This window comes from Bos indicus x Bos taurus, chromosome 1 (assembly GCF_003369695.1).
Source record: "Bos indicus x Bos taurus breed Angus x Brahman F1 hybrid chromosome 1, Bos_hybrid_MaternalHap_v2.0, whole genome shotgun sequence".
Taxonomy (NCBI): Eukaryota; Metazoa; Chordata; class Mammalia; order Artiodactyla; family Bovidae; genus Bos; species Bos indicus x Bos taurus.
The window spans coordinates 19,480,783-19,552,871 of record NC_040076.1 but is presented as its reverse complement, the minus strand read 5'-3'; the positions used below and the strand labels follow the sequence as shown (position 1 = coordinate 19,552,871).

Genomic DNA, 72,089 nt, shown 5'->3' with positions numbered 1-72,089 from the left:
AGATACCCTGGAGAAGGAAATGGCAACCCATTCCAGTATGCTTGCCTGGAAAATCCCGTGGATGGATAAGCCTGGTTGGCTACAGTCCCTGGGGTTGCAAAAGAATGGGACACAACTTACAGACTAAACAACAACAATTTAAAACTATATTAGATTGACTTGACATTTAAAAGCAGAGTCAGACACAACTGAGCGACTTCACTTTCAGTCTTCCAATGTATCCCTCCCCTGTCCATTCCCTGGTAACCACAAGTTTGCTTTCTACATCTGTGACTCTACTCCTGCTTTGTAAATAAGTTCATTTGTACCTTTTTTTAGATTCCAAATATAAGCAAAATCATATATTTATCTTTCTACATCCCTAGTGGCTCAATTGGTAAAGAATCTGCCTGCAATACAGGAGACCTGAGTTCAATCCCTGGGCTGGGAAGATCCCCTGGAGTAAGAAATGGCAACACCCTCCAGTATTCTTGTCTGGAGATTCCCCTTGGGCAGAGAAGCCTAGCAGGCTACAGTCCATGGGGTTTCAAAGAGTCAGACATGACTGAGTGACTTAGCACACAGCATAAACCATTTGCATGTGAAGATATAATACAAAAATGAACACAGATGAGTTTGTTTTTTCTATAAAATATCTAGCATTATTCTAAATAATATTGTTTATTTATTATATGGGTAGAAATGCCATAAATTTTTGTCTGACTTAATTTCAAATTATTGTAATTTTTAGGAAAAGTACTGATAAGAAATTTTATCATTCAAAATATGAGTTTGTTGAGACACATAACCCTTTCTTATCATCTTCATGTACCTTACAATACAGTGTCCTGAGTATGCTCAGTTCAGTTCAGTTCAGTCGCTCAGTTGTGTGCGACTCTTTGCAACCAAATGAATCTCAGAACACCAGGCCTCCCTGTCCATCACCAACTCCCAGAGTTCACTCAGACTCACGTCCATCGAGTCAGTGATGCCATCCAGCCATCTCATCCTCTGTCATCCCCTTCTCCTCCTGCCCCCAATCCCTCCCAGCATCAGAGGCTTTTCCATTGAGTCAAATCTTCGCATGAGGTGGCCAAAGTACTGGAGTTTCAGCTTTAGCATCATTTCCTCCAAAGAAATCCGAGGGCTGATCTCCTTCAGAATGGACTGGTTGGATCTCCTTGCAGTCCGAGGGACTCTCAAGAGTCTTCTCCAACACCACAGTTCAAAAGCATCAATTCTTAGGCACTCAGCCTTCTTCACAGTCCAACTCTCACATCCATACATGACCACAGGAAAAACCATAGCCTTGACTAGACAAACCTTTGTTGGCAAAGTAATGCCTCTACTTTTGAATACGCTATCTAGGTTGGTCATAACTTTCCTTCCAAGGAGCAAGCTTCTTTCAATTTCATGGCTGCAGTCACCATCTGCAGTGATTTTGGAGCCCCAAAAAAATAAAGTCTGACACTGTCACTGTTGCCCCATCTATTTCCCACGAAGTAATGGGACCAGATGCCATGATCTTCGTTTTCTGAATGTTGAGCTTTAAGCCAACCTTTTCACCCTCCTTTCACTTGCATCAAGAAGCTCTTTAGTTTTTCTTCACTTTCTGCCATAAGGGTGGTGTCATCTGCATATCTGAGGTTATTGCTATTTCTCCCGGCAATCTTGATTCCAGCTTGTGCTTCTTCCAGCCCAGCGTTTCACATGATGTACTCTGCATATAAGTTAAATAAGCAGGGTGACGATATACAGCCTTGACGTTCTCCTCTTCCTATTTGGAACCAGTCTGTTGTTCCATGTCCAGTTCTAATTGTTGCTTCCTGACCTATATACAGGTTTCTCAAGAGGCAGGTCAGGTGGTCTGGTATTCCCATCTCTTTCAGAATTTTCCACAGTTTATTGTGATCCACAGTCAAAGGCTTTGGCATAGTCAATAAAGCAGAAATAGATGTTTTTCTGGAACTCTCTTCCTTTTTCCATCATCCAGCAGATGTTGGCAATTTGATCTCTGGTTCCTCTGCCCTTTCTAAATTCAGCTTGAACATCTGGGAGTTCATGGTTCTAGTACTGTTGAAGCCTGGCTTGGAGAATTTTGAGCATTACTTTGCTAGTGTGTGAGATGAGTGCAATGGTGTGGTAGTTTGAGCATTCTTTGGCATTGCCTTTCTTTGGAATTGGAATGAAAACTGACATTTTCCAGTTTTGTGGCCACTGCTGAGTTTTCCAAATTTGCTGGCATATTGAGTGCAGCACTTTCACAGTATCATCTTCCAGGATTTGAAATAGCTCAACTGGAATCCATCACCTCCATTAGCTTTGTTCGTAGTGATGCTTTCTAAGGCCCACTTGACTTCACATTCCAGGATGGCTCTAGGTGAGTGATCACACCATCGTGATTATCTGGGTCGTGAAGATCTTTTTTGTACAGTTCTTCTGTGTATTCTTGCCACCTCTTCTTAATATCTTCTGCTTCTGTTAGGTCTATACCATTTCTGTCCTTTATTGAGCCCATCTTTGCATGAAATGTACTTTCGCTATCTCTAATTTCCTGAAGAGATCTCTAGTCTTTCCCTTTCTGTTGTTTTCCTCTATTTCTTTCCATTGATCGCTGAGGAAGGCTTTCTTATCTTTCTTTGGTATTCTTTGGAACTCTGCATCAGATGCTTATATCTTTCCTTTTCTCCTTTGCTTTTGGCTTCTCTTCTTTTCACAGCTATTTGTAAGGCCTCCTCAGACAGCCATTTTGCTTTTTTGCATTTCTTTTTCTTGGGGATGGTCTTGATCCCTGTCTCCTGTACAGTGTCACAAACCTCCATCCATAGTTCATCAGGCACTCTGTCTATCAGATATAGTCCTTTAAATCTATTTCTCACTTCCACTGTATAATCATAAGGGGTTTGATTTAGGTCATACCTGAACGGTCTAGTGGTTTTCCCTACTTTCTTCAATTAGAGTCTGAATTTGGCAATAAGGAGTTCATTATCTGAGCCACAGTCAGCTCCTGGTCTTGTTTTTGCTGACTGTATAGAGCTGCTCCATCTTTGGATGCAAAGAATATAATCAATCTAATTTAGGTGTTAACCATCTGGTGATGTCCACGTGTAGTCTTCTCTTGTGTTGTTGGAAGAGAGTGTTTGCTATGACCAGTGCATTCTCTTGGCAAAACTCTATTAGCCTTTGCCCTGCTTCATTCCATATTCCAAGGCCAAATTTGCCTGTTACTCCAGGTGTTTCTTGACTTGCTATTTTTGCATCCCAGTCCCCTATAATGAAAAGGACATCTTTTTTGGGTGTTAGTTCTAAAAGGTCTTGTAGGTCTTCATAGAACCATTCAACTTCAGCTTCTTCAGCATTGCTGATTGAGGCATAGGCTTGGATTACCGTGATATTGAATGGTTTGCCTTGGAAACGAACAGAGATCGTTCTGTCATTTTTGAGATTGCATCCAAGTACTGCACTTCAAATTCTTTTGTTGACCATGATGGCTACTCCATTTCTTCTGAGGGATTCCTGCCCACAGTAGTAGATATAAGGGTCATCTGAGTTAAATTCAACCATTCCAGTCCATTTCAGTTCGCTGATTCCTACAATGTCAACGTTCATTCTTGCCATCTCCTATTTGACCACTTCCAATTTGCCTTGATTCATGGACCTAACATTCCAGGTTCCTATGCAATATTGCTCTTTACAGCATGGGACCTTGCTTCTATCACCAGTCACATACACAACTGGGTATTGTTTTTGCTTTGGCTCCATCCCTTCATTCTTTCTGGAGTTATTTCTCCACTGATCTCCAGTAGCATATTGGGCACCTACTGACCTCGGGGAGTTCCTCTTTCAGTATCCTATCATTTTGCCTTTTCATACTATTCATGGGGTTCTCAAGGCAAGAATACTGAAGTGGTTTGCCATTCCCTTCTCCACTGGACCACATTCTGTCAGCCCTCTCCACCATGACCCGTCGTCGGTCTTGGGTGGCCCCACAGGGCATGGCTTAGTTTCTTTGAGTTAGATAAGGCTGTGGTCCTAGTGTAATTAGATTGACTAGTTTTCTGTGATTATGGTTTCAGTGTGTCTGCCCTCTGATGCCCTCTCACAACACCTACCATCTTACTTGAGTTTCTCTTACCTTGGTCATGGAGGTAGTCTTCACGGCTGCTCCAGCAAAGCACAGCCGCTGCTCCTTACCTTGGACGATGGGTATCTCCTCACTGACGCCTCTCCTGACCTTCAACATGGAGTAGCTCCTCTCAGCCCTCCTGTGCCCACGCAACCACTGCTCCTTGGACTTGGGGTTGCTCCTCTAGGCCACCACCCCTGACCTCGGGCATGGAGTAGCTCGTCTCGGCTGCTCCTGTGCCGTCGCAGCCTGGCGCTCTCGGTCGCCGCCCCTGACTTTGGGTGAGGCGTAGCTCCTCTCGGCCACACTTCTGCACGCTCCATCTCAGATACACTTCGTGGTCGTCTCGGCCGCGGCCCCTGAGTATGCTACTTTCTCAATAAAGAAAAAAAGCTGGAGGGAAAAGAAAGCAAAGTACGAGACAGTGAAGGAGAGACGATGGAAAACGGAGAAGCATAGAAATAAAGGTAAGTTTAAGAATAAATAAAAGAGAGATGAAAGGAGAGGAGGTGAAAGAGAAAAAATATAAAGAAAGGAAAGATCCTGATGGAGAAGAAAAAAAAACGAATTCTTTTTGTATCACACAACAGTAACACAGATTCTCAAGACTTAAGTTTTGGCAGATGTTATAGGAATTTCAAATTTGTGCTTAAAAAAGTTAATAAAGTGAAGCAAGTCACATAAATGGCATAAAGTAGCATTCTTTCATTTTTCCCATTTAAGGGGTATTGCTTAATGAGCTATTTTTCGTGAGCTCCCAAACCATAGATAAGACATGCTGGAGCCAGTTAACAGGCCACTGCAGGGTCCATAGCAGAGATACCCAATGCGCAGATGATTGAGACACCTCCCAAGTCCCTTGGCATACAGTAATAACCTCACAGCTCCAACAAAGGCACTTTTCTCTATGGATGAATGTTTTTGTCAGGGTTGTGGGGGGAACGTGACAAGGAACATCTTATTCGGCAGTCTTATGGGTGATGTTACCCTTGAGAACACACCACTTCTGATTTTTTAATTTTTTTATTGACATATAGTTGATTTACAATATTGTGTTAGTTTCAGGTGTTTAGCAAAGTGATTCAGATTTTTTTTTTCAGATTACTTTCCATTATAGGTTGTTATAAGATATTGAATACAGTTCGTGCTATGCAATAAATCCTTGTTGCTTATCTATTCTATGTATAGAAGTTCATGTCTATTAATCCCCAAATCCTAACTTATCCCTCCCTCTCCTTCATTCTCTGGTAGCCATAAATTTGTTTTCTATGTCTGTGAGTCTGTTTTTCTGTTTTGTAAATAGATTCTTTCGTATTATTTTTTAAGATTCCACATATAAGTGATAATATTTCTCTTTCTCTGTCTGACTTATTCACTAAGTATAATATTCTCCAGGTCCAACTATGTTACTGCAAATGGCAGAATTTCATTCTTTAGATATATATACCATATCTCAAGCCAATTGTCTATTGATGGGCACTTGAGTTGTTTTCATGTCTTTTCTATTGTAAATAGTGGCGCTATGAACCATGTATATTTTTCACGTATCTTTCTGAATTAAAGTTTTCATCTTTTCTGCATATATACCCAGGAGTGGGATTGCTGGATCATACGGCAACTCTATTTGTGTTTTTTAAGGAAACTCTGTACCATTTTCCCTAGTGGCTGTACCAATTTACATTCCCACCTCTAATATGATGATGTATCTATACCTATAAATGTTTGTTGAGTGAGAAAATTTAGGATATAATTAAGGCAAAGCATATTTTATATTTTTAAGTCTTCAAGACTTCAATAATATGGCTTTTTTTTTTCCTTTAAGCTGATTTGATTGGGTTTTTTCTATCCATCAAGTGCTTAGAGTGTCACCATCTATCACCAAAAGGATATGTTCTCCAGTGGAATCTCAGCTTTTTTATGTAAGCTTAACCAAATAATCTTTATTTTACATATAGAATATAGTTTTACTCCACTAAAGTGTACCTTTGTTACTAGAGGAACTATATTTTTTCCATTATTGGTTATGTGATTGAGAAATATGGGCATTGTCTTTTGTCTTGAAGTAGTAGATTGAGCCTAAACCTAGAATTAAAAAAAAAAAAAAAAAAAACACACATATAATCTATCTGGGAATAAAATAGAGAAGAAAACCAACAAACTCTCACATCTCCTTCCCTTTTTCTGTGAATGACATAGCTGTGCAAAAATCAAGACAGAACAAGCAGAGTGATCTAATGAATCAGAGTAATTCTCTTGTTCTGGTTTAGAATAATCATGTGTTAAATCTAACAACTCATTCATTTTCAATACAACTGTAAATTCTCAATGTGCAAAATTAATTATATACAGTAGAGGATTAAGAAATAAAAACCCTAATCTCTACAAAGTTTAATTTGGCTAAGACCATACTATATTTTAACTGCTAAAACCTCACAAAATTTCATCTAGTTTAATATATGACCGAAAAAATTTCCACTGCTTAAAATTTGCCTTGCAAAATTCTTGCAATTTAAAACTACAGAGGAATACCATTATCAGTGTATGTTGTTGTTGTTCAGTAACTAAGTTGTGTCTGAATCTTTGCATCCCCATGGACTGCAGCATGCCAGGCTTCCCTGTCCTTCGCTATCTCCCAGTTTGCTCAAACTCATGTCCATTGAGTCAGTGATGCTATCTAACCATCTCATCCTCTGCCATTCCTTGAGAGCTCCTTGGACTGCAAGGAGATCAAATCAGTAGATCCTAAAGGAAGTGAACCCTGAATATTCATTGCAAGGACTGTTGCTGAAGCTGAAGCTCCAATACTTGGGCCACCTAATGTGAAAAGCCAATTCATTGGAAAGGACCCTGATGCTGGGAAAGATTGAGGACAGGAGGAGAAGGGGGAAACAGAGGATGAGGTGGTTGAATGGCATCACTGACTCAATGGACATGAGTTTGAGCAAACTCCAGGAGATCGTGAAGGACAGGGAAGACTGGTATGCTACAGTCCTTGAGGTCACAAATAATCAGACACAGCTTAGTGACTCAACAACAACAAAAAACTGGGGTGCAGCTGGAAAAGGATCTCACTTCTCCTATGGGGAGACCTGGAATTGTGACTCTTTAGAGAATTGCTAATTGTCAAAGGGACTAGATCTTTTTAAAACATATATATTTATTTACTTGGCCTCACCAGGTCTTATTGTAGCATGCAGGATCTTTCAGTTCAGTTCAGTTCAGTCGCTCAGTCATGTCTGACTCTTTGCGACCCCATGAATCGCAGCACGCCAGGCCTCCCTGTCCATCATCAACTCCCAGAGTTCACTCAGACTCATGTCCATTGAGTCAGTGATGCCATCCAGCCATCTCATCCTCTGTCGTCCCCTTCTCCTCCTGCCCCCAATCCCTCCCAGCATCAGAGTCTTTTCCAATGAGTCAACTCGTCGCATGAGGTGGTCAAAGTACTGGAGTTTCAGCTTTAGCATCATTCCTTCCAAAGAAATCCCAGGGCTGATCTCCTTCACAATGGACTGGTTGGATCTCCTTGCAGTCCAAGGGACTCTCAAGAGTCTTCTCCAACATCACAGTTTAAAAGCATCAATTCTTCGGCACCCAGCCTTCTTTACAGTCCAACTCTCACATCCATACATGACCACAGGAAAAACCATAGCCTTGACTAGACGAACCTTTGTTGGCAAAGTAATGTCTCTACTTTTGAATATGCTATCTAGGTTGGTCATAATTTTCCTTCCAAGGAGCAAGCGTCTTTTAATTTCATGGCTGCAGTCACCATCTGCAGTGATTTTAGAGTCCCAAAAAATAAAGTCTGATACTGTTTCCACTGTTTCCCCATCTATTTGCCATGAAGTGATGGGACCAGATGCCATGATCTTCGTTTTCTGAATGTTGAGCTTTAAGCCAACTTTTTTACTCTCCACTTTCACTTTCATCAAGAGGCTTTTTATTTCCTCTTCACTTTCTGCCATAAGGGTGGTATCATCTCCAGAAAGAATGAAGGGATGGAGCCAAAGCAAAAACAATACCCAGCTGTGGATGTGACTGGTGATAGAAGCAAGGTCCAATGCTGTAAAGAGCAATATTGCTTAGGAACCTGGAATGTCAGGTGCATGAATCAAGGTAAATTGGAAGTGGTCAAACAGGAGATGGCAAGAGTGAATGTCGGCATTCTAGGAATCAGCGAACTACAATGGACAGAATGGGTGAATTTAACTCAGATGACCATTATATCTACTACTGTGGGCAGGAATCCCTCAGAAGAAATGGAGTAGCCATCATGGTAAACAAGAGAGTCTGAAATGCAGTACTTGGATGCAATCTCAAAAATGACAGAATGATCTCTGTTCGTTTCCAAGGCAAACCATTCAATATCACAGTAATCCAAATCTATGCCCCAACCAGTAACACTGAAGAAGCTGAAGTTGAATGGTTCTATGAAGACCTCCAGGACCTTTTAGAACTAACACCCAAAAAAGATGTCCTTTTCATTATAGGGGATTGGGATGCAAAAGTAGGAAGTCAAGAAACACCTGGAGTAACAGGCAAATTTGGCCTTGGAATACGGAATAAAGCAGGACAAAGACTAATAGAGTTTTGCCAAGAAAATGCACTGGTCATAACAAATACCCTCTTCCAGCAACACAAGAGAAGACTCTACACATGGACATCACCAGATGGTCAACACCCAAATCAGATTGATTATATTCTTCGCAGCCAAAGATGGAGAAGCTCTATACGGTCAACAAAAACAAGATCAGGAGCTGACTGTGGCTCAGATCATGAACTCCTTATTACCAAATTCAGACTCTAATTGAAGAAAGTAGGGAAAACCACTCGACCATTCAGGTATGACCTAAATCAAATCCCTTATGATTATACAGTGGAAGTAAGAAATAGATTTAAGGGCCTAGATCTGATAGAGTGCCTGATGAACTATGGACTGAGGTTCATGACATTGTGCAGGAGACAGGGATCAAGACCATCCCCATGGAAAAGAAATGCAGGATCTTTAGGGCATATGAACTCTTAGTTGTGGAATGTAGAATCTAGTTCCCTAGCCAGGGACTGAACCCAGACCCCTTGCATTGCGAGTACCAAGTCTTAACTACTGGACCACAAGGGAAGTCCTGGGACTGGGTCTTTATATGACCTGAGAGTGTTGATGGCTACAGGTTTACAAGTGACTTCCTCTCTGGGAATTGCCCTTGGCCAAAGGCAGCTGCTAGAACTACATCATGCCCTTACCATTCCCGCCCCCACCTCGGGGAAAGACTGCAACCAGTGATTGATGCAGTGATATAAAGACCCAGTCCTGGGCCTCCCCTGGTCAGATCGGGGCCACACAGAACCTTAACTGCTAGAATTGGAGATTCTCTTTACTTAAGTGAGCCTTGGCCTTTTTAAAGAATCTCTAATGTAAACATACCATTATAGACAACTCAGTAACTTCCCTGGCCTTCCCTGCAGTGAGCGCCCTACCGAAATTGCTATTGGATCCATTGGTTGGACACTTGTTTAACATTCCTACTTTACCTTATATGATACTGGTTGGTCTTGCTTAACATGAAATAATAACTGGCCATGACTGTGGCTCACCTGACTTCCAATCATTGTCAATGTCTGTCTCTGTCTTCTGGATTCCCTGCTTCTGAATCCCGTACATAGAAGTGGATGCATTAGTAGTGTATGAAAGGTACAAGAAATGTGATACTCCCATTTGTTCAGTATCCTGATGGGCCTCTGAATGTTTGCTTTACTGTCAGCTGGCCATCTCCCAGCTCTGACCCTGCTGCAGTGAGCTTGTTTCTTTGGGGCCTTAACTCCCCCAGCCTGAAACATTATCCGGACTCATTCTGACTTAGCCTTAGATTTCTTCCTCAACATTAAAACAATGGGCATATCCTATACATTGAGCATCTCATCCTCTGTTGTCCCCTTCTCCTCCTGCCCTCAATCTTTCCCAGCAGCAGGGTGTTTTCCAGAGTTGGCTCTTCACATCAGGCAGCCAAAGTGTTAGAGCTTCAGATTCAGCATCAGTCCTTCCAATGAATATTCAGGATTGATTTCCTTTAGGATGGACATGCTTGATCTCCTTGCTGTCCAAGGGACTCTCAAGAGTCTTCTCCAGCACAATTCAAAAGCATCAATTCTTTAGCACTCAGCCTTCTTTATGGTCCAAATCTCACATCCGTATGTGACTACTGGAAAAACCATAACTTTGACTAGACCGACATTTACCAGCAAAGTTGTGTCTCTGCTTTTGATACACTGTCTAGGTTTGTCATAGCTTTTCTTCCAAGAAGAGAGCTTCTTCGAATTTCATGGCTGCAGTCACCATCCCCAGTGATTTTGGAGCCCCCAAAAATAAAATCTGTCACTAGTTCCACTTCTTAACTTCTCCTAATCCTGATTCTTTCCCACCTCCCATGGTGTTTTTTAAAGCACTTCTGCGGGCTATCAAGTCACTCTTTGAAGAAGTTTACTATAGCATATTCATGCATTTTTCCTTTCCTTCCTAGCTTCTCTCCTACCTCCCTTTGTTCCTTCAAATGAGACAAATCCACAGCAGCAATGAAGCACAAGCTGAAACCAAGATTGCTAAGAGAAATATTAAGAACCTCAGATATGCAGATGATACCACCCTTATGGCAGAAAGTGAGGAGGACCTAAAGAGCCTCTTGATGAAGTGGAAGAGGAGAGTGAAAAAGTTGACTTAAAACTCAACATTCAAAAAAACTAAGATCATGGCACCCAGTCCCATCACTTCATGGCAAATAGATAGGGAAACAAAGGAAACAGTGACAGACTTTATTTTCTTGGGCTCCAAAATCACTGCAGATGGTGACTGCAGCCATGAAATTGAAAGACACTTGTTCCTTGGAAGAAAAGCTATGATGGACTTTGACAGCATATTAAAAAACAGAGACATTACTTTGCCAACAAAGGTCCATATAGTCAAAGCTATGGCTTTATCAATAGTCATGTATGGATGTGAGAGTTGGACTATAAAGAAAGCTGAATGCCTAAAAATTGATGCTTTTGAACTGTAGTATTGGAGAAGACTCTTGAGAGTCCCTTGGACTGCAAGGAGATCCAACCAGTCCATCCTAAAGGAAATAAGTCCTGAATATTCATTGGAAGGACTGATGCTGAAGTTGAGACTCCAAACTTTGGGCACCTGATATGAAGAACTGACTCACTAATCATTCAAAAATATTTTATCTGTAATTGATATTGTCTCCACCTGTAATGTGGGAGACCTGGATTCTATCCCTGGGTTGGAAAGATACCCTGGAGAAGGGAAAGGTTACCCACTCCAGTATTCTGGCCTGGAGAATTCCATGGACCAGTCCATGGGGTAACAAAGAATTGGACACGACTGAGTGATTTTCACTTTAACATGAACAAGAACTTTCACATAGTAGTTGGACTCAGAATTTTAGCTTAAAAAGTTTCCATTAGCTCAAGAGTATCACCCTAATTTCTAAGAATAATTTGAATATTCTATTAGAATGTAAATTTTCCTCCATTTTAAATTGAAATAAACTGAAATCTCTTAAGATTTCAAATTCACAAAACTTCCTAAAGTGAATTTTAAAGAGTAAAAACTAGATTATTTCAATAAATCAATTATCATTTATAAATAGTATATTATATAGAAGAGATGAAAGGATAGATTCATGATGAAAATATAGCTAATTAAGATGGTAAAAGCAACTAAGCAAATTCATACTTCCAGTTGAAAGATGGATTCTGTATAAAAATAATATGATATAGCCATTTGTACTTTTTTTAAAAATGCTATTAATAATTGCACAAAAGAAGGTTTATAAATCAAGTACAGTTAAAATTATTCTGATACCTTTGACCATAACTCTTATTATTGTAAAACAAAATATAATTGAACACAACTTTGAACTAGAAATTTCATAGCTTGCCATTCATCTTCCAAAATAAATTAGTTAATGGCTGTTTATATGGGTATATGACAGAAGAAAGAAATCTATTATCACTGCAGTTATAATTCGTTTATTAAAAAGATTGTACAGATAATGAGTAAGATTGAGTGATAAGTTATATCAATGTAGGTAAAATATCAGGTTCTTCAGATTTCACATAAACCTCATGGTATTCACTAGAGGCAATTTTACCTAAATTATCTCAATAATGAATTTATCAGTGATTAAACTATGAATGGACAGGGAGGCCTGGCATGCTGCGATTCATGGGGTCGCAAAGAGTCGGACATGACTGAGCGACTGATCTGATCTGAAACTATGAAATTAAATATAGTACCAAATTAACAATTTTGTTTGATTAGTAGTAAAAACAATTTGTCAACTATGTGTATTTGGAGATATGATCAATCATTTTCACTGATTTTGCTAACATTTCTGATCCTTTTTGATCAATCCAAGAATTTTTTGTGAAAAGTCATCAAGAGTTGACCCAAACACATGGTAGAATTACTTTTTCACTCTGAAGATAATCAGCAAAATATGTAACAAATTACGGTGACAGAAGTAAGTCTCCGTGTGCAGGAATGCATCCTGAAAATACCAAGATAGTGCTTATATATGCCATTTTTAAACTTGTTTCTATTATAGAGAAAATTTAAGGTGGCTTAAGCACACAACTGGAGTTAAGAGGCATGAGTTCTATTTTTAAGCACAATAGACTAATAAGCAATTTAGGTTTGTGTTAAATCCCTCCGGGGTGACTTATGTGCTTCATGTTATTAAACAAGCTGTTAAACTGTTGGAAAACCTATTATCTCATCTGTACAATGGAAAAACTACCATCCAGATTGAAGAGTTATGAAAATAAGAGAGAACGTATAGAAAATAACTAGAACGACACCCGGTGCCCAGAATACACTCTCTACACTAACTTCCTTCCCTCCACTAGTCCCAGTCCTGTTACCGGTGCACCAGGAGATTTTAAGTTTCTCTTTAGGTCTCAGTTTTACTCTCTGTAAAAATACAGAGCTGAACTAGTGCAACAATACACAACTCCAGTGTCATGACACACTGTTGTGTCATGAAGAGTTACACGGTGCGTCACAAGTAGGTCAACCTATTAATAGTTAAACTATCAAGATTTACAGATATTTTCTTTTAAAAACATACATTTGTTCCAAGATTATCACGTTGTAACCTCAGAATCAGTCCCTGGCACTTCCACTTACTTTTAACATGGAGTAAATGATGACAAAGATGGAATTCGCTCACGATGCACAGGCTGCTTTATCGCCTGTAAAACTTTTATGGGGACTTCCCTGGTGGTCCAGTGCTTAAGAATCTACACTGCAACGCAAGGGATACAGGTTCAATCTCTAGTCCGGGAACTAAGATCCCACATGCTGTGAAGAAACCAGGCCCATGCACCGAAACTACTGAGCCCCCCATGCCACAACTAGGGACTCTGCACCAGAAGGAAGATCTCACGTGCTGCAACTAAGACCCAACCCAGCCAATCAATCAATAAATTTAAAAATAGTAAAGATGATCATGAATTATTACAATCATAAATGATACTCAGTTTAACTGAGATTTTCTTAGTGATTTTATCTATGCATATGCTTTTTAAAGGGAAAAAAGAAAGCTACCTGGGGTAAGTAAGAGACTCAAGTCTGTAGTTCTTTATGCTTTACTTCTTTCTTTATGCTTTACTTCCCTGCAAAACTCTGGCATTTCTCAAGTCAGTGGATGCTGAGGAGAGTGTTCTGTAGTACAAACATGATTGTCTTTGACATTTGTTCCAGTGGAGAAAATGTTGTGAATCCCAGGATTATGTCATCTGTGAAAATCTCTTCAGCTGCAAACCTCTGTGATTGTATACTGTCCCAAGTGTTTTTGCAAGTAAACACCTGTTGGCAAAAGAAACACTTTCAGAAGCTCTTGGGAAAACTTTGTCGTAATAGTAAACATTACAAAGTACTATATAATCTGTGTGTATTATAGGTGAGATTAGACCCAATGAAATTTTCAGTTCAAATGACAAGGCCAACTTTAAAAAAGGACACGTCTAAAACATGTCTGAGGCACAACTCGTGGTTCATAAACAAAGGGAAGAATTGTCAAGGACTCTGACTTGGTTTTTCAGTTCCTTTGATTAGCTACCCAACGACTACTTTTTAATACCTTATATTTCTTATAATATGGAAAGTATAGTACTCCTGGTAAACTAAGGCAATATTTAATTCCATGTTCAATCTATTTAAAATGTCAATTCAAAAATATAATAGTATATACTTTGGGAGCAAAATACAAGTATTTTATCTTTCTGGAATATATATTAATTTCCTAGGATTGTATAACAAATATCATAATATGGCTTAAAATGACAGAAATGGCTTAGTGCCCCATAGGGACCTAGAGAAGCGGGATGTAGGGAAGGGTCAAGAGAGGGGAGCTGATTCACATTGTTGTACAGCAGAAATGAATACAATATTGTAAAGCAATTATCCTCTAGGTTTTAAAAAAAAAAAAAAAAAACAGAAATGTATTGGAAGCCAGAAGTCAGAAACAGAGGTGTGAGGTGCCTGGTTCCTCCTCATGGCTCTGAGGGAGAATGTTTCACACCTCAGCCCCAGTTCCTTGTGGCTGTGGGAGTCCTTACTGCTCCTTGGCTTGTAAACACATTACTACAATCTTTGCTCCACCTTCACATGATCATCCCCTCTGTGTGTTCCCCTCAGTGTCTCTGTAGTCTCAAATCTTCCTCTCCTTTCTCTCCTTAGAGCACTGTCCTTTGATTCTGGGCCCATTCTATTCTAAATCTAGAATAATCTCATCTTAAGGTCTTTAATCGGAGAAGGCAATGGCACCCCACTCCAGTACTCTTGCCTGGAAAATCCCATGGACAGAGGAGCCTGGAAGGCTGCAGTCCATGAGGTCTCTGAGGGTTGGACATGACTAAGCGACTTCATTTTCACTTTTCACTTTCATGCATTGGAGAAGGAAATGGCAACCCACTCCAGTGTTCTTGCCTGGAGAATCCCAGGGACGGGGAAGCCTGGTGGGCTGCCGTCTATGGGGGTCACACAGAGTCGGACACGACTGAAGTGACTTAGCAATAGCAATAGCAAGGTCTTTAATTATTGGGTTGGCTAAAAAGTTTGTTCAGATTTTTCTGTAAGATGTTATGGAAAAACCTGTCGGGAGCTGCATTAGGCATTACTGACAAAATGGAGGCATGGCCCCAACCCCCTCTCCTCATCTTGCAGGCACGGCCCTGGGATGAAGGAGTTAGGCCTTGTGATTCTGACTTGTTCTTTCCTTTCTTTGGTTGAGTTAACTGGAAAGAATGTTAAGGTGCTTGATAGAAGCATGAGAAAGCACAAAGCCTTCTGCAGTTGTGCCTAGAAAATAATCTATAAAATAACCATTGAAATTTGTTCAAGGATCTTTACAAAGAATGTCCTAGCATGAGCACATAGGCCGCAGCTTGAGGCCATGGGAAGGATTGTTATCTGAGACCTGTTTGTGAGGGAAATATTTATGGCAAAAGAAGTTTGATGAGTTTAGGGTTTAGGACTAATTAAGAATAGCTAGAAGCCTTTTTAGGAGATAGTGATCTTAAGACGCTAGAGGCAAACAGGATTTAGAAAGATAAGAAATAAACTGAGGAATGTGGCATGAGTTACAATGTAATCACAAGTATAGGACACATAAGAGGAAGTAGATAATAGTAAAGCAGATTCTGAGAGAATTGCTGAAGCAGGAACTCTGTTTGTAGGACAATAATGATTTCTGGAGACAATAAATCTGGGTGGGGAAAACTAAAAATGTCAAACCTCTGACCTAATGCTTTTGTCAAAGTATAAAAGAGAACCTGAAGATTGAAATAAACATGTAGTTCCGGACTATGAGTCAGAGGCTACATCATTGTCCGCCGACACCGCTCACCCCTTCAGGCTGATTCCCTGGCTGCTGGAGCTGGACTCTGGCAAAAACCAGAATAAACTTTTTACCGGAATGAACCCAATACATCCACAAAGAACCTATTCCCAAATAAGGTCATACTCAGGTATACCACGGACATATCCTTCTGAAGGACACAATTCAACCACTAAAGTCTGTTCTATGCCCCCCTCCCCCACCAAATTCATGTCAGTTCCACATGCAAAATACATTCACTCAATCCCATCCCAGCATGCACCCAGTTCTCATCCATTACAGCATCAACAATATATCTAAAATTTTACCTAAATATCATTGGCTCAAAAGAGCCCCAAATCTCATCTTCTAAATCACTTAAATTTGGTATGGGTGAGACTCTCTGATGAAATAACAAATTTTCTGCTTCCAAAATACAATAGAGAGGCACACATAAGATAGAAATTCCTTTTCCAAAAGGGAGAAAATGAAAAATATAAAGGGATCATTGGGTCCCAAGCTAGTTTGAAATCAAACAGGAAATTTTTCATCAGGTTTCAAGGCCTGAGAAAATACTCTGTAGCTCAAAACTCTGCCCTCTGGATGCACAAACGCTCCTCTGGCCCATGCATCTGGGTCTATAGAGGTTCTGTCTATTTTCATCTCTGCATTTGCAGCACTGTCCTTGGAGTCATCCTTCCTTTCTCTTGAAGAGTGGCATATGTTTGCAGCTGATTAGCTCTATCAGCCTCTTCTTGTTTGTACAACTCTGAGAATCTTACATTCTTTCATTTTGTCCAATCTCAGTCCAAGCTAGAAGCATCTTTGCTGGGTATAAAATTCTAAAAACCATGTCAGTCTCTGATGTAACTCATGGGGATCCACACAATTAGACAAGAGGATTTCTAGCATAACCTTCCTGGATAATCCCATCTCCATGCCTAGCTTCTGCTAAAAAGGTTAAATCATAACAATAGGCATTGTGCTCTACACTTGCTTCATAATAATCCAGGAGGCAAGAATCGTTTCATTCTACATATGAGGAAATTCAAGGCTTAGCAATATTACATTAATTACTGCTTATAAAAGTCAAGATTCAAACATGTTCTACTTGGAATCTACTTGTCCATAGTTCATCCATTAACTATTGCTCTCAATGGCTTCTCCTAAAAATGCTCACAATGTTTATGGGAATGGACAGCCAGTGTACAGTGTACACAGAAGGAAACCTCTTTCTGATGCCCAGCTCAACATATAACCAAATAGACTTTGTCATAATCTAGTTGGCTTTTTTTTTTTTCAAAATAATAGCTTTGTAGAATGCAAGCACACACACATACAGACACACACATCACACCATAAGAAAGGCTAAAAAGTGAGCTTTATTTCCAAGCCAGATATATGTCTTAATCCCCTGGATAACTATCATCATTTCTTAGGTGTATTTTCAGAAATTGCCAAGGCCCATATATTCTTCTACATCTTTTTAAAGACAAAAATGAGAACCATATTTGATACACTGTGCAGCCTTGTTTTCATTTTCTTTCTTTTTTCTCCCCTAACAAACAGAATGTTTTTTCTCAGTACATGAAGATCCACCCATTCATTTTATTTTATTTTATTTTATTTTATTTTATTTTATTTTATTTTATTTTTAAACTTTACAATATTGTATTAGTTTTGCCAAATATCGAAATGAATCCGCCACAGGTATACCCACGTTCCCCATCCTGAACCCTCCACCCTCCTCCCTCCCCTCCCCTCCCTCTGCGTCGTCCCAGTGCACCAACCCCAAGCATCCAGTACCGTGCATTGAACCTGGACTGGCGACTCGTTTCATACATCATATTATACATGTTTCAATGCTATTTTCCCAACTCTCCCCACCCTCTCCCTCTCCCACAGAGTCCATAAGACTGATCTATACATCAGTGTCTCTTTTGCTGTCTCGTACACAGGTTATTGTTTCCATCTTTCTAAATTCCATATATATGCATTAGTATACTGTATTGGTGTTTTTCTTTCTGGCTTACTTCACTCTGTATAATAGGTTCCAGTTTCATCCATCTCATTAGAACTGATTCAAATGTATTCTTTTTAATGGCTGAGTAATACTCCATTGTGTATATGTACCACTACTTTCTTATCCATTCATCTGCTGATGGGCATCTAGGTTGCTTCCATGTCCTGGCTATTGTAAACAGTGCTGCGATGAACATTGGGGTACACGTGTCTCTTTCCCTTCTGGTTTCCTCAGTGTGTATGCCCAGCAGTGGGATTGCTGGATCATAAGGCAGTTCTATTTCCAGTTTTTTAAGGAATCTCCACACTGTTCTCCATAGAGGCTGTACTAGTTTGCATTCCCACCAACAGTGTAAGAGAGTTCCCTTTTCTCCACACCCTCTCCAGCATTTATTGCTTATAGACTTAGGGATTGCAGCCATTCTGACTGGCGTGAAGTAGTACTTCATAGTGGTTTTGATTTGCATTTCTCTGATAATGAGTGATGTTGAGCATCTTTTCATGTGTTTGTTAGCCATCTGTATGTCTTCTTTGGAGAAATGTCTATTTAGTTCTTTGGCCCATTTTTTGATTGGGTCATTTATTTTTCTGGAGTTGAGCTGTAGGAGTTGCTTGTATATTTTTGAGATTAGTTGTTTGTCCGTTGCTTCATTTGCTATTATTTTCTCCCATTCTGAAGGCTGCCTTTTCACCTTGCTAATAGTTTCCTTTGTTGTGCAGAAGCTTTTAAGTTTAATTAGGTCCCATTTGTTTATTTTTGCTTTTATTTCCAATATTCTGGGAGGTGGGTCATAGCGGATCTTGCTGTGATGTATGTTGGAGAGTGTTTTGCCTATGTTCTCCTCTAGGAGTTTTATAGTTTCTGGTCTTACGTTGAGATCTTTAATCCATTTTGAGTTTATTTTTGTGTAAGGTGTTAGAAAGTGCTCCAGTTTCATTCTTTTACAAGTGGTTGACCAGTTTTCCCAGCACCACTTGTTAAAGAGGTTGTCTTTAATCCATTGTATATTCTTGCCTCCTTTGTCAAAGATAAGGTGTCCATATGTGCGTGGATTTATCTCTGGGCTTTCTATTTTGTTCCATTGATCAATATTTCTGTCTTTGTGCCAGTACCATACTGTCTTGATAACTGGCTTTGTAATAGAGCCTGAAGTCAGGTAGGTTGATTCCTCCAGTTCCATTCTTCTTTCTCAAGATAGCTTTGGCTATTCGAGGTTTTTTGTATTTCCATACAAATTGTGGAATTATTTGTTCTAGCTCTGTGAAGAATACTGTTGGTAGCTTGATAGGGATTGCATTGAATCTATAAATTGCTTTGGGTAGTATACTCATTTTCACTATATTGATTCTTCCAATCCATGAACATGGTATGTTTCTCCATCTATTCGTGTCCTCTTTGATTTCTTTCACCAGTGTTTTATAGTTTTCTATATATAGGTCTTTAGTTTCTTTAGGTAGATATATTCCTAAGTATTTTATTCTTTCCGTTGCAATGGTGAATGGAATTGTTTCCTTAATTTCTCTTTCAGTTTTCTCATTATTAGTGTATAGGAATGCAAGGGATTTCTGTGTGTTGATTTTATATCCTGCAACTTTACTATAATCATTGATTAGTTTTAGTAATTTTCTGGTAGAGTCTTTAGGGTTTTCTATGTAGAGGATCATGTCATCTGCAAACAGTGAGAGTTTTACTTCTTCTTTTCCAATTTGGATTCCTTTTATTTCTTTTTCTGCTCTGATTGCTGTGGCCAAAACTTCCAAAACTATGTTGAATAGTAATGGTGAAAGTGGGCACCCTTGTCTTGTTCCTGACTTTAGAGGAAATGCTTTCAATTTTTTACCATTGAGGATAATGTTTGCTGTGGGTTTGTCATATATAGCTTTTATTATGTTGAGGTATGTTCCTTCTATTCCTACTTTCTGGAGAGTTCTTATCATAAATGGATGTTGAATTTTGTCAAAGGCTTTCTCTGCATCTATTGAGATAATCATATGGTTTTTGTTTTTCAATTTGTTAATGTGGTGTATAACATTGGTTGATTTGCGGATATTGAAGAATCCTTGCATCCCTGGGATAAAGCCCACTTGGTCATGGCGTATGATCTTTTTAATGTGTTGTTGGATTCTTATTGCTAGAATTTTGTTAAGGATTTTTGCATCTATGTTCATCAGTGATATTGGCCTGTAGTTTTCTTTTTTTTGTGGGATCTTTGTCAGGTTTTGGTATTAGGGTGATGGTGGCCTCATAGAATGAGTTTGGAAGTTTACCTTCCTCTGCAATTTTCTGGAAGAGTTTGAGCAGGATAGGTGTTAGCTCTTCTCTAAGTTTTTGGTAGAATTCAGCTGTGAAGCCGTCTGGACCTGGGCTTTTGTTTGCTGGAAGATTTTTGATTACAGTTTCAATTTCCATGCTTGTGATGGGTCTGTTAAGATTTTCTATTTCTTCCTGGTCCAGTTTTGGAAAGTTGTACTTTTCTAAGAATTTGTCCATTTCTTCCACATTGTCCATTTTATTGGCATATAATTGTTGATAGTAGTCTCTTATGATCCTTTGTATTTCTGTGTTGTCTGTTGTGATCTCTCCATTTTCATTTCTAATTTTGTTGATTTGATTTTTCTCCCTTTGTTTCTTGATGAGTCTGGCTAATGGTTTGTCAATTTTATTTATCCTTTCAAAGAACCAGCTTTTGGCTTTGTTGATTTTTGCTATGGTCTCTTTTGTTTCTTTTGCATTTATTTCTGCCCTAATTTTTAAGATTTCTTTCCTTCTACTAACCCTGGGGTTCTTCATTTTTTCCTTTTCTAGTTGCTTTAGGTGTAGGGCTAGGTTATTTATTTGACTCTTTTCTTGTTTCTTTAGGTATGCCTATATTGCTATGAACTTTCCCCTTAGGACTGCTTTTAAAGTGTCCCACAGGTTTTGAGTTGTTGTGTTTTCATTTTCATTAGTTTCTATGTAAATTTTGATTTCTTTTTTGATTTCTTCTGTGATTTGTTGGTTATTCAGCAGTGTGTTGTTCAGCCTCCATATGATGGAATTTTTAATAGTTTTTCTCCTGTAATTGAGATCTAATCTTACTGCATTGTGGTCAGAAAAGATGCTTGGAATGATTTCTATTTTTTTGAATTTACCAAGGCTAGATTTATGGCCCAGGATGTGATCTATCCTTGAGAAGGTTCCATGTGCGCTTGAGAAAAAGGTGAAATTCACTGTTTTGGGATGAAATGTCCTATAGATATCAATTAGGTCTAACTGGTCTATTGTATCGTTTAATGTTTGTGTTTCCTTGTTAATTTTCTGTTTGGTTGATCTATCCATAGGTGTGAGTGGGGTATTAAAGTCTCCCACTATTATTGTGTTATTGTTAATTTCTCCTTTCATACTTGTTAGCATTTGTCTTACATATTGCGGTGCTCCCGTGTTGGGTGCGTATATATTTATAATTGTTATATCTCCTTCTTGGATTGATCCTTTGATCATTATGTAGTGACCATCTTTGTCTCTTCTCACAGCCTTTGTTTTAAAGTCTATTTTATCTGATATGAGTATTGCTACTCCTGCTTTCTTTTGGTCCCTATTTGCATGAAAAATCTTTTTCCAGCCCTTCACTTTCAGTCTGTATGTGTCCCCTGTTTTGAGGTGGGTCTCTTGTAGACAACATATGTAGGGGTCTTGTTTTTGTATCCATTCAGCCAGTCTTTGTCTTTTGGTTGGGGCATTCAACCCATTTACGTTTAAGGTAATTGCTGATAAGTATGATCCCGTTGCCATTTATTTTATTGTTTTGGGTTCAAGTTTATACACTGTATTTGTGTTTCCTGTCTAGAGAAAACCCTTTAGTATTTGTTGGAGAGCTGGTTTGGTGGTGCTGAATTCTCTCAGCTTTTGCTTGTCTGAGAAGCTTTTGATTTCTCCTTCATATTTGAATGAGATCCTTGCTGGGTACAATAATCTGGGCTGTAGGTTATTTTCTTTCATCATTTTAAGTATGTCTTGCCATTCCCTCCTGGCTTGAAGAGTTTCTATTGAAAGATCAGCTGTTATCCTAATGGGAATTCCCTTGTGTGTTATTTGTTGTTTTTCCCTTGCTGCTTTTAATATTTGTTCTTTGTGTTTGATCTTTGTTAATTTGATTAATATGTGTCTTGGGGTGTTTCACCTTGGGTTTATCCTGTTTGGGACTCTCTAGGTTTCTTGGACTTGGGTGATTATTTCCTTCCCCATTTTAGGGAAGTTTTCAACTATTATCTCCTCAAGTATTTTCTCATGGTCTTTCTTTTTGTCTTCTTCTTCTGGGACCCCTATGATTCGAATGTTGTAGCTTAATATTGTCCTGGAGGTCTCTGAGATTGTCCTCATTTCTTTTAATTCGATTTTCTTTTATCCTCTCTGATTCATTTATTTCTACCATTCTATCTTCTAATTCACTTATCCTATCTTCTGCCTCTGTTATTCTACTATTTGTTGCCTCCAGAGTGTTTTTAATTTCATTTATTGCATTATTCATTTTATATTGACTCTCTTTTATTTCTTCTAGGTCCTTGTTAAACCTTTCTTGCATCTTCTCAATCTTTGTCTCCAAGCTATTTATCTGTGATTCCATTTTGATTTCAAGATTTTGGATCAATTTCACTATCATTATTCGGAATTCTTTATCAGGTAGATTCCCTATCTCTTCCTCTTTTGTTTGGTTTGGTGGGCATTTATCCTGTTCCTTTATCTGCTGGGTATTCCTCTGTCTCTTCATCTTGTTTAAATTGCTGAGTTTGGGGTGTCCTTTCTGTATTCTGGCAGTTTGTGGAGTTCTATTTATTGTGGCGTTTCCTCGCTCTGTGTGGGTTTGTACAGGTGGTTTGTCAAGGTTTCTTGGTTAGGGAAGCTTGTGTCGGTGTTCTGGTGAGTGGAACTGTATTTCTTCTCTCTCCTTTCGAAGACTTGGGTTGCTTTTCTGGGGGCCTAATGTCCTCTGCCGGCATTCAGAAGTTGTTTTGTGGAATTTACTCAGCGTTTAAATGTTCTTTTGATGAATTTGTGGGGGAGAAAGTGTTCTCCCCGTCCTACTCCTCCGCCATCTTAACTCCTCCCACCCATTCATTTTAATAAATGGTTTTGCTTAGCTTATTTCATGACTGTGCATTAATATTACAGTTAACCAGTTCTCTGTCACTTAGCTTTTAGATTTTTCATTTTTTGATACTCAGGCAAAGTTAATTGCACCTTTTTCACACATGTGAGTTTTGGTTTCTTTTGCTGTATTTCTTCCCCAGCCTGGCTTCCCACACCTGAATGGTACCTAGACCATGGTATTTGCTGTCTACCACTCCTGTGCAAATCAGCAACTCTTTGACATAAGAAAACATCTCTGAAGAGAGTCTTGCTTTTTCTTGACAAAGCTTTAAGAACAAATGTGAGTAAGCAAGTGTCTTGTGGTTTAGATGTTTGAGTGGCGCTAGTGTTAAAGAACAGAGGAGCCTGGCGAGCTATATAGTTCATAGGGTCATGACTGAAGCTACTTAGAACACACATACATACTTATTGAAAATAGACTGTTTACAAGGCTAACTTCCAGCTCCAACCACCTATACAATGTTATAATAAATAACAGGGAAAGGAGACTGAGATGCTCACCAAAGTTAAAAGAAAGCAATCACCTTTCATTATACTTCTTAAAATTTCATTTAGCTCCATTTTGGAAACCCCTACCAGTCTAAAGAATTCATACATTATTTTCTTAGTGATCCCCTAACCCTTATGCTCTTTCTCAGTTATCAGGCAGAGACCTAATTTCATTTTATGCAATGGACATTCACCAATAGTCAATAATATCTCCTTTTTTTAATTTATATTTTTTGGAACACTAATCATTTATCACCTGAACTTGCCTTCTAGTAACACCTGGGCACAACTAATTGTTATTTATAACACTATGTGTCATCTTTACAACTACATTTCATGAGGTCATATGTATAACAGATGGAAGTCGAGTCATTTCAAAAGCAAAGATACAATTGAACTTCTTTAATAAAAAGTTAATTGAAAGTTTAAAAATAAAATAAAATTTAAAAAAAAAGTTAATTGGGTGGCAGAATGAACTGGCTCAATTAAGTGTCTGCTAACAGCAGAACCAGAGAAAGAATTGAAGTGGACTATGGCTTAGGCCAGGATAGCCCAAGTACCCTTGGATAACCATAACTTCATTTTTCAAGAACTATATTGTTATAGGACAGATCATGTGAGTGTGTGCAATACTCAGCCTTCTCCACCTCTCTGTAACTCCATGGATTGTAGCCCTCCAGGTTTCTCTGTCCATGAGATTCTCCAGGCAAGAATACTGGAGCGGGTTGCCATTTCCTTCTCCAGGGGATCTTCCTGACACAGGGATGGAGCCCTCATCTCTTGTGGCTCCTGTATTGCAGGTGGATTCTTTACCACTGAGCCACCAGGGAAGACCAAATGTGCATTATGGAACTCCAGAAAGGAATACAGGATAATCACTTCACTTTTTCTCCTTAGCCCATGAGCTAGCATTTCCTGGTATTCCAAGGAGGGGGGAAAAAACAAACAAACAGTATTTAACCTTAACTATGAATCCCTATGGGCTTCCCAATTGGCACTAGTGGAAAAGAACGTGTCTGCCACTGCAGGAGACATAGGTTAGATCCCTGGGTCTGAAAGATCTCCTGGAGAAGGGCATGGCAAGCCACTACAGTAGTCTTGCCTGGATAATCAGAGGGACAGAGGAGCCTGGTGGGCTACAGTCCACTGAGTCACAGAGTCAGACACAGCTGAAGCAACTTAGCATGCACACTCACACAAATCACTATGGAACAATTCTTTTTTAAAATTTTTCTCTTAGGTTTTATTTTGCTTCAATTTTTGTTTTATATTGGAGTATATTTGATTAACACTACTGTGATAGTTTCAGGTGTACAGCAATATGCTTCAGTTATACATACACATGTACCAATTTTTTTTCTAATTCTTTTCCCATTTAGAATAACGATTCTCATTTTAAGAAATCCTTAGAATAATGTAACCTAGAGTGAAGGCAATGGCACCCCACTCCAGTACTCTTGCCTGGAAAATCGCATGGATGGAGGGGCCTGGTGGGCTGCAGTCCAGGGGGGTCGCTAAGAGTTGGACACGACTGAGCGACTTCACTTTCACTTTTCACTTTCCTGCATTGGAGAAGGAAATGGCAACCCAATCCGGTGTTCTTGCCTGGAGAATCCCAGGGACGGGGGAGCCTGGTGGGCTACTGTCTATGGGATCGCACAGAGTCGGACATGACTGAAGTGACTTAGCAGTAGCAGTAGCAGTAGCAGAGTGAACTAAATTTTTAAAAAATTTACCAACCTTAATGAATATAGCAATGATTTCTAAACATATAAATCCTCGACCAGCTGACTTTCAAAATCTGTTTCCTGCCAATTAAACTATCCCTTTCCACATTCTCAAGTCCAATCATTTATTTTTCAAGGTTTACGGTAGAGATTAGCTATCCTATTAAGCACTGAGTCCTCAACTGGCACCTACCCCTTCTTCTAAGTTCCCAAGTCCTCTGAAAACCCATCATTTCAATGCATTAATCATAAAGTTCCACAATTAGTCTTTTTTGTGTGCTTGTTTTACTGGATTCAAAGAACCTAAGAGTTAGGGATAAATTCTCAGTGTTAGTATGAGTATTAGTATTTAGACACCCAGAATTCTCCAGCATCCAGCAAATGTTTGTTAAATGAATAAATGAGCAAAAGTGTCAATACGGCCTCCATTTTATTAATGTTTTTGTCAGTGATTTAAAACAAGGACTAAATCAGGCATGTAGATAATTTTAAAATTGATTTTTGCCAAAAATATATTTAAGTTAATTTTTAATACCTCTGGACAGAGCATGCACTCCTCTTTCTAAAGTGCCAGCATCACTCTATTTTCTCATTTCTGGTAGCTTTACACATGATTGTTCCCTGACTGACCCTTAGAGTAATTGAGTTTGGTGCTCCTTGACTACATGTCACATGAGAAATGATATTCATTGTGTTTAAAATGTAAAATAAGTTGTACGTACAGATTGAAATAAGATGTATTTTAATAGAAGATTTGGGGAGCACATGTATACCTGTGATGGATTCATTTTGATATTTGGCAAAACTAATACAATTATGTAAAGTTTAAAAATAAAAAAAAAAAAAAAAAAGATTTGGCCACTCACATGGGGAAAGAAATGAGAAAAGTAGATTAGAAATAATATGACGTGATAGGTTTTTAAGTTCTATAATACAATAGGTACATAGTAGCCATTGGAGTGTATAATCACCCCACACCCTTAATATCCATCTAAACCAAAAGCAGAGGCGGACGGAAAATGTGGAGAGGGTTCCCCGGCTAGTCACCAGGATGATGATGGTTAGAGGAAAAAGCCTTTCAGTGGAGCTTATCCCCATGGAAGACTAGAGAATCACATCACAGGACTGTCTAAAAATGGAATAGGATGAGCAGAAGCAGAGTTACTATTCATTACAGTAAGCTGGCCAGAACTCTGAAAAGACGGGAGGAGGAAAACTTAAAAAAAAAAAAAAATCATTAAGAAAAGAAAAAGAGTTGGGGGCTTCCCCAGAAGTCCACTGGTTAAGACTCCATGCTTCCAGTGCAGGGGACATAGGCTCAATCCCTGGTTGGGTAACTAAGATCCCACAGGCCATGTTCAGTTCAGTTCAGTTCAGTCGCTCAGTCATATCCGACTCTGCAACCCCATGAACTGCAGCACGCTAGGCCTCTCTGTCCATCACCAATTCCCGGAGTTTACCCAAACTCATGTCCATTGAGTCGGTGATGCCATCTAACCATCTCATCCTCTGTCGTCCCCTTCTCCTCCCATCTTCGATCTTTCCCAGCATCAGGGTCTTTTCAAATGAATTAGCTCTTCGCATCAGGTGGCCAAAGTCCTGGAGTTTCAGCTTCAACATCAGTCCTTCCAATGAACACCCAGGACTGATTTCCTTTAGGATGGACTGGTTGGATGTCCTTGCAGTCCAAGGGACTCTCCAGAGTCTTCTCCAACACCACAGTTCAAAAGCATCAATTCTTCTGCACTCAGCTTTCTTTATAGTCCAAATCTCACATCCATACATGACCACTGGGAAAACCATAGCCTTGACTAGACGGACCTTTGTTAGCAAAGTAATGTCTCTGCTTTTGAATATGCTATCTAGGTTGGTCATAACTTTTCTTCCAAGGGTAAGCATCTTTTAATTTCATGGCTGCAATCACCATCTGCAGTGATTTTGGAGCCCCCCAAAATAGAGTCATGCCATGTAGTTCAGCCAATAATTTAAAAAAGAATTGTAAATAGACAAATTCCACTAAAGAAAGAAGAAAAAAGGAAAGTTTCTGACAATCATTCTGAGAACTGCTGCTTCTCTGATTAAATAAGCAATCAGTTTCTCTGAACAAGAATACCCACTGCCAAGAGAGGAATTTAAATAGTCATAAATTCAATTGAGAGAACATGCTCAGCTAAGGTGTGTGTATTAGAATTCTCCAATAGGATGTATAGAGATATACATAAGATGAGACATTATAGGAAGTGACTCACATGGTTATAGAGGCCTGAAGTCCTACAATTTGCCATCTGCAAGCAGAAAAGCAAGAACATCAGCGGTAAAATTCAGTCCAAGGCCAAAAGACTTGGGAGCAGGAGAGATGCTGGTTTAAGTCCCGTCGTCAGAAGGCTTGAGAACCAGAAGCTCCTTTGTCAGAGGGCAGAAGAAGGCAAACAGACATCCCAGCTTAAGAAGGAGAGAATTCATTCTTCTTCCACCTTTCTACACAGGCTGGTTGTGCCCTCATATTGGTAAAGACAGATCTTTACTCAGTCTGATTCAAATGCTAATTTCTTCCAGAAACACCATCACACAGATGCAGAAATAATATTTACCAGTTATATGGGGATTGCTTAGCCAGTCAAGTTGACACATAAAATTAACCATCACACTGTGTAAACACATTCTTACTTCAGACTTGTTTCCTGAGTACAAAAATAGATCCAAAGATGAATAAATACTTATTGAATATTTCCTCTGTGGTAGGTTCTACAATTGGTGCCGAGAAAAAGAGCCATATGATTTCTTGTTTTCTTTCATCTCTTGGCCTTTTCTTCCTTAAAATGTATAAGTTATGTGCAAGATAACTGTTCCATCAGCAACATGTTTTTTTATACTCAATGATTTCTGTGAGCATTCTCCTATTCTTCAAGGGTATATATCAGAATCTTTGAGAAATCACAGTATTTGAAGTATTTTAAAAAGTCTCCAGTTTGAGGTCTTGACACATGCTGCCCACCAATGACATGCTATTCCTCAGTTGAAGACAGTAGTTTAGTGGGGCTTGGGAACTGGAAAATAAAGAAGAGGAAGCTAACATCAACTTTAGACTACATTTATTAATTCCAAAGTCAGAGCACAAATCAAAATTGTGTACTACAAAGTGACTCATAAAGATCCTTAAATTTGCTGTAAAATACAGTCTACATTTGACCCTTGAACACCCCAGGGGTAGCAGTGTCAACCCTCCACACAGTTGAAAATCCATGTATAACTCAGAGCTCAACCTCTGTCCTCACAGTCTCCTGATATCTATAATTTATCTGAGATCAACCAACCGTGGACCATATATTACAGTACTATAGTACATACTATTGAAAAAATCCACATATAAGTGTATCTATGCAGTTCAAATCTGTGTTGTTCAGGGGTCAACTGTATATGGTTTTATATATACAACTTTATTCTGTAACATATATATATATATAAACGTGCCATGTATTTTATCAGAAATTTCATAATTTGATGACTGACATGCTTAGTCACTAAAAGAAACTGTGATTAAGTTTTATTAATGACTAAAGTCCATAACAGAAGATTGCATCTAAATATACTGGAAAATGAGTTAGCAATATTTTTAACCAATTTTCAATTACTTTTTGAATTTTTAAATTTTATTGAAATATAGTTGATTTACAATGTTACATTAATTTCTGATGTAAAGCAAAGTGACTCAGTTATAGGTATATATGTATATATATATATTCTTTTTCCTCTTATTTTCCATTATGGTTTATCACAGAATATTAAATATAGTTCCCTGTGCTATACAGTAGGACCTTGCTATTTTCAGTTAATCACACAATAAGTGGAAATAATTGGTTTCATATTTGATATACTGGCTCATGATCTAATTTTTCATTGAAATTAAAGAGTCAAAATTATTTTTCCAGAGAGATATTATGTTTGTAGGGATAATCTAATGGGGAGGAAATGTATTATCTCTGTAAGTACACTATACTGTGTTCTTAAGTCATTTATGTACAACTATTATACTGAATGGGCTTCCCAGATGGCACCAGAGGTAAAGAACCTGCCTGCCAATGCAAGAGATATAAGAGACATGGGATCAATTCCTGGGTCGCGAAGATGCCTTGCAGGAAGAAATGGCAACATGGACAGAGAGGCCTGGCTGGCCACACTACATGGGGTCACGAGAGTTGGACCCATCCGAGCAACTAAACCACTGCCACCATTAGAATGAATGGGATGCCTGCTGTGGAAGACTTCTCTTTTCTGAGTGATGCTCCCACCATAAATTTTGAACCTAAGCTGAATTCTTAGTTTCCCCTGAGATATTTTCACCAGCTATTGACAGAAATATATCAATGATTGCCCACCGGCTCAGCAAGAACTAGGCCAGCCTTTAAGAATTGTAATGAGAGAAGCCCATCAGGTCATGAAAATGCAAATTTGCAGAAACATAACTTCCCTTGTGATTTGAAGAGAATATTATTCATTGTTAGGGAATTTCACCCTTAACATCTAGCTGGGGGAAGGAGATGCAAGACAAAATCTGAGACTTAAATTTTCAGATGTTACTTCCAGGAGTTTCTTTCCCTTTCCTTGAGAAAAATACCTGAAAATGATGCTGTTAAAGTGCTACACTCAATATACCAATAAATTTGGAAAACTCAGCAGTAGCCACATGACTGGAAAAGGTCAGTTTTCAATCAAATACTAAAGAAGAGCAATGCCAAAGAATGTTCAAATTACCACACAACTGCACTTATTTGACATGCTAGCAAAGTAATGCTCAAAATTCTCCAAACTAGGCTTCAACAGTATGTGAACCAAGAAATTCCAGATATTCAAGCTGGATTTAGAAAAGGCAGAGGAACCAGAGATCAAATTGCCAACATCCATTGGATCATAGAAAAAGCAAGAAAATTCCAGAAAAACATCTACTTCTACTTCATTGACTATGCTGAAGCCTGTGGCTGTGTGTATCACAACAAACTATGGAAAATTCTTCAAAAGATGGGAATACCAGACCCCCTTACATGCCTCCTGAGACATCTGTATGAAAGTCAAGAAGCAACAGTTACAACCAGACATGGAACAATGGACTGTTTCAAAATTGGAAAAGGAGTACATCAAGGCTGTATACTGTCACCCTGCTTGTTTAACTTCTATGCAGAGTACATCATGCAAAATGCTAGGCTGGATGAAGCACAAGCTGGAATCAAGACTGCCGGGAAAAATATCAATAACCTCAGATATGCAGATGACACCATCCTTATGGCAGAAAGTGAAGAGGAACTGAAGAGCTTGTTAATGAAAGTGAAAAGAAGAGTGAAAAAGTTGGCTTAAAACTCAACATTCAAAAAACTAAGATCATGACATCTGGTCTCATCACTTCATGGCAAAAGATGGGGAAGCAATGGAAATAGTGACAGACTTTATTTTCTTGCTCTCCAAAATCACTGCAGGTGGTGACTGCAGCCATGAAATTAAAGAACGCTTGCTCCTTGGAAGAAAAGCTATGACAAACCTAGACAGCATACTAAAAAGCAGGGACATTACTTTGCCAACAAGGTCCATCTAGTCAAAGCTATGATTTTTCCAGTAGTCATGTATGGATGTGAGAGCTGGACCAGAAAAAAAGGGTGAGCACTGAAGAATTGATGCTTTTTAACTGTTGTGCTGGAGGAGACTCTTGAGAGTCCCTTGGTATGCAAGATCAAACCAGTCAGTCCTAAAGGAAATCAACCCTGAAAATTCACTGGAGGGACTGATGCTGAGGCTGAAGCTCCAATACTTTTGCCACCTGATGTGAAGAGTTGACTCACTGGAAAAGACCCTGATGCTGGGAAAGACTGAAGGCAGGAGGAGAAGGTGATGACAGAGGATGAGATGGTTGGATAGCATCACCAACTCAATAGACATGAGTTGAGCAAGGCTTGGGAGATAGTGAAGGACAGGGAAGCCTGGTGTGCTGCAGTCCACGGGGTCGCAAAGAGTTGAACACAACTGAGTGACTGAACAACAAAGAGCTCATAGTTGAGTCCCTCTTCTGGAATCTGAGAGTCACCTATCCCATGGTTAGCCTCTCCCAAGGGCTGTCCACATCAATGATTGGTTGCCTAAAAGGGGAAGGGAAGAAGAGAAGGACCAGCCCCCATGCCTTAATTAAGGACAATTCTAAAGAGCCATATATAGCCAGAGCTACGTTATTGCAACTGTAAGACAGTTTCAATCTCTCCCTGTGCCTAATCCTATTTCTTTCAATGCCTTGTCATACTAAATGAAGTAATGAGACAAAGAAAAATATAATATGATATCTTTTATATGCAGAATCTGAAAAAATGATATAAATAAACTTTTATTTACAAAGCAGAAATAGACTCACAGATTTAGAGAACAATCTTACTGTTACCAGGGGGTAGAGTGGGAGGGCAGGGGAAACAGATACATGGGGAGTTTGGGATTGACATGTACACACTGCTATATATAAAATAGATAACCAACAAGTACCTACTGTATAGCACAAGGAACTCTGCTCAAAATTCTGTAATAACCTAAATTGGGAAATAATTTGGAAAATAATAGATATATATGAAAAGAATGGGGTTCCCTGATGGCTTAGACTGTAATAGAATCCACCTGCAATGTAGGAGATCCAGGTTGGATCCCTAGGTTGGTAAGATCCCCTGGAGAAGGGAATGGCAATCTACTCCAGTGTTCTTGCCTGAAGAATTCTATAGACAGAGGAGCCTGGTGGGCTATAGTCCATGGGTTCACGAAAGAGTCTGACATGACTAAGCAACTAACATTTTCACTTTTTTTCATGGAAGGAATGACTGTCACTGAGGGCTATCAATTCACTGGAAAAAAAGCAATTAAAAGTAGAGATAATTAATTACCAATTTAAGGTAAAGTGTGAAAGTCACAGGGATTCTTTGGCAGCACATGAAGAATCTCTGCTTTACAATAATTAAAAGGCAAAGAAAGCTAGAACTGAATTATAAAATTAACCTTTCAGAGAAGACTGAACTTGTGAAGTGCCAAGACCAGTAGCTGGATTACTAAACCTGGAATGGGAATGTCTAGGTCTTCACACTCAAAAATCTTAAATACCCATATTCTCTTGGCCTTTCTGGGCCCATCAGAAGTGGTCTATTCCTCTTTGTTAAAAACCAGCATTCCTCTCTTACTTTAAGACAATGGGGGGGGGGGAGCCAAGATGGCGGAGGAGTAGGACGGGGAGAACACTTTCTCCCCCACAAATTCATCAAAAGAGCATTTAAACATCGAGTAAATTCCACAAAACAACTTCTGAATGCCAGCAGAGGACATCAGGCACCCAGAAAAGCAACCCAACTCTTCCAAAGGAGGTAGGAAAAAATATTAAAAACAAAAAAAGAGACAAAAGAGGGAGGGACGGAGTTCCATCCCGGGAAGGGAGTCTTAAAAAGAGAGAAGTTTCCAAACACCAGGAAACCTTCTCACTGCCGAATCTGTGCCGAGCTTTGAAAGCACAGAGGGCAACATAACAGGGACGAAAAATAAATAAACAATTAAAACTCACAGATTGCGAGCCCTACAGTAATTCCCCCAGTGGAGAAGCAGCGCAGACGCCTGCATCCGCCATTAGCAAGCGGGGGCTGGGCAGGGAGGCGCGGCGCGGGCTGCATCGCTGAGAGTAAGGATCTGGCCTGAATACCCTGAGAGCTATCTGAGCGAAATAATTTGGGCTAGCAAACCAGACTGTGGGATATCTACCACGCAAAAAGCCAGCCCCAACCTAAGACACCGCCAGGCCCGCGCATGGAACAAAGGACTGAACAGAGATAGCCGGCTGCAGACCTTCCCCCTCCGGTGACAGGCAGCCAGAGCCGGAAGGGGGCAATCGCAGCCCCAGAGAGACATTATCTATAAAACTGTAAGCAGGCTTCTTTGCTAACTAAAACTTATTGGGGGTCTGGACAGTCAACATCTGCCTGAGAAGGTGCGCCGGTTTTACATCCAGATAACCGAGTGGCAGTGAGGCGATAAGTCGCAGCATTGGCGCTCGCCAAACACCTCATCACCTGAGCTGCTCGGACCTGGGAAGACCACAAAACGCAGGCCCATCTTAGTCTGCGCCTCTGAGGACTACCCGAGTGCCTGAACCTGAGCGGCTTGGACCTGGAAGGTGCAAGCAACCCAGGGCCGGCCTCGGATTGTTCCCGGCGGAACAACCTAGAGCCCGAGCAGTGTGGGCAGGGAGGCTACACGCGCCGTGAGCGGGGACAGACCCAGTGTGGCTGAGGCACTGTGAGCTCACGCCAGTGTTATTTGTTTGCAGCATCCCTCCCTACCTCCCCACAGCGCGACTGAACAAGTAAGCCTAAAAAAAAAAAAAAGTTTCCTCCACCGTCCCCTTTGTGTCAGGGCGGAAACCACATACTGAAGAGACTAGCAAACAGAAGAAGATATAACAGAGGGAAATGCCTTGGAAGCTACAGGCAATAGATCAAAACCCTGTGGTTACTATGGACTACATAGGAAGGGGCCTATAGATCTTGAGAAATATAAGTCAGACCAAGGAACTAGCCAAAAATGAACTGAACCCACAATACCCACAACAAAACCAAGAAAGTCCTAGATATATTTTTATTATTTTTACGATCATTCTTTCTTTTTTTTTTTAATTAAAAAAAAAATTTAAGTCCTCTATTGTTCCTTTAATTTTCACTTTTATAACCTATTACTTTGCAAAAAAAAAGACCCTATTTTTTTCTTCTTCAGCAAACTTCATATATATATATTTTATAATTTTTTGACCTTTTTTTTTTTTCTTCTTTTCTTTAACACTGTATTTTTGAAATTCCAAACTCTACTCTAGATTTTTAATTTTAGCTTTTTGGTATATGTTATCAATTTTGTACCTATAGTTTTTTTTTTATAATTTCTGTGACTTTTTTTTTTCTTCTTCTCTGTTTCTTTCTCTTCTTCTTTTATATAACATTGTATATCTGAAATTCCAAACTCTATTCTATATTTTTAATATATGCTTTTTTGGTATTTGATATCAATTTTGTACCTGTATTTTCTTTATAATTTTTGCGACATTGTTTTTGTTTGTTCGTTTTTTTCTCTCTTTCTTTTCCTTCTTCTTTTCTTTAACATCATATTTTTGAAATTCCAAACTCTACTCTAGATTTTTAATTTTTGCTTTTTGGTATTAGTTATCAATTTTGTACCTGTACTTTCTTTATAATTTTCACGACCTTGTTTGTTTCTGTTTGTTCGTTTTTTTCTCTCTTTCTTTTCCTTCTTCTTTTCTTTAACATCATAATTTTGAAATTCCAAACTCTACTCTAGATTTTTAATTTTTGCTTTTATGTATTTGTTACCAATTTTGTACCTTTAAGAACCCAATCTTCAGGACCCATTTTTCACTAGGGAGCGAGATTACTGGCTTGACTGCTCTCTCTCCCTTTGGACTCTCCTTTTTCTCCACCAGGTCGCCTGTGTCTCCTCCCTAACCCCTCTCTACTCTACCCAACTCTGTGAATTTCTGTGTGTTCCAGACGGTGAAGAACACTTAGGGAACTGAGTACTGGCTGGATCTGTCTCCCTCCTTTGCATTCCCCCCTTTTATCCTTCTGGCCACCTCTGTCACCTTCCTCCTTCTTCTCTTCTCTGTATAACTCCGTGAACATCTCTGAGTGGTCCAGTTGTGGAGTGCACATAAGGAAGTGACTACTGGCTAGCCCACTGTCTCCACTATTGATTCCACCTCATCTCATTTGGGTCACCTCTAACTCCCTCCTCCCTCTTCTCTTCTCCATGTAAACCTGTGAACCTCTCTGAGTGACCCTCACAGTAGAGAAACTTTTCATCTTTAATGTAGATGTTCTATCAATGGTGCTGTATAGAAGGAGAAGTTTTGAAACTACTGTAAACATAAGACCGATAACCGGAAGCAGGAGACTTAAGTCCAAACCCTGACTCTAGGGAACTCCTGACTCCAAGGAACATTAATTGACAGGAGCTTATCAAATGCCTCCATACCTACATGGAAACCAAGCACCACACAAGGGCCAACGAGTTCCAGGGCAAGACATACCAAGCAAATTCTCCAGCAACAAAAGAACACAGCCCTGAGCTTCAAGTTACAGGCTGCCCAAGTCACCCCAAAACTACAGACATCTCATAACTCATTACTGGACATTTCACTGCACTCCAGAGAGAAGAAATACAGCTCCACCCACCAGAACACCGACACAAGCTTCCCTAACCAGGAAACCTTGACAAGCCACCTGTACAAACCCACACACAGTGAGGAAACAATAAAGAGAACTCCACAAACTGCCAGAATACAGAAAGGACACCCCAAACTCAGCAATTTAAACAAGATGAAGAGACAGAGGAATACCCAGCAGATAAAGGAACAGGATAAATGCCCACCAAACCAAACAAAAGAGGAAGAGATAGGGAATCTACCTGATAAAGAATTCCGAATAATGATAGTGAAATTGATCCAAAATCTTGAAATCAAAATGGAATCACAGATAAATAGCTTGGAGACAAAGATTGAGAAGATGCAAGAAAGGTTTAACAAGGACCTAGAAGAAATAAAAGAGAGTCAATATAAAATGAATAATGCAATAAATGAAATTAAAAACACTCTGGAGGCAACAAATAGTAGAATAACAGAGGCAGAAGATAGGATAAGTGAATTAGAAGATAGAATGGTAGAAATAAATGAATCAGAGAGGAAAAAAGAAAATCGAATTAAAAGAAATGAGGACAATCTCAGAGACCTCCAGGACAATATTAAACGCTACAACATTCGAATCATAGGGGTCCCAGAAGAAGAAGACAAAAAGAAAGACCATGAGAAAATACTTGAGGAGATAATAGTTGAAAACTTCCCTAAAATGGGGAAGGAAATAATCACCCAAGTCCAAGAAACCCAGAGAGTCCCAAACAGGATAAACCCAAGGCGAAACACCCCAAGACACATATTAATCAAATTAACAAAGATCAAACACAAAGAACAAATATTAAAAGCAGCAAGGGAAAAACAACAAATAACACACAAGGGAATTCCCATTAGGATAACAGCTGATCTTTCAATAGAAACTCTTCAAGCCAGGAGGGAATGGCAAGACATACTTAAAGTGATGAAAGAAAATAACCTACAGCCCAGATTATTGTACCCAGCAAGGATCTCATTCAAGTATGAAGGAGAAATCAAAAGCTTTTCAGACAAGCAAAAGCTGAGAGAATTCTGCACCACCAAACCAGCTCTCCAACAAATACTAAAGGATATACTCTAGACAGGAAACACAAAAACGATAAACTTGAACCCAAAACAATAAAGTAAATGGCAACGGGATCATACTTATCAGTAATTACCTTAAACGTAAATGGGTTGAATGCCCCAACCAAAAGACAAAGACTGGCTGAATGGATACAAAAACAAGACCCCTACATATGTTGTCTACAAGAGACCCACCTCAAAACAGGGGACACATACAGACTGAAAGTGAAGGGCTGGAAAAAGATTTTCCATGCAAATAGGGACCAAAAGAAAGCAGGAGTAGCAATACTCATATGAGATAAGATAGACTTTAAAACAAAGGCTGTGAAAAGAGACAAAGAAGGTCACTACATAATGATCAAAGGATCAATCCAAGAAGAAGATATAACAATCAAAAATATATATGCACCCAACACGGGAGCACCACAGTATGTAAGACAAATGCTAACAAGTATGAAAGGAGAAATTAACAATAACACAATAATAGTGGGAGACTTTAATACCCCACTCACACCTATGGATAGATCAACTAAACAGAAAATTAACAAGGAAACACAAACTTTAAATGATACAATAGACCAGTTAGACCTAATTGATATCTATAGGACATTTCATCCCAAAACAATGAATTTCACCTTTTTCTCAAGCGCACATGGAACCTTCTCCAGGATAGATCACATCCTGGGCCATAAAGCTAGCCTTGGTAAATTCAAAAAAAATAGAAATCATTCCAAGCATCTTTTCTGACCACAATGCAGTAAGATTAGATCTCAGTTACAGGAGAAAAACTATTAAAAATTCCAACATATGGAGGCTGAACAACATGCTGCTGAATAACCAACAAATCACAGAAGAAATCAAAAAAGAAATCAAAATTTGCACAGAAACAAATGAAAATGAAAACACAACAACTCAAAACCTGTGGGACACTTTAAAAGCAGTCCTAAGGGGAAAGTTCATAGCAATACAGGCACACCTCAAGAAACAAGAAAAAAGTCAAATAAATAACCTAACTCTACACCTAAAGCAACTAGAAAAGGAAGAAATGAAGAACCCCAGGGTTAGTAGAAGGAAAGAAATCTTAAAAATTAGGGCAGAAATAAATGCAAAAGAAACAAAAGAGACCATAGCAAAAATCAACAAAGCCAGAAGCTGGTTCTTTGAAAGGATAAATAAAATTGACAAACCATTAGCCAGACTCATCAAGAAACAAAGGGAGAAAAATCAAATCAATAAAATTAGAAATGAAAATGGAGAGATCACAACAGACAACACAGAAATACAAAGGATCATAAGAGACTACTATCAACAATTATACGCCAATAAAATGGACAACGTGGAAGAAATGGACAAATTCTTAGACAAGTACAACTTTCCAAAAGTGGACCAGGAAGAAATAGAAAATCTTAACAGACCCATCACAAGCACGGAAATTGAAACTAATCAAAAATCTTCCAGCAAACAAAAGCCCAGGTCCAGACGGCTTCACAGCTGAATTCTACCAAAAACTTAGAGAAGAGCTAACACCTATCCTGCTCAAACTCTTCCAGAAAATTGCAGAGGAAGGTAAACTTCCAAACTCATTCTATGAGGCCACCATCACCCTAATACCAAAACCTGACAAAGATCCCACAAAAAAAGAAAACTACAGGCCAATATCACTGATGAACATAGATGCAAAAATCTTTAACAAAATTCTAGCAATCAGAATCCAACAACACATTAAAAAGATCATACACCATGACCAAGTGGGCTTTATCCCAGGGATGCAAGGATTCTTCAATATCCACAAATCAATCAATGTATACACCACATTAACAAATTGAAAAACAAAAACCATAAGATTATCTCAATAGATGCAGAGAAAGCCTTTGACAAAATTCAACATCCATTTATGATAAAAACTCTCCAGAAAGCAGGAATAGAAGGAACATACCTCAACATAATAAAAGCTATATATGACAAACCCACAGCAAACATTACCCTCAATGGTGAAAAACTGAAAGCATTTCCTCTAAAGTCAGGAACAAGACAAGGGTGCCCACTTTCACCATTACTATTCAACATAGTTTTGGAAGTTTTGGCCACAGCAATCAGAGCAGAAAAAGAAATAAAAGGAATCCAAATTGGAAAAGAAGAAGTAAAACTCTCACTATTTGCAGATGACATGATCCTCTACATAGAAAACCCTAAAGACTCCACCAGAAAATTACTAGAAATAATCAATGACTATAGTAAAGTTGCAGGATATAAAATCAACACACAGAAATCCCTTGCATTCCTATACACTAATAATGAGAAAACAGAAAGAGAAATTAAGGAAACAATTCCATTCACCATTGCAACGGAAAGAATAAAATACTTAGGAATATATCTACCTAAAGAAACTAAAGACCTATATATAGAAAACTATAAAACACTGGTGAAAGAAATCAAAGAGGACACTAATAGATGGAGAAATATACCATGTTCATGGATTGGAAGAATCAATATAGTGAAAATGAGTATACTAGCCAAAGCAATTTATAGATTCAATGCAATCCCTATCAAGCTACCAACAGTATTCTTCACAGAGCTAGAACAAATAATTTCACAATTTGTATGGAAATACAAAAAACCTCGAATAGCCAAAGCTATCTTGAGAAAGAAGAATGGAACTGGAAGAATCAACCTACCTGACTTCAGGCTCTACTACAAAGCCACAGTTATCAAGACAGTATGGTACTGGCACAAAGACAGAAATATAGATCAATGGAACAAAATAGAAAGCCCAGAGATAAATCCACGCACATATGGACACCTTATCTTTGACAAAGGAGGCAAGAATATACAATGGATTAAAGACAATCTCTTTAACAAGTGGTGCTGGGAAAGCTGGTCAACCACTTGTAAAAGAATGAAACTAGACCACTTTCTAACACCATACACAAAAATAAACTCAAAATGGATTAAAGATCTAAACATAAGACCAGAAACTATAAAACTCCTAGAGGAGAACATAGGCAAAACACTCTCTAACATACATCACAGCAGGATCCTCTATGACCCACCTCCCAGAATATTGGAAATAAAAGTAAAAATAAACAAATGGGACCTAATTAACCTTAAAAGCTTCTGCACAACAAAGGAAACTATTAGCAAGGTGAAAAGACAGCCTTCAGAATGGGAGAAAATAATAGCAAATGAAGCAACGGACAAACAACTAATCTCAAAAATATACAAGCAACTCCTACAGCTCAACTCCAGAAAAATAAATGACCCAATCAAAAAATGGGCCAAAGAACTAAATAGACATTTCTCCAAAGAAGACATACAGATGGCTAACAAACACATGAAAAGATGCTCAACATCACTCATTATCAGAGAAATGCAAATCAAAACCACTATGAGGTACCATTTCACACCAGTCAGAATGGCTGCGATCCAAAAGTATACAAATAATAAATGCTGGAGAAGGTGTGGAGAAAAGGGAACCCTCTTACACTGTTGGTGGGAATGCAAACTAGTACAGCCACTATGGAGAACAGTGTGGAGATTCCTTAAAAAACTGGAAATAGAACTGCCTTATGATCCAGCAATCCCACTGCTGGGCATACACACTGAGGAAACCAGAAGGGAAAGAGACACGTGTACCCCAATGTTCATCGCAGCACTGTTTATAATAGCCAGAACATGGAAGCAACCTAGATGTCCATCAGCAGATGAATGGATAAGAAAGCTGTGGTACATATACACAATGGAATATTACTCAGCCATTAAAAAGAATACATTTGAATCAGTTCTAATGAGGTGGATGAAACTGGAGCCTATTATACAGAGTGAAGTAAGCCAGAAGGAAAAACATCAATATAGTATACTAACGCATGTATATGGAATTTAGAAAGATGGTAACAATAACCCTGTGTACGAGACAGCAAAAGAGACACTGATGTATAGAAGAGTCTTATGGACTCTGTGGGAGAGGGAGAGGGTAGGAAGATTTGGGAGAATGACATTGAAACATGTAAAATATCATTTAAGACACAAGTTGCCAGTCCAGGTTCGATGCACGATACTGGATGCTTGGGGCTAGTGCACTGGAATGACCCAGAGGGATGGTATGGGGAGGGAGGAGGGAGGAGGGTTCAGGATGGGGAACGCATGTATACCTGTGGCGGATTCAGTTTGATGTTTGGCAGAACTAATGCAGTTATGTGAAGTTTAAAAATAAAATAAAATTTAAAAGAAAAAAAAAAAAGAAAGACAATGGGAAGACTCCTGTCTTTCAATACAGCACATGTTCCTCTCAAGATCTATCCCAATCTCCCATAGGGGCCTCCAGGAATTGAAGAAGAGGTCAAGAATCCATGAGGAATCACCATGAAATATGAAATCAACATTATACAGTAATGATTCAACCCGTCCTTCACATAAACCTATGGTTATTCACTCAGATATCATACTCTAGGGAAAAAGAATACCTGGAAATTTCAAGGTCACCTTTATTATTCAGGAACTCAAAGTATTCTCATTATTCATGTCAAAGTAGGAACACATGGTAGTAAATAGTTTCACTGACTCATTTGAAAAGACCCTGATGCTAGGAAAGATTGAAGGCAAGAGGAGAAGGGGATAACAGAGGATGAGATGGTTGAATGGAATCACTGACTTGATGGACATGAGTCTGAGTAAGCTCTGGGAGTTGGTGATGGACACGGAAGACTGGTGTGATGCAGTCCATGGGGTCTCCAAGAGTCGGACACAACTGAGCAACTGAACTGAACTAAACCGAACTGAGGTCCAGTTTGCAAAATGGGGCATGGGGCCTGGAAAAATCCAGTAATCATGTTCTCTCTCCTTTTGCTTTATTGGAATAAACATACTTGATAGCTAACAGACGCCATCCCCTACCCCAGGTTACTGGCTTGACCTTTGAAGACAAGAGCCATCAGTAGGGAAGACCAAGCAGATGTCTCTGTTCAGATTTGACAGTAAGTAGCTAGGCTACTGGGTGGCCTTAGAAGAATATGGTCAGGACCAGCCACTAAATAAGCCACTCAGACTAGCAAAGATGTTAAAGGTGAAGAGAATCTACAATAGGTAGAAGAGGACTAGGACAATATGTATCAGTTGTAGCCTCAAGACCTGTTGCATCACCTGAGCTGTTTTTTAATACATATGGAACAACAGACTGGTTCCAAATAGGAAAAGGAGTATGTCAAGGCTGTATATTGTCACTCTGCTTATTTAACTTATATGCAGAGTACATCATGAGAAATGCTGGGCTGGAAGAAGCACAAGCTGGAATCAAGATTGCCAGGAGAAATATCAATAACCTCAGATATGCAGATGACACCACCCTTATGGCAGAAAGTGAAAAGGAACTAAAAACCTCTTGATGAAGGTTAAAGAGGAGAGTGAAAAAGTTGGCTTAAAACTCAACATTCAGAAAACAAAGATCATGCCATCTGGTTCCATCACTTCATGGGAAATAGATGGGGAAACAGTGGAAACAGTGTCAGACTTTATTTTGGGGGGCTCCAAAATCACTGAAGATGGTGACTGTAGCCATGAAATTAAAAGACACTTACTCCTTGGAAGGAAAGTTATGACCAACCTAGATAGCATATTGAAAAGCCAGAGACATTACTTTGCCAACAAAGGTCCGTCTAGTCAAGGCTATGGTTTTTCCTGTGGTCATGTATGGATGTGAGAGTTGGACTGTGAAGAAGGCTGAGTGCCTAAGAATTGATGCTTTTGAACTGTGGTGTTGGTGAAGACTCTTGAGAGTCCCTTGGACTGCAAGGAGATCCAACCAGTGCATTCTGAAGGAGATCAGCCCTGGGATTTCTTTGGAAGGAATAATGCTAAAGCTGAAACTCCAGTACTTTGGCCACCTCATGCGAAGAGCTGACTCATTGGAAAAGACTCTGATGCTGGGAGGGATTGGGGGCAGGAGGAGAAGGGGATGACAGAGGATGAGATGGCTGAATGGCATCACTGACTCGATGGACATGAGTCTGAGTGAACTCCGGGAGAAAGTGATGGACAGGGAGGCCTGGCGTTCTACGATTCATGGGGTCGCAGAGTCGGACACAACCGAGCAACTGAACTGAACTGAACTGAATGATAATACTTTGGATGTATCACATTAAAGAAAATATACCATTAAATTGATATTAACTCTTTAAAAACATGGCTGCTTGAAAATTTTAAATTAAATATGTAGCTTATATTTGTGGCTTGTGGTATATTTCTATTTCACAGGTTTGATTTATAGTATATGCAACAAAAATTTCACCTCTAACCAATAGGGTACTATCATTTGCCAAATGCATGTAATTTAGCCAATAGAATAAGAGCTATTTTAGGTAGTTATGGTCTGCAGAGGGGATGTTCATAATACACTCTAATGAGAAACTGAAAAAGGAAAGCATCCTTCCATCTGACTCCTTTCTCCATCTTTACAGGCATATCATAACCACCACCCAGGAAGCAAGAGAGGATGTTGCAGAAATCTGATTATTCCATAATTTTAAAACATTATGGGAGTCTTCCCTAAATGTTTTGTGAACTCAAAATCTGTATCTATATCATTACATCAAACAAGTATCATTGCAGCAGTTTGATCTGTCTTGATTGTAGAAGGTCCTAAAATAGAAGGCCCTACTGATCTGCAGGCATGGAGGAAGTGGATCTTAAAACTGAAAGCTCTAAAAAAATACAGTCATCGCATTCTGGAAACAAAGTTTAAAATAAGGCAGTAACCACAATATTCAGTCATCCACCATAAAATTATCTGTTGTAATCTCCACTTCTGGACCTGGATAGTTAAATAGCAATATATAAACAAACAACATCAAAGTGTCTTTTTGGCTAACTGCCACCCTGCCACTTCTGAACTGAAGCCAATTATAATGACATCATCCTAGTTTCATGTCCTTTACTGACCTTCCTACTTATGTTGCCAAAATGTATTAAATTTCTCTTCTACAGTCTGTCTTTTCCTTTTGCCTTTGTTTCTTTAAATAATAACTTGACATCACTTGACCTCAACCTACAATTTTGGCTGATAATATCACTGAGCAATTCACTTACATAAATGGGCTCTCATAATCATCTGTTGTGTCATAGAAAAAATCATGCAAGAAAGAATGAATTTTTATGATATGGAACTAAAGAAACTTCTCATACCCCCATTAGGCAGTTAAGATGAGATGTTCTATCAAGTTGTAGCTATGTAGTTTCTATGCTACTATAGATATTAAAATATATACTTAGTGAATTCACCTGCACATGTTTATTTTAGAATTCTCTAAGTAAAAGTCACTCTGACCACTAAACTGAAAATGAAAGTGGTATCCCATTAGCTGAGATCTTCAAATATGATTGAGTCTTGACTATGTTTGAAAATCTGCAAATTCTAAGAAGGAAATCTAAAGTCACTATTTATATATTTGAAAGAAAATTAATATCTTTAGAATGTTAAAATGGAAAGTTACTTTTCTGGAAAAAAAATATGGCTCAGTTAATAAAGAATATTTACGGATGGTATGTAATAAAATGTGTGCTAGTCTGTATTATGATATTGACTTATGTGTAAATTCATATATGCTAATTAAGTCGAGAGCCATTACCATTGTTCAAGCATGAGGCTTCTACTTTGATTAAAGAAAAAAAAATTCTTCACCTTCACAGATGTTTAAAAGACTGTGAATTAAAAGACTGTGAATAATATTGTCCTTTCTTTATCATATCCTCAGTATTTAGCACAGTGTTTGGCATATATTTTGTATTAATACATATGCTCTAAATAATTTAATAGCCTCAAATTTAAAGAGTACTAACAGATCATAGTCATTCAAATTAGGGACTGTACTGTTCAATTATGGGTTCAAGTCCTATCATTTACTGAGCATGTGACTTTTGATGAATTATTTCATCTCTCTTTTATCTTCTTATCTGAAAAATAGGCATAGGTATAAGAATAGCTCTAGCCTCATCAGAAAACCATGAGGAATAAAGAGTACATATAAAACTTTTAGAACAGTATACACAGAGTTAAAAGCTAAATATTTTATTAAATAGAAGCACTTATCTGTATTTTAGAATTTGTGAGTTCTTTTTACATATAACTTACAATATCTTGTGACCTAGGGAAGACTGTATTATTAGACTGGTTTACAGTTGAAGAAACAAAGCCCCAAGGTCCCACTATCAGAAAGGAGCAAAACCGGGACTTGAATCCAAGTTCTCTGAATATGAATTCTAAATATTTTCTACTATATACAGTTAAAAGAGTTCCTTTGGATTTTTTCCCTAATAGTGTCTGAAATGTGTTGTTGTTTACTCAGTAAGTCATGTCTGACTCTTGCAACCCCAGGCTTCTCTGTCCATCAGACTTCCCAGGCAAGAGTACTAGAATGGGTTGCCATTTCCTTCTCCAGGTTATCTGCCCTATCCAGAGATCAAAATCACATCTCCTGCACTACAGGTAGATTCTTTACCACTGAGCCACCAGGGAAGCCCTGTCTGAAATATGAGTATAGACATTAATCTTCATAGAACTGTTGGGACTCATTACTCTCAGTAACCAAGTTGTAGTAGAAAATAAACATGATGAATGATCAGCACAGTGATCTGTGCACGCGGTCATGGGTGATTCTTAAGCAACAGCTGTATGGCACACTATTGAGAGCGTTAATGCTTAAATAGGTTGATAAAGAGTCCCAGGCACTTGAGGAGGAGAAAGGGACAAACTTTTTTTTTTCTACATTCCTTCCTCTTAGTCACATAAGACTTTTTTTCCTTAAGCTATGAGTTGTTATGGCAACAATCTGTTTCTTCTATGACTAACTTTCTTTAAGCCCAGAGCTAATGATTATAAAACAAAACTACACATCTTGCTCAAGGGTATGTTTTTCCTTAAGCTCTGTACTAATAACTATATAACAACAATGTATCTTACTCAACATGTTTCTTCTTCTTACAGAACTTTCTGAATAATCTTGTGATCTTAAGACATATGTCATGGGACTGGCTTTGGTAAGACCTTTATATTGTTGGTAACCAACTGAAAAAGTATCAATCACATGCTAGCAAAATAATGCTCAAAATTCTCCAAGCCAGGATTCAACAGTACATGAACCGTGAAATTCCAGATGTTCAAGTTGGATTTAGAAAAGGCAGAAGAATCAGGAATCAAAGAGCCAACATCTGTTGGATAATACAAAAAGCAATAAAATGCCAGAAAAACATCTACTTTTGCTTTATTGATTATGCCAAAGCCTTTGACTGTGTAGATCACAATAAACTGTGGGAAATTCTGAAAGAGATGGGAATACCAGACAACCTTACCTGCCTCCTGAGAAATCTGCATGCAGGTGAAGAAGCAACAGTTAGAACCAGATATGGAACATGGACGGGTTTCAAATTGGGAAAGGAAAGCTGTGTATTGTCACCCTGCTTATTTAACCTATATGCAGAGTACATCATCAGAAACGCTGGGCTGGAGGAAGCACAAGCTGGAATCAAGTTGGGAGAAATAGCAATAATCTCAGATACTCAGATGACACCACCCTTATGGCAGAAAGTGAAGAGGAACTAAAGAGCCTACTGATGAAAGTGAAAGAGGAAAGTGAAAAAGTTGGCTTAAAGCTCAACATTCAGAAAACTAAGATCACAGCATCCGGTCCTATCACTTCATGGCAAATAGATGGAAAAACAGTGGAAACAGTAACAGACTATTTTTTAGGGGGCTCCAAAATCACTACAGATGGTGACTGCAGCCATGAAATTAAAAGACAGTTGCCCCTTGGAAGAAAAGCTATGACAAACCTAGACAGCACATTAAAAAGCAGAGATGTTACTTTGCCAACAAAGGTCTGTCTAGTCAAAGCTATGGTTTATCCAGTAGTCATGTATGGATGTGAGAGTTGAACTATAAAGACAGCTGAGCACTGAAGAATTGATGCTTTTTAACTGTGGTGTTGGAGAATATTCTTGAGAGGCCCTTGGACTGCAAGGAGATCCAACCAGTCCTTCTTAAAAGAAATCAGTCCTGATATTCATTGGAAGTACTGATGCTGAAGCTGAAACTCCAAAACTTTGGCCACCTGATATGAAAAGTTGACTCATTGGAAAAGACCCTGATGCTGAGAAAGACTGAAGGCAGGAGGAGAAGGGGATGACAGAGGATGAGATGGTTGGATGGCATCACCGACTCAATGGACATGAGTCTGAGTAAACTCCGGGAGTTGGTGATGGACAGGGAGGCCTGGCACACTGCAGTCCATGTGGTCGCAAGGAGTCGGACATGACTGAGTGACTGAACTGAACTGAAAATGTATATAAAGCCCGACCCACCTAGTGGGTGGGCCACTCTCTGCCCCCTTGTGATGTCTATGTCAGAAGCTTTCTCTATCCCTTTTTTACTGTAATAAAACTTTTCCCCATAAATTCTGAGTGCCTGAAGCCATGCCTCTTGTCCCAAAGTGAAATTCTGTCCTTCTGAGATCATGAATCTGACACCATTCACTGTAAGCTATCACTATTGCATAGGTTGACAGTTTCCATCTGCCCTCAAAGTTCATAATCTAAAAGAAGAAATAGAGGAGAGGTGGATGAATGGCAGAGTAGGAAGACCATGAACTCACCTCCTCCCACTGACACACCAAAATTATAACCACTTACAGAATAACTATCTATGAGAAGAACCAGAAGGCTGGCGGAAAATTTTTTCCACAACTGAGCATATGAAGAAGGAATCACAACAAGACAGGTAGGAGGGGCAAAGACTCATTTAGAATCCACACACCTGGGCTGGTGACCCCTAAACAGGAAAACTATCACAAATATAGAGATACTCCCCAAATGGTGAGGGGTCCAAGCCCCACATCAGGTTCTGTACTCTAAGTTTTCTAAACTGGGAAGATGAGCTCCCAGAACTTGGCTTTGAAAATCACTGGGGGCTCATGTTCAGCAGGGCAGAGGGCTATAGGAAACCGACACTTCACTCATACAGGACATGCACAAAATCTCACATCCTCCAAGTCCCAGCACAGAGAAAGTACTTTGAATGAAGCCAGGGTCAGACCCACTTGCTTATCTTGGAGAGCCTCCAGGAGATGCAGGATGTCACTGGGACTTCCCCTGAGGATGCACATGCTGGCAGCAGCTATTTTTGAAACCTTGTTTTACCATGATAATACTGCACTAGCAAGAGCCTTTTGGGAATCCTCCCTCTAGCATATTAGTGCTGGGGACCCAGCCAGCCCACTGGTAGACCAGAAGCAACACTAAGCCTGCCAAGTCCAAGCACACATCATTCAAAGACCCTGCCACAAGTTCCCTCAGATATGCAGAAAGTCACACATGGACAAAACCCCACCTACCAGTGGGCCAGTACCAGCCCTGAGTTCCCTGGGCCATTTAGCCAACCACACAGGAAGCCTACTCCTCCCTCTAGAGGGCCATAGTCATAACACAAAGCAGGACTCACAGACAACAAGACACACACATACCAAAAGTGAGAAGGAAAAATACCTTCCAGGCAAATGATAATGTAAAGAAAACTGAAGTAGTAATACTTTTATCAGACAAAATACACTTTAAAATAGATACTGTAACAAGAGACAAAGCAGGACATTACATAATGATAGAGAGGTAAATCCAACAAGAAGGTATAGTAATTATAAACGTATATGCTCGAACACAGGAGCACCTATATACATAAAGCAAACACTAAAAAACATAAAATGAGAGATTGACAGTCATACAATAATAATAGAGGACTTTCAGTTCAGTTCAGTGGCTCAGTCGTGTCCAACTCTTTGTGACCCCATGAATCACAGCACGCCAGGCCTCCCTGTCCATCACCAACTCCCGGAGTTCACTCAGACTCATGTCCATCGAGTCAGTGATACCATCCAGCCATCTCATCCTCTGTCATCCCCTTCTCCTCCTGCCCCCAATCCCTCCCAGCATCAGAGTCTTTTCCAATGAGTCAACTCTTCGCATGAGGTGGCCAAAGTACTGGAGTTTCAGCTTTAGCATCATTCCTTCCAAAGAAATCCCAGGGCTGATCTCCTTCAGAATGGACTGGTTGGATCTCCTTGCAGTCCAAGGGACTCTCAAGAGTCTTCTCCAACACCACAGTTCAAAAGCATCAATTCTTCGGCGCTCAGCCTTCTTCACAGTTCAACTCTCACATCCATACATGACCACAGGAAAAACCATGGCCTTGACTAGATGGACCTTTGTTGACAAAGTAATGTCTCTGCTTTTCAATATGCTATCTAGGTTGGACATAACTTTCCTTCCAAGGAGTAAGTGTCTTTTAATTTCATGACCACAGTCACCATCTGCAGTGATTTTGGAGCCCAGAAAAATAAAGTCTGACACTGTTTCCACTGTTTCCCCATCTATTTCCCATGAAGTGATGGGACCAGATGCCATGATCTTCGTTTTCTGAATGTTGAGCTTTAAGCCAACTTTTTCACTCTCCTCTTTCACTTTCATCAAGAGGCTTTTTAATTCCTCTTCACTTTCTGCCATATGGGTAGTGTCATCTGCATATCTGAGGTTATTGATATGTCTCCCGGCAATCTTGATTACAGCTTGTGCTTCATCCAGCCCAGCGTTTCTCATGATGTACTCTGCATATAAGTTAAATAAGCAGGGTGACAATATGCAGCCTTGATGTACTCCTTTTCCTATTTGGAACAAGTCTGTTGTTCCATGTCCAGTTCTAACTGTTGCTTCCTGACCTGCATACAGATTTCTTAAGAGGCAGGTCAGGTAGTCTGGTATTCCTATCTCTTTCAGATAGAATTTCCCACAGTTTATTGTGATCCACACAGTCAAAGGGTTTGGTATAGTCAATAAAGCAGAAATAAATGTTTTTCTGGAACTCTCTTGCTTTTCCAATGATCCAGCAGATGTTGGCAATTTGATCTCTGGTTCCTCTGCCTTTTCTAAAACCAGCTTGAACATCAGGAAGTGGACTTTAACACCCCCTTTACATCAATGGACAGATCATACAGAAAGCAAATCAGTAAAAAAAAAAAAAAAAAAAAACCACTAACTTTAAATGACAAATTGGACCAATAGAGTTATTAAATATATAAAGAATATTTTATCCAAAAATAGCAGAATACACATTCTTTTCAAATGTACATGGAAAACTCTCCAGAATAGATCACAAGCTAGACCACAAAACAAGTCTCAATAAATTTAAGAAGACTGAAAACATATAAAAACATCATTGTTAACCACAACAGCATCAGCATAGCAATCAGCTTTAAGAAAAAAAAAAATACACAAACACATGAAATCTAAGCATCCCATGGGTCACTGATGAAATCAAAGAGGAAATGAAAAAAAAAAAGAAAATACCCGGAGACAAAAATTGAAACACAACAATCCAAAATCTATGAAATGCAGCAAAAGCAGTTCAAAGAGGAAAGTGTAGAGTGATACAAAACTACCTCAAGAAGCAAACAAAAATCTCTAACAATTTGAACTTAAACCTAAAGGAACTAGAAAAAGGAAACAATAAAAAAAGTTAGCAGGGTGAAAAATAATATCAATTAGAATGGAAATAAAATAAATACTAAAAATACAATAGAAAAATCAATAAAACTAACATTCAGTTCTTTGAAAAGATAAACAAAATTGACAGATCTTTCAGTTCAGTTCAGTCGCTCAGTCATGTCCTACTCTTTGCAACCCCATGAACCGCAGCATGCCAGGCTTCCCTGTCCATCACCAACTCCCGGAGTTCACCCAAACTCATGTCCGTTGAGTCAGTGATGCCATCCAGCCATCTCATCCTCTGTCATCCTCTTCTCCTCCTGCCCTAAATCTTTCCCAGCATCAGAGTCTTTTCCAGTGAGTCAGCTCTTCGCATCAGGTGGTCAAAGTATTGGAGTTTCAGCTTCAACATCAGTCCAATGAGCACCCAGGACTGGTCTCCTTTAGGATGGACTGGTTGGATCTCCTTGCAGTCCAAGGGCCTCTCAAGAGTCTTCAACACCACAGTTCAAAAGCATCAATTCTTCTGTGCTCAGTTTTCTTTATAGTCCAACTCTCACATCCATACATGACCACTGGAAAAACCATAGCCTTGACTAGACGGACCTTCTTTGACAAAGTAATGTCTCTGCTTTTTAATACGCTATCTAGGTGGGTCATAACTTTCCTTCCACGTAGCAAGCGTCTTTTAATTTCATGGCTGCAATGACCATCTGCAGTGATTTTGGAGCCCAAAAAAAATAAACTCAGCCACTGTTTCCCCATCTATTTGCCATGAAGTGATAGGACCGGATGCCATGATCTTAGTTTCCTGAATGTTGAACTTTAAGCCAACTTTTTCACTCTCCTTTTTCACTTTCATCAAGAGGCTCTTTAGTTCTTCTTCACTTTCTGCCATAAGGGTTGGTGTCATCTGCATATCTGAGGTTATTGATATTTCTCCCGGCAATCTTGATTCCAGGTTGTGCTTCCCGCAGCCCAGCATTTCTCATGATGTGCTCTGCATAGTCTCGCTAAAGACAGATCTTTAGCCAGACTCATCAAGGAGAAAAAAGATAAAGGGATCAAATCAATAAAATTAGAAATGAAAAAGAAGTTATAATTGATACCAAAAAAATACAATTATAAGAGTTTACTGTGAACAATTATACACCAATAAAATGAATAGCCTAGAAGACATGTATAAATTCCTTAAAATGCACAATCTCTCAAGACTGAACCAGGAAGAAATAGAAAATGTAAACAGACTGATTATCAGTAATAAAATCAATTCAGTAATCAAAAAAAACCCTCAAAAAACAAAAGCCCAGGACTAGATGTCTTCACAGGTAAATTCTACAAAATATTTAAAGAAGAATTAACATCTATTCTTCTCAAACTATTCCCAGTAACTGAAGAAGGAATGCTTCCAAACTCATTCTTATCAGAGACATTACCCTGATACTAAACCAGACAAAAATATCACATACAAAAAAGAAAATTACAAGGCAACATTAATGATGAACATAGATGCAAAAATTCTCAATAAAATATTAGCAAACTGAATTCAACACACTAAAAGAATCATAAACCATTATCAAGTGGGATTTATCCCAGGAATGTGCAGATGGCGTAATATCCACAAAACAGACAATGTGATACACTGTATCAGCGAACTGAAGAATAAAAATCAAATGACCATCTCAACAAATGCAGAATAACTTTTTGACAAAATTCAACACACATTTATGATATTTTTTTAAAAAGACAGTCAACAAAGTGGGTACAGAAGGAACATACCTCAACATAATAAAGGTCATATACGGCAAACTTGCAGCCAACGTCATAGTCAACAGTGAAAAGCTGAGAGCATTTCCTCTAAAATGAGAAACAAGGGGAGGATGCTGTCTCTCTCCACTTTTATTCAAGATAATGTTGGAAGTCCTAGACACACAGAGCAGTCAGAAAAGAAAAAATAAATAAAAGAAATCCAAATTGGAGAAGAAGTAAAACTGTTACTGTCTGCAGGTGACATGAGACAATATAGAGAAAATCCTAAAGACCTATAGAAAAAGACATGAGAACTAGTAAATGAATTCAGTGAAGTTTCAGGATAACAGATTAATATATAGACATGTGTTGCACTTCTATACACTAACTAGGAACTATTAGAAAAATTAAGAAAATAATCCCTTTTACAATTACATCAAAAAGAAAAAAATAACAAGGAATAAATCAAAGAGGTAAAAGGCTTGTACTCAGAAAACTACAAGATGATGGTTAAAGAAATTGAAGGTGACACAAATGGAAAGATATACCATGCTCATAAATTGAAAGAATTAATATTGTTAAAATGACAATGCTACCCAAGATAAGCTACAGATTCAGTGGAATTCTGATCAAAATATCATAGGTATTTTTCATAAAACTATAACAAGTAATTCTAAAATTTGTAGAGAAACACAAAATATCTCAAATAGCCAAAACAATCTTGAGAAAGAACAAAGCTGGAAGCATCTAGTTCCCTGATTTCAAATGATACTACAAAGTTATGGTAATAAAAACAGTAGGGTACTGACAAAAAGACAGACACATTGATCAATGGACTAGAATAGAGAGCCCAGAAATAAATCTATAATTAAATGGTCAATTAATCTTCAACAAAAAAGATAATAATATAAAATGGGGAATAGGAAACCTCTTCATAAGTGGTGTTGAAAAAAACTAAATAGCTACATGCAAAAAACTCAAACTGGGCTACTTCCTCATACCATGTACAAAAATAAACACAAAATAGATTAAAGACCTAAATATAAGACCCGAAACCATAAAACACCTAGAAGAAAACTCAGGCAGTATGCTCTTTGACATCAGTCTTAGCAATATATTTTGGGATCTGTCTCTAAGGCAATGGAAATAAAAGCAAAAGTGAGTAAATGGGACTACATCACACTATAAAACCTTCTGCACAGCAAAGGAAACTATCAACAAAATGAAAAGGCAGCCTACTGAATGGGAGAAGATATTGGCAAGCAATGTATCTGATGAGGGGTTAATACCCAAAATATACAAAGAACTCAAACAACTCAACATCAAACAACCCAGCTGAAAAACAGAGGATCTAATTATCAGAGAAATGTAAATCAAACCATGAGACATCACCTGACAGGTGTAAATCTGTCAAAATGGTTGTCATAAAAAAAAAGACAAGAAATAATAAATATTGAAGAGGATACAGAGTAAAGGGAAATTTTTGTGCCCTATTGGTGGGAATGCAAATTGGCATGGCCACTATGGAAAACAATATGAATGTTACTCAAAAAAAATTTTAAAAAGAACTACATTAGAATCCAGCAATTGTACTTCTAGCCATTCTTTGAAGAAAAATACTAATTCAAAATTTTATATGCATCCATATGTTCATTACAGCATTATTTACAAAATCCAAGATACAGAAGCAACATAAATGTCCACAGTGGATGAAGGGATAAAGAATACATGGCCTATATATACAATAGAATGTTACTCAGCCATAAAAAAATGAAATCTTGCCATTTGCTACAGCATGGATAAACCTAGAGGATATTATGCTACATGAAGTAGTCAGACAGAGAAAGGCAAATACCATATGATTTCACTTATATGTGAAATCTAAAAAACGAAACAAACAAAATGAAAACAGACTCATAGATACAGAGATCAAACAAGTATTTGCCAAAATGGAGGGAAGTTGAGTCAAGAGACAAAATAAGTGAAGGGGACTGAGAGGTTCAAACCTCTAGTTATAAAGTAAATAAGTTATGGAGATATAATTTACAGTATAAGGAATACTGCCTATAATATTGTGATAATTTTGTATGGGGACAGATGGTTACTAGACCTACAGTGTCATCATTTCATAATGTATGCAATGTCAAATCCCTGTGCAGTAAAACTGAAACTAACAAAATACTGTACATCAACTATATTTTAATAAGAAAGTAAATAATAGGTATATAAAAGAAGAAAGGGAATACATACACATGCATAAATAACATGAAGAGTCACTGCAGAGAGATGTCAAACAAAAGAGCATATAGCATAGAGAAAAACGCTGAGACCTTGTGGTATATAATAAATTTCAGGTCTTGAGACACATGGAGCTCCTCCCTAGGAAAGGAAGTTATCTTAAACTAATGTATGTAAGATCATGTTTTCAACTTATATAAAACTGAAGTGTGGACAGTTTCTACTTTGCATTATTACTCTCTCAAACCAATAGAGGAGTGCCAATTTATTTAAAAAAAAAACTTTCTAAGGAACAACTTGCAAAAATTGAAAAACTGCAATCACATTGACTCAGTAATTTCACTGGATCCTTTTATTTTCACCTCTACTACTAGCATTGATCAAAACCACCATCACATCCTGCCTAGACTTTCACAATGGCCTCTTGCTGATCCCTCTGCTTCCATTCTGGCTCCAATTCAATCTATGCTTCATACAGAGACTGGAGCCATTATCCTAAAATACAAATCAGATTGCCCCTTTATGCTTCTTAAATTCCCCAATGGCTGCTCATGATCCTTGGAAGGAAATCCAAATTCTTTCCATGGCTTAAAAACCCTAGGGATTTGCTTGTGTTTCTGATCTCAATCATACCACTTTCTCACACACTAGACTTGGACCATTCTGGCCTTTTTTCTGTCTCTATCTCAGGACTTTGCATAAGCTCTTCCATCTGCCTCAAATACTCTTTATCTCTTCATCCATACAGATTTCAACTTAAATGTCACTTTTTTAAATAGACTGGACTTGACAACCCAATCAAAAGTGACTGCTTAACCACACCACTGGTATTGTAACTCTCTGTACAACACTATCAAGATATGCTGCCTTCTTACTTACCTATTCAATCTTCTTTTCATCACATATTTTTGAACATATATATTCATGTTGATATACATTTAGTATTATTTGTTTGCTTATTTTTCCCCCTCCCTCCACCCATTGCAAAGAATTTAAGTTTCTAAGTTTAGGGCGCTTGCTTGTTCTGTTCACCAGTATATCTCCAGCTCCAGTAACAATGCCCAGCACATATGGGCGTTTTAACAAATGAATATTTAATTCAAGCAAACAGAACCAATAAGCATTTCGCATGTACTCCAAAACTGGATCATGCTGGACCTGAAGGTGTCAAACTCTTTTATTCCACATGATCAATATTGGGGAAAGCAGGGTCAGAGAGTAAGTTCCTGTCAGATGCAAAAGCTGAACAGACTATTTAGAAGCTCATCCTTTGGCAACTATAGTACCCAAAGGCTTTCACATTTTTTCCATCCCAGTTTTGTCATATGATTTGTATTTAGATGGAGAATAAAGATAGTTGATTGCTGTAGTAGCTTTACTGACTGCTTTAAAGTTAATTCCATTTTCAATTTTTGTTTTGAAATAAAGTGAAATTATTTCTGACTGCAAAAGGAAGGTGTTATTTAGTAATCTAAATCCATCTCTATACTTAAAATGAGTCTCTGTCCCTAGCGTTAGTTATACAATTGCCTACTCTTTGCATTTTAAGTGAATCGTAGCCACAAGGGCTTACTCAGTTGAGTTGCTTCTTAATCCTATCAACTCAACTGAGAACCATCCTTTTCCACCTACATACACTTAGCTTTCAAGTCTAAAATCCAAAGAAATATTTAAATTATTAAAGTCAATCTTGTGAGACAGGATTTACTCACGGAAGGCAAGAAATTTAAAAAAATTCCAATGTAAATTTGAACTTACAGTGGCTAATGAAGGCTCCTTCCAAAATTAAACCAGTAAAATAATACTGGTTATGTTTTGATGTCTTGTTTTAGTGACCGATTTTTAGCATTACGTTTATGTCTTAGTATTTTTATTGTTCCTATAATATGGAGTTCATAACAATAAAACAGTTAAATATCTATTGAGTATCTGCTATGCTTAAGCCACTACACTTCATGCTCTAGGCTTAAAAAGTAGGAAGTCAAAATTCTTGCTGTATAGGTTCTAAATCCCCTGATTCAGGACAATCAAGTACACAAGCAGATCTTACAACAGCAGTTGAAATAAGAAGGAGAAGCAATATTAAACAGTGAACCAAAGCAATGATAGGCAGAATTTTCAGAAATTTTAAATGGGAAGGAAGAAGGAGATAATTTATTAGGCAGAGATGGAGGATTCCAACAAAACTCCTCATTTTTCAGGCTGACTCAAAGAGAGAAAAGTATTACACTTTTTTGGCAAAGATTACAAATTTAGGAATAATGAGTTGTTTTGTGGAGGAAAGTGATAAATCTGGTTTGAGAAATTTTTAGCACAAGGAAACCACAAAACATGCAAATAATGATGTCTAGTAGACAGTTGGAAATGTGTAGTTAGAGCTTTGTAGTGAAGTCAGGGAGAAGAGCTGTTGAACTGGGAGTCATTTTCAAGAAGCCATAAAAAGTTGCTACAATCTTGAATGGTAAGAACTGAATTATGGGTGTTGTGGGTATAATGAGATAAATTTGCAGTATTCTGGGAACAATAAAAAGACACAGCAAAAGGAGACAACAATGGGAAAGAGCCAAGCAAAGAGAAACTAAAGAGCCTCTTGATGAAAGTGAAAGAGGAGAGTGAAAAAGCTGGATTAAAACTCAATATTCCAAAAAAACAAAGATCATTACATCCGGTCCCATTACTTTATGGAAAATGGATGGAGAAACAATGAAAACAGTGACAGACTTTATTTTCTCAGGCTCCAAAATCACTGCAGATGGTGACTGCAGCCATGAAATTAAAAGACACTTGCCCCTTGGAGGAAAAGCTATGAGCAACCTAGACAGCATATTAAAAAGCAGAGACATTACTTTGCTGACAAAGGTCCGTCTAGTCAAAGCTATGGTTTTTCCAGTAGTCATGTATGGATGTGAGGGTTGGACCATAAAGAAAGCTAAGCACCAAAGAATTGATGCTTTTGAACTGTGGTGTTGGAGAAGACTCTTGCAAGTCCCTAGGACTGCAAGGAGATCAAACCAGTCAGTCCTAAAGGAAACCAATCCTGAAAATTCATTGGAAGGACTGATGCTGAAGGTGAAGCTCCAATACTCTGGCCACCTGATGTGAAGAGCCGACTCATTAAAAAAGACCCTGACCCTGGGAAAGATTGAAGACAGGAGAAGAAGGGGACGACAGAGAATGAGATGGTTGGATGGCATCACTGACTCAATGGACATGAGTTTGAGCAAGCTCCAGGAGTTGGTGATAGGGAAACCTGGTGTGCTGCAGTTCAAGGGGTTGCAAAGAGTCGGACACGACTGAGCAACTGAACTGAACTGAAAGAACCAAGATAACATCAAAGAAATCAGAAGAGAAAAAATTTCTCATTATGAGTAATGTGATCAACCCTATCAAATGCTATAGAGATTTAAATGATTTATTTCCAAAATCACTCAGCATTGCTCATCTTGGGAATATAAAGCATGTTACTTCTAGTAAGAGCTATCAGCATTAATTAATTTTCAAACTAATAATTACATTTTAATTATCTTTTCTCATTTGAGACAGGATCATATCCATAAAAATGATGCACCTGAGCTTGTCTGCGTGGAGTTTCTCCTTTACTAACTACAAAGGCATTTGCAGACACCCCCAGTGGTGATGCTTCCTATTGCCATGGGAATTGCATATGCTTCTGTAACCACTGTTTCCAAATAGATGTCACTGGTCTCAAAGCAGGAAGGCTCCTTCCCTCATTTCAACGTCCACTAGAACTCTGCTCTGTTTTCTTTCTTCAATCCCTAAATGCCCCCATAACAGTTGGAGAAAGGGTTGAGAGCCAGTGTTAATGTTCTGAGGAGCATTTGCACTGAACATTCAAATCATTGGAAAAGAAAACTGAAATTCATAAGAATGAGTTTCTAAAGATCCCAGCTTTTCCTTGAGGAGATATTTAGGAAGAAGCACCCTTTAAAATAACCTCATGTAGGCAACTTCTAATTATACATATCCTAAAACTACCATTGTAAGTGGACAAGTTTAAGATTATTCTGTAAATTGTTTAAAGCCATATAATGATGCTGATATTTCAGTCCATGATCACCTCTCCTAAGAGGGCATCAAAGATTTAGAAAGTGATGGAGTAGTCTCTCCTGGTCTTGGCCTTTTGCATTTAAAAAAACTTTCATTTGAGATTGGCAAGAAAATCTCTGTTACCAGTTTTTCTAGTACCTACTTTCATTGATGGTAGCAAAAAGAAAACTTACTATCATGGACACAGCTGGCTAACTTACTTATAAGCCTCTCCATATACATTAAGTTTTCTTCTTGACCATCTTCTCCCTTCTCAAATGCTGGGGTTTTTTCCTGGAATATAAAGATAGTTGTTACTGGGTTGACCAAAAATTTCATTTGGGTTTTTGTGCAACATTGTACAGAACAAATCTCAAATGAACTTTTGGCCAACCCAATACTTAAATTCAAATTCAAATTTGCAAAGATAATTTTTAAAATATTAGTTAAATAATTGGGGCCTGGAAGAGAAGCCAAGTCAGCCATGAATGTGGGAAGTATCTTGGTAGGGTGGATGGTAGTTGGAAGAGGCCTCAAAACACGACCATTTGACAACTGGAGAAAAGACAGGTATATCAGTATCTTTTAAACAATACAAGTATGACCAATAGTATGGTCATAGGGGTTCCTGCTGCTGCTGATGCTAAGTCACTTCAGTCGTGTCCAACTCTGTGCAACCCCATAGATGGCAGCCCACCAGGGCTCCCCCATCCCTGGGATTCTCCAGGCAAGAACACTGGAGTGGGTTGCCATTGCCTTCTCCAATGCAGGAAAGTGAAAAGTGAAAGTGAAGTCGCTCAGTCGTGTCCGACCCTCAGTGACCCCATGGACTGCAGCCTACCAGGCTCCTCCATCCATGGGATTTTCCAGGCAAGAGTACTGGAGTGGGGTGCCATTGCCTTCTCCGATAGGGGTTCCTACTAGAGGAATTTCTACCCTGAGCGAACTTTTCCTTTAAAAATGTTTTCTCTGATATTCCAATTCTTATTTGTTGAAACACAAGAAAAGCATTCCATATGCTCTTCTCTACTTGCCAGGTTAAACCTCCTAAAAATGACATATTTATAAACCATGACTCAGCTCTGGCCAGTTTGAAAAAGAAGCATGAAGTAAGCACACGGAGTTGTTTTCCATTACTGATGACTTTGCCATCCCTAAACCTTCTCTTTCCCCTACCACTCACCTTGAAAATGCATCCAAGCCAAAAGGCCAGAAATTTGTCCTCAGAAACTCTTGAGTTAAATAACTCAGAAATTTCTCATGAACGTAAGTCGAAGGTATAGAGGTAGAGAATTGGTATGGAAAGGAAAAACAATTTCTTTTTAATTATGGTTGGCATAAGCATACATACTGGATGGCATAATTTCAAATCGCTTGTATCATCGATTTTAATATTACGTTCACCACTTTTTGGTGTAGTCACTATTGTCTGTAATTATGATGCATATAACAAATCTTATGCTCTGAGAAAAGAAGAAAGTCAAATATAAGAATAAATGCATGGTGAAGGGGAAAGAGGCTTGGTTTCTACTTGGTTAAGATACTTCCTTTGTGCTTTGTAAATTAATCAGGAAATTCTGACTGAAATAAAGGACTTAGAGATCATCTTTGAACTTTAAATGACCAGTCCTTCAAGCAGACCATGCAAGAGAACATACATTTTCTGAGAGAAGTCAGCTGAGGCAAAATCAGTGTATGTGTGACCACTTCTCAGTTGCAGACTGAGTTGCCAAGAAAGCATTGACACTTGAAAATACAAAATTTTAATACATTTCCATCCACATGGTTTCTCTTTACTTGATGTCTGCAAACTCAACCTATGTTTTTAAAACCCAAATACAGTTAGTTAGTTTTTATTAATAATATCTAGACCTACATTCTATTTTTTTTCAAGGAAAACACCCCACCCTTGTTCTATAAAATTACAAAATATAAGGCTGCAAGTAAGTCTTCTATTCACACAGCAAATATGTTTGCCTGTCTACTGAAGGCTCAGCTTTTTATTCTGCACCTTCATTTCACTGATGAGAAAACTAAAACCCGGAGATTTAACCAAGTTGGTTAAATCTTGGTCTTAACCAAGTTCACCAATAAGAACAAATTTGTTTAAAAGACAGAAGTAGGATGAGTCTATAAAAACTAATTCAGTTTAAATCCAGTTATTAATATAGTTGGTTTCCTTCTTCGGAGACTTTCAGGAAATATTCAGGTAGAAAAAAAAATGCTATTACAGTCAGGCAATGTGTATCCTGACACACACACACACACACACAAAGAGCTTTTTAAAAAGATTATTTCAAGAAAAACTATACTTAGATGTTTTAGATTCCTGTAATTAAAAATAAGGGCCTTAGATCAGCAGCACTTGGGAGCATGTTAGAACTGCAGACTCTGAGGCCCCACCCTGTAGTACTTACACAGTTTAACAATATCCACAGATGATGTGTATAGACATTAAACTTTGAAAAGCACCGTTTTAGATAATCTTGGAAATTACTTCTAATCTTAAAAAGCATGCATTAAAATGTGTGTGTTTAAATGATATCAAAACTGTTTTATTACTCAAAGTAATTCTGGGATTAATATCTTCATAAAGTAAAGAATCCCTTCAAACACAGACTCTCTCCAATTTATCTTAGGTATCAATAGGAAATTTTTATATGTAGACTTCATATTGCATAAGTTGAGGTCACTCTAAGATTCACAGAAGTAGAAGTATGAAGAAATAAAATGCCCTCAAAAGAAAATATCAAACTAGCAACACATAAGTTGTTATTTGAAAATACATTGGCTCTACAATTTGCTAGTTCAAAGCTGTAAATAGAATTTATTTTAATTTAGTCAGAAGTTGGATGAAATTACTTTTTCACTATTTATGGACAAGAATGTTTGTAAGTTAATTCTGAAGGGGAAAAAATTCTTTCTAAAGAAAAACATTATTTTACAAATTTACAAGTCTCTATTTTCATGCATATAATTGCTACATAAGCAAGGGCATGTATTGTTATGTTTGCACACTTGACTAATTACAAATGATTCTTGGCTGGTAATTAAAGTAACTTTTAAAAGGCAACATTTAGTTTACTTGGTTTGCTTGCCTTTGCACATAAAAATAATAAAACTGTTTTTAAAGACTATAGACTATTCACAAATTTAGACAAGTCCAAGTAGGCTGCGTTACTAAATTGTAATCAATTCCCTCTTAATACCTGAATCCTTTCTGCCCCCAACTAAGATCCTTTGAAAGTGCTTAAGGACAATGCTACCATTTCTATTTTATGAACTTATAAATATCTAAACTAAGAGAGTATAACATGCCTCCAAACTAATCAATCTCCTGCATGTAAATAAGACCAATGTCTTAACCCATAGGTTCAACGTTTTGTTTTTGTAAAGCAAAAATCTTTCTAGGATTTTTTTTTAAGTCTTTACAGGTTTAAATGTACAATTTTATTACTTTTAGGTACATGTTGTCTTATAAGGGCCCTTAAACAAGAACTGCGTTTTTAGCAGCTGTTTGCTAATGATAGGCTTTGGTGAATATTTTGAGAACATTGCATAAAATAAAGATATTCCATGTAAAATCAAAACTAGTTGTAGTAGTGTGATACAGATCTTTTTTGAGCATAACAACAAAAGGACTATATTATATCCCTGAAACTTCCCCAGGATTTTTTTTCACTACACTCCTTTAAAAAGAGATCAGTTTAGAAAATGCATTTATACCCTAGCAAATATGATTTTCCTGACTTTTTAGGCTGTCTCTGAACTTTAAGTTTTCTAAACAGCATGACATACAACTTTGGTGGTGCATACAGCATGGGCTCTTATTGCACTTAAGTCTAAACTTTTATATTTATTTCATGTATTTAAAATTGTTCACTAAATAAAGAATCCTAAGATCATTAACAACAAACATCTGCTGACCATTTGCTTTTATCTGTGACCCAGCTAAAAGAGTATACACTATCATTCATTCAGTGGCGGTATGCAACATCATCCTTCTAAATTCCTAAAAGAAAGTCATGTCCAGAATTAACGTGAAAAAAAGTGTTAAAGAGTGCATCACTTGCTTCTGTGAATATGTTATTTACGACAATCTGGATGAAAATGACAGCAAAATATTTTCTGACCTTGTCCGAAGTGCTACTCAGTGTTGAAGAGTGGGTTAAGAAGGAAGAGCACTGAAAGTAAACAGTGCTTATACCGAGTTGTCTCCCAGGACACTCTTTTATGAAGATCCTACGGAAAAGAAATTTTCTTCTGACTGCTTGTGCTGTGTAAATATTACCTCAGATAAATGCCGCATTTTAACTAAATAAGTCTGCAAAAACATAAGACTGTTTCATGTTGGTTTCCTTAGTTTTTCTGCATTAACTCAAAATTCAAGCCACGAATAAAACACTCTATAAAACAGTATTCATGACTTCATACAGTGAGGATGATATTTTCCTTTATAAATGCCACATAAAGTCTGTGGTAAGTTTTTAAATAGAAAAATCGTGAAAATCCCAACATAACCACGGATTGCCCTCCATCGCCTGTCCAATAAATTCTAACTTTAGGTTTGTACTATTTGACAGAAATCCTTCACAGTACTGAGGGGGAAAGTAGCTTTTTGTTTCTTACACATTTATCTCTGTCACTTTCTCTTTTTCCATTGAGAATGCATTGAGAATAAACATTACAATTCATATCTGCATAGAAAATGTTTGAAGAGTATGTTTTCTTCAGAAGTGATACTAAGAAAATCTAAAAAAGAATTCACCATTCAAGAAGAAAAGAAACAAATGAAGATAAATTTTTAATGTATATGTAGTCATCAAAAATATATTGGAGCCTAATATATGTAACTGATTCACTTTGCTGTACAGCAGAAAGTAATACAACATTGTAAAGCAACTATACACCAATTTAAAAAGCTTTAAATATATATATATATATATATATACACACACACATATATATATACACTGGTGCCTAATCTTTTACAAAAATAATCATAACAATAAAGAACAAAAATGATGTCTATTTTAAATTATTGTTAAATATTACAGTCATAAATGAGGATCTATTTATTAAATCTAGAAGGTTAAAACCTGACTTGTATATGCTATATGTTAGAGCACAAGTTATTCAGTTACCAAAGGTAGCAATTGCTAGAAAAACGTAAAGAGTTCTTTTAAATTAGTTACAAAAATATTGCATTAAACTTGACATTAAAGTATTAGAAATAGTAAGAATTCATGCTTGGAACTTATAAGAAAAGGAAAACCCTGTTGTCATATATTATATGTGCTGTGCTTAGTCACTCAGTCTTGCCCAACTATGTGAACCCATGACTGACAAGAAAATATCAGTGGGAAATTTTTAGCCTAAAAAAAGATAACAGGAACAGGTAGCTATTATTATAACTGTTATGTATTCTGAGTATATAGAGACAATAGCTCCTTTGGCTAACTAAGTAACATGCTGAAATACAATCATTGAGAGAGACCAGCCCCTCTGTTGTATGTAACATGAAATACTAACATTTCTTCTTCATTAATTGAAGCAAATTATCATATTTGTATTTCATGATATTATTGCTCCTCACATAGCAAGCTTCTAGATCTTTCCATATCACATACTCAGTACTATTTCTCCTTTTTTCTTATTTTTGCAGTTATTTGGATAAAGATTTTGAGAGGAAGAAACATTTCATGCACATGTAATATTTCCTATTCATGTTTGAGAGACCGAGTCTGTGGTTTTCCAGTTCCCAAGAAGAGAGCTAGAAAAATTAATACAAAATAATGTATTAACATATTGATACTAAGAAATCCTTATTTCTATGTCCTGGATGAAACATCTCATTTCCAGATAGTGAACAAAGGAAACACAAAAAAGCAAAATACTGTGTTCAAGAGTGAAAGAAAAGATTTGTCACACGGCAGGTATTTCCCCGTTGACCAATTAAAACAAGAAACCCCATTTTTCCTTCTTTAACTGGAGGATGGCCACAACAAAGGATTTTTGAGCAGGAGATAAAATAGAAGCAAACTGATGAGCATCTTCAAGACTTCTCAGGGACATTAAACAGCCCCCTATCAAAGACCAGACAGAAGAAACACTCGGATACGCTTCATGGTTTTTGGATGACATGGCATCTTGGGGAGGAACTAGCATTTTGTCCTTTGAGACCAGAGAAAAAAGCCATATATTCAACCATTTCAAATCCACTCCAGGAAAGCAAAAAAAAAGTATACAAAATGCATAGTTCATTAAAGTTGTCATTTCCCTTCTTTTAAATGTCTTGCATGACCCCCATGATAAAAATTAATTGCAAAAGTAATATTTACAGCTAAAAATGAGTATGGATTATATTTTGACATCTGGTTTTGATGCTGTCAGAGCTCATTATCTCTCGGTCTCACGCTTTATTTTGCTATTGAGTTGGGCAGTTTATTTGGCTTTTTAAATGCAATTTATTTTTTCTTTATTTGCACATTAATTATTTAAAAAACAGAAAAAAAAGAATGTTAAACAGTACCAATACAGAGAGAGAGAGGTTTTCTGAGGTAGCTTGCTTTCTCTAACTCTAATAAATAAAATGTGAGGAAAGTGGACAAGTATCACTTTCAAGAATATGAGGCAATAAACATGAGAGAAGAAGAAAGTTAAAAATACAAAGTGATGTGACCTATCAATGCTGCATACTGAATTCTCATTACAACTATTAAAGGATATTCATTGCAAATGTATTATAGCCCATAGCTTAAATAAACACTGATTACCCCTGGATCAGCCAAAGGACAAACTGAAAGCAAGGTATCTGTGGACACCTCGTCTCTTTAAAAAATCGGCCAATTGTAAACATAATCTAGTTACAAAGCATGTTTTCAAAAATTATCCACAGTCTTTGCTTATTAAAAAGTGAGCGTCTATTGACAACATGGATCATATAGATTAAGCCAGCAACCATGAAAATGTTCCAGTGTCCCTAATGTCTAAAACTGTAATTTAGTTATTATTTATCAGCTTCATTAAATAATTTTCTATACGGGTAATCATGTGTTCTATTTCTTTTCCAACGAGGGAAACTTGAACTCATAAAATTGGAACTAATAAAATCAGGGGAAGGGAAATCTAAATTATAAACCATTCTTTTACTGATTCCATGACTTATCCTTGGCAAAATTAAGTCCATCCTCCCACCATAAGCCACAAGAAAATTATTTATAATTTGTAGGTGTTAGTGACTTAATAGAGCACATATTCTCCTTGGATGCTTGCATTTTAAAAGAAAAGTTAAAGACAAAAAGCCTAATGTAAAATAATAAACTGTTAATAAGATTCTTCTAGAACATGGGGAAAGGAAATTGTTTCTCCTAAGAGACTGGCATAATTTCTTTCTATGGATGATAAACAGTAATTTGCTTTGATGTAAGCCTTTATATAGAGAATGGATAAATAACAAGGTCCTACTGGATAGCACAGAGAACTACATTCAATATCCTGTGATAAACCATAATGGGAAAGAATATTTGTAAATTAATAAATATACGTATAACTGAACCACATTGTTGTACAGCAGTAATCAACACATTGTAAATCAACTATATTTCAATAAAAATTTTTAAATAATAATAATAATTTGCTTTGAGTATCAAAAATAACACAGCTAAATGTACAGACCACCTTTATTCATTTTTTAAGATCCTATCCTGTATTTTTCCCATTCCTGACCTCCTATTATAATTCACATTTTCTCTGGTCCTGAATGTTTGTAAGTTGCTCTACTCTCTGGAGATTAAAGCTACATACATAACACCAGCATTACTTGTCTCTTCCAAAATTTGGTCTCTACCATCACCACCACCCAGTCCCAGCAGTCCACAGTCTGGCAGCTTTCTCTTTTCAGGTTTCCTCTTTCCACCCTTTAACTTCCATATATAAACCATAGATTCTCCTTCTGCTTGAAGAAAAATTAACTCAGAGTGATTCTTACAAAACTGTGAAATAAGATCAGTCTGTGGTCTTTCCCTCTGTCCTCCTTAGATTCCTGGTGTCAGGTCCTAGGACCCCCATTCAGGAGCTTCAGCCCCTGCCTTCCCTTAGCTCCTCTGCCTCCATTCACCAAACCTCCCCATTCCTGCGCCAAAATGTGTTGAGAATTGCTCATTTCAATAATAAAATAGCTCTGTAGCAAAGCTTGAAGTGACTTTACATAGTTTGCTCTCTTAGGGTGATCTTGACAATGAAACAAGTCAAATTTCTCTTCAAATTCAGATGAGTGGTGGTTTATAATTTACACAGGACTTGCATTTTATCTGGAGAAAGAAATGGCAACCCACTCCAATATTCTTACCTGGAAAATCCAATGGACGGAGGGACCTGGTAGGCTACAGTCCACAGGGTCGCAGAGTCGAACAGAACTGAGTGACTTCATTTTCACTTTGCACTTTTATCCCATTTACTCAAGCAAAAAATAATTATAATAACAAAATTTATAGTAACACGGACATGTTTCTTAAAACACATTTTGTATAGAATTCACATTACTTGTACTGTATTTTAAATATTTTCTGGAAAAGCACTCCAAAGGAACACTAGTTAGTCTCTCTTCTTATCAAATAGGAATGGGGTTGGTTTTCTTTAATTGTTTTTCATATTAAATAAGAGCATTAATTGGTCTAAATATTCCTGGTGAAGTTTCCACATTTCTAATTAAATCTCAAGCAGGCCCAACTTCTTAGAAAACACGTGTACCAGTGCCCTAAGTCTAAACTGAAACAGAGGAGATGCTGTTTCTCAATGAAAGTCAAGCACTGTTGACAAGCCTTCCTCAATTTCAAGTCAGTCCACCCTCAGGTAACACAGTGGTTTTCCATTCAGTGTGAGCTGCAGGCTTTCCAAATGCTAAAGATTCTCATTTTGCCCTTCGTATCATTTTAACAAGTAAGTAGTATGCTTAGGCACCTTTCTGCATGATCCTAACTTCCTCTCATTAGCTTTTTAACTCTGTGATACTCAAAATTCATTCCTCTTTGTTTTCAGAAAATATTTTCAAACAACTTGAAGTTAACATCAAAAGGTTCTACTTGTTTTATATTTGTGTTACGTTGAAAAATAATTTCTCTAAAGTTCTATATTCGGAAATAAACTACTTCTTTTTACTTCTCGATATATTCAAAGTGGGTTTAATGAATCTTATTCCCTTATTTAAAGTTTTAAGAAATAGTAATTAATCACCATTATTTAGCAAGCAAGAATTATGGGGACAATTGTTTCAATAAATCAACTCAAAAGATCTCACAAGTGAAAGGGTTTTCTGGGTTAACACTGTGAAAACTTTACAATCTTGAATTGCTTCCTGATTATTCTACTATTAATTATTTAAATGACAAATCTCAGCAAAAGTACAGATGACATTTTACATTTGTCCAAGTCACTAACTTAATAACCAGATAAGAAGGCAGTAGAATGACAAAACATGTCATTTTCCTCAACACTGAAATGAAATCTTTCAGAAACTCATTTGTATACATGAAAAATCACTTACTTGATTATGCGCTCTACCATTATTTTGAAAATTCATCAAAACAATTGGAGTCTTACAACAAAAATATTTTTTTAAACATTATGAAATTTGGTCTGGGTATAGAAGGCAATATTATATGATGCTACAAACTATGGAACTATAATCATAGTTTCTATCAATGAAGAAATTTTATTTTGGTAGAAAGCTTGCAGTTAGGCCCAACAAAAACTGTTACTTTTAGAACAACCTATAACTAAGCAATTACTTACCAATGGATTTCCAGCTGTTCAATGGAATATGAAGTAATTTTTGCCCACACAAATAATCCATGCCAATAATTTAAGATTGATTGCTATAGTATTTGAGATTTTCTTTAAGACTGTTTAGAACTGACATTTTAAATTATTATTATTAACATGACCGTTGGTCACAATATCAGTCAATTTAATCAAAATCAGGAAACCAACATTAAGTGGACAAGCTGTAGAAGTTGACAATAACATTGGTTTGGAGGTGAGGAAGTACAAATTATTTTTTTAATGAAATAAGAAAAAAATCTCTAAAGCATATTTCAAATAGAAATCATATGACCAAAAGTTCTTTGCATATATAAAAGTGCTTCCAAACTAAGGCATATATGTAGAATCATTACCTGTAGAACTTACATTTGGTTTTGGGAGAAGTTGTCAAATTCCCCTGAAAAACATTTCAGTCTGCCATTAAACTACCAACTATGTAGAAAGCACTTAATGAAATAGCTAGATTTTCAGTTCGTAACTTTAAGACTTGGAAAAAATTAAATTCAGTACTGCAAATAAAAAGAATTAATTTTTCTTCCTATCCACAAAAAAAATTTTCATCATGCTTCTGAATCTGCGCCACTTCCTGCCTGAAATACTTATTTAGAACTGCTCCTTTGTGTTAACTGTTTTTCACATTTCACTAGATGATCTCAAAAACCAGTTGGGATTTAAATCATCATGAATAATAATAGATTCAGATTGATGTGCAGTTAAAGCAAAGATAACGCACATCTGTAACCCCAGTTATAAATAATAGAACATTAAAAGAGTTTATTAGAAGAAAAATTGCCTGAAAACTGAAATTAACCTCCTAGAATTTCTCAGATAAACCAAATTATTCTACAAAACCAAAGCCAATATCCAAGTCTGTTTATAAAAATCACCCATTCCAAATTTGTCCTCTCATTTACAATTTTTAAATGCTCTCCTGTCCTCTTTTGAGTTTTAGCTGAATTTGTGTGCTGTGCATTGTTGTTTCAGCTTAAAAACCTCCTGTGTGGCAGTGGGCTTGGCAGCCCAGAGAAAGGCGATGAACACTGTCAAATTCAGCGCAGTGCACTTGGTAACACAAGGAGAGCGTGAATAATATTTGGAGATCTAGCACACCTTAGTGGAAACACTTATAACTACAACTGCTTTGAAGCTATTTAAATGTTAAACTCCATTGTTTTAGTGAAATTCCATTTTTTCTAAATAGATGAACCTTGTTCAGGCTTTTTTCCCCTTAACTTTGATGTGTTTCTTTCCCAAACACCCCTGATAAGAAGATAAATGTGATCATTAATTTCTAAATGGAGAAACCATCATTTCTTTTCAGAATATCTATGAATATCTGTACAACTCCCATAAAGCTATCAAATTAGTGGCAATGCCTTCTTTACCATCGTGGTCAAGTGCAAAGTGTCAGATTTTTCTTGTTAAATGAGAGCTGTGCATTTGATCTGCAAAAGCTTGTCAGCTCAGCTCTTGGGATACTTCAAAGACTTGGTTTCAGATAAGTTCAGCATGTTCTACCATTAATGTCTGACCCCCTTTACTTCATACTACTAAAATGTCATCACGAAGAAAAGAGATGACATCACAAATATCCATTCTACTATCCAGACAATTTCCAGAGCTTTAGAGCTGAGATAGGTAAAACATTCAAAAATAAGTATAGGGACTTTCCTGGTGGTCCAGTGGTTAAGACTTCACCTTCTGATGCAGGGGGTGCAGGTTCGATCCCTTGTGGGGAGCTAAGGTGCCATATGCCTTGTGGCCAAAAAACCAGGACACAAACAATAGAAGCAATATTGTAACAAATTTAAGAAAGACTTTAAAAATGGTCCACATCGAAAAAACCATCTTAAAAAAAATAATAAGTAGAAAGCATTCATTTCAAAACATGAAGAAAATTAGTCCTGGTCATATATACTTCCATGTATACACATATTTCTAGAAATTAGAATATGATATTTATAGAGCCATAGGTGAAACACTTGTTTATTATCGGCATCTCAACCACATGACTGAAAACTAGGAAGGAAGTAAATTGTTGTTCAGTCGCTAAGTGGTATCCGACTCTTTATGACCCCATGAACTGCAGCACACCAGGCTTCTCTGTCCTTCACCATCCCCCAGAGCTTGTTCAAACTCATGTCCATTGAATCAGTGATGCTATCCCTCTCATCCTCTGCCGTCCCCTTTTCCTCCTGCCCTCGATCTTTCCCAGCATCAGGATTTTTTATGAGTCAGCTCTTCACATCAGGTGGCCAAAGTATTGGAGTTTCAGCTTCAGCATCAGTCCTTCCAATGAATATTCAGGACTGATTTCCTTTAGGATTGACTGGTTGGATCTCCTTGCAGTCCAAGGGATTCTCAAGAGTCTTCTCCAACACTATATTTCAAAAGCATCAATTTTCAGCACTCAGCCTTCTTTTTGGTCCAACTGTCACATCCATACATGACTACTGGAAAAACCATAGTTTTGACTAGATGGATCTTTGTTAGCAAAGTAATGTCTCTGTTTTTTAATACACTGTCTAGGTTGGTCATAGCTTTTCTTCCAAGGAGCAAGAGTCTTAATTTCATGGCTGCAGTCACCATCTTAGTCAGAGAACTAAGATCCTCCATTTCACAGGGCAACTAAGCCTGCATGCCACAACCACTGGTCTCACTTGCCACAACAAACACCCAAAAAAAGGAAAAAAAAAAAAAAACTTTCCTTTTGGGGAGATCTCACGTGGTTTGGAGTAGAGCACCAAACAACTGCATGCCTGTGGTCATTGTCCAAAATTGTAACAATCTCTGCGATAAACAAATATGGAAGGTCAACGAAGCTAGTATGAGGGTACAGACCTGGGCAAAGAAAGCAGGAAAATGGTAAATGGCAAAAAACTTAACACTACGAGGGGAATGAGACAACCAGTCTCATAGTCTCACCCAAGTGGGACTTGGTAAGTTTTCACAAGTCCCTGAAAATTTGGAAGGTTGCACATGGGCAGGAGACACCAAAAAGGGCCCTAACCATCCACTCATCCCTGGATGAACATGGGGCCTGTGTGGGCACAAAAGAGATGTGAGACGGCCTGCTGTTGCTGCTGCTGCTGCTAAGTCGCTTCAGTCATGTCTGACTCTGTACGGCCTGGTAGGATGCAAAAGCTGGGACAGATGTGAAATGTCTGAATTTTGAATATGCTCCCGGACACACAGTCAGATCAATAGGAACGGAGGAAGAGTCTTTCTGGCTCAAGGTGTTTGAGCACAATTTCCGAACAATCACTGGCTGACCACGGAGCTCTACTGTCACAGTGGTGGACCCCTGGGAAATCAAGCTGAAATATACAAATGAGAAAGTTTTACACACCAAGCATAAATATCAAAGTGCACACAATGTGAAAGAGAACAGACTCCATATATTTTGTCCAGGGAAGTTACTAAACAACACTTACCATACACACAGAGCAGCAATAGCAACAATCTAGAGGGTGGGGAAGAGGGCGTGAGAAATGAGAATCTAGATTTTCTACTGTGCATTATCAAATATGTCTAGTTATTTAAAATTAAGGCATGTAAAGAAACAGGAAAATGTAGCCCATGAGAGTCAGCAGAAAACATCTCTGAGGGTACTGAGATGTTAGACTTAACAGACAAAGAATTCTAAGCATAATTATAAACATATTTAATTATAACTATATTTAAAGAACAAAATAAAACCATAGTTAAGGAATTGCAAGTAAGTGTGATGACAATGAATTATCAGTCTCAATAAAAATAGAAATTTTAGTCTCTCTAAAAATTGAAATTATAAAAAGGAACCAAATACAAAAATTGTAAAGTTGAAAAATATAATGACTGAAAGGAGCATTTCACCAAAGTGATTTAAGAGTAGATTTGAGATGGCAGCAAAAAACAATCAGTATTTATTATCAGTAGTCTTGAAAACAGATCAATAGAAATGATCTAATGTGAAGAACCTATGGGGGAAAGATAAAGAGAATGAATAGAGGCGGTCAAGTAGAATAAACACAGAGTGATCCATTCTTAGGCATATCAGAGAACAAGAATGGCAATTGACAGAAGAGAGAATAGGAAA

The 72,089-nt window shown here is 37.8% G+C and overlaps 1 long non-coding RNA gene across 1 annotated transcript; it reads right to left on the bottom strand.

The window, feature by feature from the left end:
• Positions 1 to 51,146: 51,146 nt before the first annotated feature.
• On the bottom strand, positions 51,147 to 62,935 carry LOC113895359. Its single transcript, XR_003511824.1, has 3 exons — positions 62,323 to 62,935; positions 51,935 to 52,078; positions 51,147 to 51,180 (listed from the first exon to the last, which is right to left on the bottom strand). It is a non-coding gene; the product is annotated as an uncharacterized LOC113895359 (long non-coding RNA).
• Positions 62,936 to 72,089: the final 9,154 nt, after the last annotated feature.